The sequence below is a fragment of the Triticum aestivum genome, chromosome 6D (assembly GCF_018294505.1).
Source record: "Triticum aestivum cultivar Chinese Spring chromosome 6D, IWGSC CS RefSeq v2.1, whole genome shotgun sequence".
In the NCBI taxonomy this organism is placed as follows: domain Eukaryota; kingdom Viridiplantae; phylum Streptophyta; class Magnoliopsida; order Poales; family Poaceae; genus Triticum; species Triticum aestivum.
This window is the reverse complement of record NC_057811.1, coordinates 15,334,470-15,388,113: the sequence shown is the minus strand read 5'-3', so window position 1 is coordinate 15,388,113 and position 53,644 is coordinate 15,334,470. Positions and strand designations below refer to the sequence as shown.

At 46.4% G+C, this 53,644-nt stretch overlaps 2 protein-coding genes across 2 annotated transcripts; one reads left to right on the top strand and one right to left on the bottom strand.

Moving 5' to 3' along the window:
• Positions 1-36,919: 36,919 nt before the first annotated feature.
• LOC123140781 (UPF0481 protein At3g47200-like) lies at positions 36,920-39,835 on the bottom strand. Its single transcript, XM_044560063.1, has 2 exons — positions 39,155-39,835; positions 36,920-37,881 (listed from the first exon to the last, which is right to left on the bottom strand). The coding sequence occupies exons 1-2, from the start codon at positions 39,758-39,760 to the stop codon at positions 37,129-37,131; spliced, it is 1,359 nt and encodes a 452-aa protein (XP_044415998.1). The 5' UTR covers positions 39,761-39,835; the 3' UTR covers positions 36,920-37,128.
• A 7,115-nt stretch (positions 39,836-46,950) lies between these two features.
• On the top strand, positions 46,951-48,611 carry LOC123142327 (UPF0481 protein At3g47200). The gene is made up of 2 exons (XM_044561294.1): positions 46,951-47,550; positions 47,859-48,611. Exons 1-2 carry the CDS (start codon positions 46,951-46,953, stop codon positions 48,609-48,611), a joined length of 1,353 nt encoding a protein of 450 aa, XP_044417229.1.
• The last annotated feature ends 5,033 nt before the right edge of the window (positions 48,612-53,644 follow it).

Genomic DNA, 53,644 nt, shown 5'->3' with positions numbered 1-53,644 from the left:
CCGGATCGAGTACGACAAAGCGTGGCAAATCCAAGGCGATGAAAACAGGAGAAACATATGCCATTGAGTTTGTCAGTGAAACCGGCAAGCCCCTACAGCACACCTCAAAGTTTATCAACCAATGCGGAGTCGTTGTTAGAGACAACGTCCCGATCACCGTCCAGGAATGGAAGGAGCCAAAGAAGGCACGTCTTGGTTTCAGTTTTGTCGACAAGAGAACGAAAAAGGATTGCTGGAGAAAGCTTATGGAACATTTCATTCTACCTCCGGAATACAACAAAGTCGATGAATTCGGTAACGAGGTTCCGGGTGGACGTCAGAGGAGGAGGCTAGTTAAAGAGTTCGCTCTTCAGAAGATGGGCGAAGCATTCCGGAACTTCAAGAAAAATTTAACCCGTGACTATGTCAACAAGGGCAAGACTCCGGATTTCAATGGACAACATGAGAAACTGAAAGATGATTGGCCAGAATTTGTGAGGCAAAAGCAATCGTAGCATTTCAAGGAAATATCGAAAAAAATAAGGATTATGCGAGTAAGAAAAAGTTCCATCATATTATGGGGCCAGGAGGATACCGCCTTTCGGAGCCTAGGTGGCAGAAGATGGAGGAGGACCTGAGGGTGTGAGGAATCCCTCTAGGTACAGAGGGATGGGACCCAAGGGCCAAATGCTGGTGGTACGGGCATGGGGGATCGGTAGACCCGGAGACAGGGGTGTGTGTTCACCGGCAGAGACAGTTTGCTCCCACCCAAGCCCTTATTGACGCAATGACCCAAGCTCAAGAGGGCTTGATCAAGTTCAACAGAGAGAAAGACGCACTGACAACAGCCCTCGGGAATGATGAACACGGAGGACGTGTGCGAGGCAAAGGCAAAGTTCCGTGGAAAGTAGGGTTTTCCCAGGACAATGACCCGTACTGTTACAGAAGCCGTAAGAGAAAGACGGACCGGGATGCAGATCTTATGACGAAGTTTGCATCGGAACTCCATGAGTTGAAGCAGACCGTGCATGAACTAGTGAAAGAAAAATCGGCTGCAGGGCCGCATGAAGATCATGAAGCGGATCGCGGAAGCCAGCAGCGGAGAAGCAGCGTGGCTTCCACGGATGCCCCGCCTGGTGGTAGTGCACCGATGATCGAGATTCGTGCACCGGAGCCTCACTACCCCGTGGATGATGTAAAGGAGATGAAAGAATGTGATCTGCATTATCCCGTGGGGAACGTTTCCACGAAGGTAGCTAGCGGCAGTGCTTTACCCTGTACACCTGGAGAACTCCACCACAACAACCCCATTGCATATGGCTATGCTCGTGTCACGGTAGAAGACATAGTCCAAGGGTTTGAGGACCTGGAGATTGACAAACCTACACCCGAAGGGGAGAGAAGACTTGGAGATGTCAAGCGCCAGTTCATTCTATGGAAAAAGAAGTACATAGTGTTTCCAGGCGAGGCGCCAAGGCTAGCAAGTCCACCCCCCTCCGATGGTGGTGGTGGTGGTGGTGGCGGTGGTGGCGGCGGTGGTGGTCGTGGTGGTTCACCTACACCTCCTTCACGCCATTCGACGCCGTCCCCCGATCCACAACCTCCGGCGGGTACGACGCCCCCCAATCCTCCTCCGGCGAAGAAGCAGAAGCAGGCGGACAGCAAGGAAACCCGCTCCTGGACTATTAACCCGGACCCTTATGTACCTAAGACCACAAGGGTACCGGAGCCATCACTGAAGCCTCTCCTCCCAAGGCCTGGGGAACTTAGTGAAGCTGAAACCAAATTGGCCGCGTCTGCTGATTATGAGAAATGGAAGGCGGATATGAAGGCGAAAAAAGAGCCTGAGCCCAAGCAAGTATTCACTGAGAAGCAAAAGAAGTGGGCTAAGAATTTTTTGACGACACCGTCCCAAGCCGAGCTGAATATGCCTGACGACTATGGACATGAACTTCGTAGGCAAGCAAAAATATTGAAGGAGGAGAAAGAAGAAAGTAAAAAAAGCGGGAAACAAGTTGACCAGCTCGGGATGCAGAAGAAACAATCGATCCCCCCGCTCATAGTGAAAGCCGGTCCGGAAGAGGACCCCGAGATCATAGCAGCTGCGGCAGCACTTGGATTGACTGTAGCGAGTGCCATGAAACAAGCGTCCGAGATGGGTTTGACTCTTCGTGCCTTCTTAGGCCTTGAGGATGCGCCAGTATGTGAGATAGCATTACAATATATGCGGAATGGGCCTCTCGTCGAGCCTGCGCGGGAAAAGAGTCTACCACCACAAATGCGAAATCTGCTACGTTGGTACAAGCAATTCATAACATGGGCCGACAAAGAATATGTTTATGCGGATGTTACAGATGAGCATCACACCAAACGGTACTCTGTAGAAGTTCATATGAGTGAATTGTTTCAGCTGTTCAATCTACGCGACCTCGACAAATCTATGCTGAGTTGCTACGTTCTGTAAGTGATTTATTTCTACCTCATCTCGTTCTTCATTGCCTGCACTATATATATATATATTTATATTGTCCTAACTATATTGTTGCGTACGCTATTATGCAGATTGAAGATTTGGGAATGCAAAATAAGAAACATCCATGATGTTGGGTTCATTGACCCACATATCGTTAATGGACATGTGTTACAACATCACCCCGAAACGTGGAGAAAGACTTGTACAAGTTTCTTAGAAAGCATCAACTCAAAAGTCATATTCTATTTCCTTACCATTTTGGGTGAGTGTTTCTCTCTTGTGCCCATTCTCTTTTGTTTACTCCATGCATGGTATGTCTAATCGATGAGTTATGCATAACTGTGCATGTAACATGTCCGCAGGTTCCACTGGATTCTGCTAAATATTTAACTTCACACCTCCAGAGTTCTAATCATGGACTCTATGGATTCGGATCCAAAGCGTTGGGCCGACATGAGAAAAATGCTGCAAAAGTAATTATTTTCAATCATTTGAGCTCTATATCGATCGGTCTCTTTCGTTCATTTCCTAATATCAAGTAACTAATAACTCCCTTGTTCATTTAATTTTCTTTGCCCTGTAGGGTTTGGAGACGGTTCTCAGAAGAAATTGTCGGTGAATTCAAACATGAGCTAGATTTCAGAAGGTTAGTTAATGTAGATAAGCAGCCACCGGGGACCAATCTATGTGGATACTATGTTTATGAGAACATCCGGAGACACACCTCTGAGCGGAAGGCATCGGATAGCGTGCGGAACGCGACGGATAACTTGCGGAGGAGGCTTAGTCCAGAAGCTCGCTTCCGACCAATTCAAGAAGAATTAGCATGATTTTTCATGAGGGAAGTCATCAATCCTAAAGGAGAACACTATACCGAGGACGAAGAAATTTATATGCATACCCGAGATTGAAACTTGTTCGACGTTGTATATGGTCATCCATCCTAATTGTGTATGAAAACTTGTTCGAAGTTGTATATGGTCACCCGAGATTGAATATATATTATATATTCCTCTTGAATTCTTCTTGTTTGAAATTTCATATGCATGTATATAGTAGCGTAGAATATGTGTACTGAAACTTTATCAAAATTAAAATAAAATACAAAATAAAATATAAAAGAAATAAAACACTCCAAACTAAAAAGAAACCAGGTTTAGGGGGCTAAAACCCTAAACCTGCGGAGGAGGCCTTTAGTCCCGGTTGGCCACGAGAACCGGGACTAAAGGTCCTCCGCCCCGACGGACCACGGGCGCCCACGTGGACGGGCCTTTAGTCCCGGTCAGCCACAAGAACCGGGACTAAAGCCTTTAGTCGCGGTCCGTAAGAGGCGCGACTAAAGGGGGTCTTTAGTCGCGCATATTTAGTCCCGGTTACACAGCCGGGACTAAAGGCTGTTGCGAACCGGGACTAGAGGGTTTTTTTCTACCAGCGAGCGTCGTCGCCGACCCTACGTTCCGCAGCCTCCACGCCAAGGCTGAGGCCGAGACCAGTTACGTCTCTGCCGCATCGGAGGCCTTGCTCGTCACGGAGACTCGGGAGCCCGACAGACCCACTAAGATTAGCCCGATGAGGCCAGCTTCTTCAACGTCTCCTCGTCGAGGCCCGTGCCCATGCCCCACCGCGTCACCATCCCCAGAGGTTACAGGCTCTCCAACGTCTGCAATGGCCGCCTCTGCTTCGCGTTCCATGGCGATGCCAAGGCGCCGGCGTTCATCTGCAACCCCGTCACCGGCGAGACGGTGACACTCCCAGAGGCGCCTGCGCCCGTGCGGAGTACCATGCACCATCACTTGGCCTTAGCGTTCAGCCCCTCCTCCAAGGAACACAAGCTATTCCGGTTCACCTTCTCGGACCCTCTAATCTCTTGTGGGAGCATCGTAGACAAGAGCGTGTGCACCTTAGACGGTGTTGCTGGCAGCGGCGGATGGCGCCATCGCTCGTACTATTCCGAGTGCGCCCCGCTGCACACCTTGCCCCCTGTGTTTGTCCAAGGCAAACTGTACTTGGTCACCACCGGCCGTACAGAACCATACAATCCCCGGAACCCTGACGGGTTGCTGGAGGTTGACGTGGCAACCGAGGAAGTCCGCACGCATCGTCTACCTTTCAAGTACATCCAGTACCACTCGGCCTGGGATCCGCTGGTGACCACCTTCGAGATGAGCGGGCGACTGGGCCTTGCCGTGGACATACTCAAGGGCGAGAAGACCCCTTTCCGGAAGCTCCAGTTCTGGGTACTCCTCTCGTATCCATCGCTCGACGGTGACAACAATGTGCATTGGGACCTGCGCTATAGCTTCTACGTTGACGACGACTATCTTTTCGACCAGCCGAGGAGCGCCTGGTTGGATGACCGTGAAATGACACTGTGCTGTAAGGATCATAAGGCCCTCTACAAGCACAGTACAAGAGGTCTCCCGACGCTGATTGTCCGAAATGTGACCAGTGGCTGCTGCTGCCGCGAACGCCATCGAACTATCAATGGATCATTTTCGGGGGCTCTCGCCCCAGCCTGCTCTCGCCTCTCACCTTGGAACCGCCGCCGTCATCTTGGGATAGTGAGGAAGAAGGACAAGAATTCGAGGAAGAAAGACAAGAATTAAGCGTCACCTTGGAACCGCCGCCGTCATCTACAGGTGAGACACCTAATTAAGCGTCTACCATGTACAAATAAACATCAGTGTTTCCCTAAAAAAACACAGGTGTTTAAAAAAGCCTCGTTTATTTATCTAAGCATCTCCCCTAAGCACCTTGCATTATACAGGGCCTTACTAACCAAGGCTACGTCAGCCGGTCAATAACGTCCATTAGCCAGCTCCGCCGTCTCGTGCAGTTATATCAGTTAACGCCATGATCTAGGATAGACTTTCGGGTTTCAAGGATGGTGGCGCTAGGGTTTCCTGGTGACTCAGGGGAGGTTCTTGTCGTTGTCGCTTGCTCGTCCAAGTTGTGGCATCACATCCTCCCTGAGCCCGTTATCCTCTCTAGCATGTCATCTGAGAGTGTGGGTTTCTCATTGTTCGATTTCACCCACACGTCAATCACATCAAATATCACAAACACATGAAAAACTTGTAGCCGCTCTCCTGATTCCTTTTATTATTTCTCAAACTATGAATTCATCAAGTTTACAAAACTCATGTACATGTCCGTGTATATTTACACAGACATAGCAAAGCCATATATCTTTACCTAATATTAAAGGATGGAGACTGCAACTCTCCCTAATTTCACATGGTGATTCTCCTCCCGTGGGTAGCGTCTGCCAAAGCTTTGCCCCAGTGGCGTCAATGCTAGAGAACAGATCACACCAGCCCCCGGCGGCATCACTTTCTGCCCGTTCTGTCCGCGGACACGTCGTCGGGCATGAGCTCGTGCACCCGAGGCGAGCAGGGGAAAAAGACGAGGTCGCGGAGGAGGATGCAGGCGAGGTGCAGGCAGACCCGCGACGGTGACTAGCCGGAGGGCGCGTGCGAAGGAAGAGAAGGGCGGCTGAGGTGCGATGTCGGCGATGGCATGGCAGCCGCGGCGGAGGGAGCAGGGAGGCTGCGGAGGCGAGGAGAGGAAGTGGCGCGGAGGAGGCTCGCCGACCAGAGAGGTCGACGGCGTCTGGCGCGTCCATGGCATCTCCGGAGATGGCCGGGACGAGCACGAGTTGGCTCTGCCGATCCGATCGGGATTAGGCAGGAGTGGATCGGGGAGAGAGGCTGGGGATTGGGGCTACGGTCCGATCGGTGTTGCCTGGGCTTATTGGGCCGGCTACGCGTCTGACTTGCTGGCCACACAGGCTTGCTCTCTCCCTTTTATTTTCTTCTTTTTCCATTTGATAAAACAAACCCCTCAATTTTAAAAAAACAAACTCACTCATGCCTTTTGATTTAAAAAACATAAATTACAACAAAGCAGAGAGTGCCTCAAGAGACGTTGTGAAGACGTGCATAATTTTCCTGGATGGTGTCAACATGGGTCGTTGGCGACATCTACAGTCGGCTTCATCACTTAGCTACGCACCCGCCGATCCGACCTCTACACTGGCGAGGTGCTACGCCCCCTTGCAACAGCGACAAAACGCGGCGGCTTACCTTTGTCGGCATTGCGCCCCCACCCGGACACCCCTGCCTTGCAGCAGCCCGCCCGCCGTCTTGCCAGAACAAGCAGACATGTTGGCTTGCAGCAGGGATTGATATGTGGCGTCTAGCCAGCACCCCTGCCTTGCAGCAACCCGCCCGTCGTCGTGCACACCTGCTTTTCGGGCTTGCAGCAGCACATTCCCCCCCTTGCGGCAGTAGCGCCGGCTTGTGTGTGATGCATCTTGCCTGGCGGCGGCGAGCAACACGATGAAGGCGACGGCTTGCAGAAGTTTGGCAGGCCTTATAAACACAGATATGTCATGTTATACGGTGCAAACATTGGTTTTTTATTTACAAGGCAAGTTTCCAAGTTTGCATGAACCACATACTTAACTTTGTGTTGCATGCTTAAGCAATTTCCAGTCTACAAGACCGTGCGTACAACTGTGCATGTGCATGCATCTTTTTACTTATTTTTCAGAATCTTATGCATGGTTTCAGCTACGTCAACCCAAGTCCTCGCAATCCCGACAGTATATACAAGACCATGACTCATTTCCTGTGAGCAGTTGGCGCATCAGTGCTTGGTTGTCGTCGTACGCTGCTCAATATTATATCCCATGTCAATATTCGACATCCTGAAATTTTGTCAGTCCAACCCTGATTCATTGCAAAACTCTATATTGGAACCTTCACGTCTCCCCCAGGCCGAATCGGGCCGCCTCCTAGCATTGTTGCATGCTCCTCTGTCACCTTAGACCAAATCATTATGTAAAGGAAGAGTCAGCGGCCGGGGGCGACGTTGCAGGTGCCTCAAGGAATTTCTCGATCATGCTTGGCTTTATGTAGGCCAAGTGCTCACCAAAGCTACCACCCCTTGTCGGTGGTAGTAGACCACCGAGGTTCATGGAGAAGCTATTGTGGAGGGTAATGATGAATGCAATGCAGTGCAAGAAGGGCGTCAACTAGGACGCGACAAAGAGGTAAAACCATACATAATCTTTCATTTTTACTTTCTTGGCTGCTTCCGCTGAGATGGTAGTGTTTTACTAATGTATTCCCTGTTGCAACGCACGGGCAATTTTCCTAGTAAAGAAGTTAAGGAAATAAAAAAACATTGCAATTGGTTTTTTTAAAACAACATCATCGAAAGAGCATACCGACCGCGGCCGAAAATTAGTACTCCCTCCGATTTATATCATTTGTCGATGTATCTAGACGTATTTTAGTGCTAAATACTGTAGGAGATATGCCCTAGAGGCAATAATAAATGATATTATTTATCTCCGAGTTCACAATTATGTTTATGTTCCATGCTATAACTGCAATGATTCTTGAGTCTGCAATATCCACGAGGCTCGGAGGAAGACTCATATGCACGTGTGAAATAATAAACGGTAAGGAGTATTCCTAGTCTGGCCTCTAAGACTAGCTCAAGTGTTGCATGATGATTCTGTTTTCCTGGTCATGGGCATGTCTATGCCAGCAATTTTGAGGGCACAATGTTAAGAGAACATTTGTGTTGAATCGACCCGGATTGATGTTATGCTGTGAGATTCATTCGTCACAAGTTTATTGGTACATAACACAGAGATGGTTAACGTTTGCATGATTCCTTAGACCATGAGAGTATTGAGTTTCTTCATGCTTGCTTCATGAACTTTAGGGTTTGTTAAACGTCATCCGTAAATGGGTGGCTATTACGGCGGCTTACGGGTTCATGGAAAAGTATGTCAAGTAACTTGATAGCTCAAGATTGGGATTTGCTCCTCCGACGATGGAGAGATATCTCTGGGCCCTCTCGGTGTTACGGTATCCATCATCGTCTGGCCAGACACTTTGTGATTTGATCATGGGGATGCCGGAACACGATAACGAGAAAAGAGAACAATACCGGTAACGAGGTAACTAGCATAGTGGACAAGTTGTTGATCCACGGGAATGCCAACATGTCTCACCTCGGGTATTTGTAACATATCGCGAAGCAACAGGAATAGCACATGGCAACTGGAGGTTCACTCGAATATTTATTCGTGTGGGTATAGGGGTCAATATGGGTGTCCACGGCTCCGATGTTCATCATTGATCGGAAGGGGTTCCGGGTCATGTCTATACTTCACCGAACCTATAGGGTCACACGCTTAAGGGTCATCTATCTGCTGAATACTAGACAGGGAGTCTGAGAGAAAATCACCGAAAAAGTTTCGGACACCGAAAAGTTTCGGACAGCGGAATCGTACCGCAGAGAGAGGTCACCGGATGAGTTTCGGTGAAACCGAAAAAGTTATTTCGGGGTATGCCATTAAGTCAAAATGTTTTCGGCACATGCCTGATAATTCTTGGAGGGTGCCAGAATCATTCTGGAAACTTTTTTGGAATTTTCAGAAATAAAAACCGAAAATGTTTCGGAGCTGCCGGTACCGCTTTGGCTGTTTTTCGCAGATGAAATTCACTAATCTGAAATTGTTTCAGAACGAATCCAAAATCGTTTTATTGGGTACTGGAATTATTCTAAGACCCACAGAAATATTTTTGGATTTAGTGGACGCGAAAAATTGTCTTCATGAATAGTGAAAACGCATTCTTGTTTGCTTTTCGCAGATGAAACTCACTATACCGAAATTGTTTCGGAACATGTTGAAAATTATTTTAGTGGGTACTGGAAATGTTCTGAGCCCACATAAATATTTTCAGTTCGAACGGACGCTGAGAAATGTCGTCATGAATTGTGAAAATGCTTTTTGCTTGGCTTCTTGGAGAAGCCACCTTGAGGGCCTTCCCCCCTTGGCTTCTTGGAGAAGCCACCCTTGGGCTTGGCCTATATATAGGGGTGGAGGGGGCTGCCTAAAGGATCATCCCTTCTCACATACAAGTGCCATGCATGATCTGGCTTCTCTCTCCCTCCCAGCGAAACAGTTTCGTAGAGCCGAAAGGCTGTCTGGGTTCCGGTAGGAACTAGTTCTGGACGGCGAAGCCCTGCCGGATAGATGACACCGTATGTGTGCAACTTTGTAGAGAGATCCTAGTTTCGGTCTTAGTTCGTGAGTGCCTCCCGAAGGGCTGTCCGTGTGACCGTCCGAGTTTCGAAGGTCCTCCCGAAGGGCTGTCCGAGTGACCGTTCGAGTTTCGAAGGTCCTCCCGAAGGGCTGTCCGCGACACCGTCCGGGGGGCTGTTCGGGCGCCTCCCGGAGGGCTGTCTGAGGAGCAGATGAGGGTATACATCCTCGCGGTTGGGAGGTTGTAAATCCTAGCTGCGGGGATCTGCACCGCCGATCGTCATCGACTCTACTTCCCGCTGCGCTACGAGTCGGTAACGAAAAAGATCAAACCATGTATGCAGTCTCCATAGTGGTTCTGGGCTGGTGCGTAGGTCGGAATTTTTTTGTTTTCTGTCGCGTTACCCTACAAATACATCCGATGTGTAATATGGATAGGAGGGAGTATTGTTTTTTACATTTATAACGTACAGGAGGGCCCCTGTATTTCGGCTCAATTGTGTAGGAGCCCTTACACATCGAGGACAAATATGCATGAGCCCTCATGGCCTGCAGACTCTTACCACAAGATTCTTGGTTGTTCTCAAAGTTTCGGAGGAAGCCCCCATTTAAATCACTAGGGGAGGTGCTTGAATAAATAAATAGGTTTTTGTTTAAGCACCAGTACTTATTTATAGAGGATACATGCTTAATTAAGCATTCTTTTTATAGAGATAAGGACTGATGCTTAAGAAAAAAATATTTTGCTAAGCACACCTCCCGAAGCATCTTGCATTGTACTCCCTCCGTTCGAAAAAACTTGTCCCAATCTTGTTTCTCAAATGGATGTATTTAGCATAAACTTGAGGCTAGATACATTAATTTGAGAGATAAGTTTTTTCAGACGGAGGGAGTACAAGGCATCAGTGTTCTATGCGATCGATGCTACGATTGCAGCGAGCCATGTTGTCAGCCGGCCGACAGCTGCTGCTCCCTGGAGTTGCACGACGACACTAACCTATGTGTATTCCCATGTGCATGTTAATACCCGAGCGCCCCTTTTTTTCTCGGTGGTCAAAAATATTTTGGTGAAACGCTATTATCTTGTGCCGTCCATTGCTGCTTCAAGATGCACATTATATTTTCTGTGTGGCAAATTTTGTCTGGTTTCATAATAACATTAGTATTTTTCCTTGTATCTGCGTTTATCAAAATGTTTTGCTGTGTGTTATTGTGTGCTCCTTTCGTCCGGAAAAGCTTGTCCCAAATTTATCTTTAAAATGGATGTATCTAGCACTAACTTGGTGCTAGATACATCCATTTGAGGGACAAATTTTTCCGGACGGAGAAAGTACTAGTTTATTCGGTTTGAAACAAGTACATTTATTTATTTCGAGGAAACACAACATGACAACTTCATTGAAAGAAACAAGCATATGATGAAACCTTAGAGCATGGTTAATAGTATAGCCAGCTGCTGGCTATAAGCCAGTGCCATGTCATCTACAACTCATTTTATAGCCAACATGTACAATAGTAGATCAAAATAGTGTACTATTTTTTTATTATGTGGCCCATCTTTCATTCTCACAAAGTGCCTAGGAGCACATGCTAGAGCTGGCTGTTCACGAAGAGCCCGCTTACCTTCTCTCTCCTTTTCTCTTTCCTCCAACTAAGCAGAAATATAGTAGTTTATTTCTTATAGCCCGCTGACTCAGCTCTATTGTACTTGCTCTTATGATGCACTTTGGGAAGACGAGAACGAAACATTAGGTGACATTGACAGATGTTTGGTCTTTATTTTTGTAAGGAAGTTTGATCTAGATTTTTGGAAACCCCACTTTGATATAACCCTGAACTCTTCAATCCCTTCGAGTGTAAAAAAAACTCTTCAATTCCTTTGCGTAGGTCAGAAGTCCATCTCTTTGCTGTTCGCCACAAAATTAAACTTGCAGGTTGAGATTCTCGATCACAATTCCGCAGCAGGCCGGGTTCAGCGATCTAGCCGGACATGGCACCGACGTCATCTAGCATCCCGCCGGCCAAAAGGCGTCGGGGTCGCCGCCGGGCGAAGCACTCTCGCGTCGTTGCCACCACCGCCCACTCTGACTGGTAAGATCGCGATCCGCCTCCAGTTGCTCATCTGTACCTCTAACTCAGACGTACACGTACGTGCCCTCCGCAGGAGGGACTGGGCGCGTCTGTCGTGCGGGCCGGCTTTGCTGATCGCTGAGCGCTCGCTCTCCGCCGACCTCGCCGACTACATACGCCTCCGCGCGGTGTGCAGTGCGTGGCGCCGGTGCACGGAGGACCCCCGCGCCGACGCGCGCGGCAGCGCCCTAGACAGCAGGTTCCACCCTCGACAATGGATCATGCTCGAAGACAGCGTCGGCAGCGTCCGCCCCCGCCACAGCCGCTTTCTGAACGGATCCACCGGGGAGTGCGTCCGGACGGAGCTGCCGGAGCTGCAGGGCCGCGTGGTGCTCGCGCCCACGCCTGAGGGCCTCCTCCTCCTACTCAATGACGACGAGACCCACGCCGTATGCCTGCTGAACCCGCTCACCAGCGCCCGCACCGACCTCCCGCCAGCAACCGGGCTGATCTCCGGCTACAAGCCGGGCAGTTTCTTCCCAAGATTAACCGGCGAGGGGGAGGGGCTCGAGGTCTACGGCGTGGGGGTAACGCATGACTCGACGGTCGTGGTTAACTTCGGGGAGCACCGGCGGCTTGCCGTCGCGAGGCCCGGCGACGACCACTGGACGAGGCTGCGTTGCGAAGAAGACCGGATCCGCGGCCCGATCCTGTCATTCGCAGGCCGTGTGTACTGCGTCGTGCATAAGACCATCATGGTGGTAGAGACCTCGCCGGATAACCATCCGCCTCAGCTGACCAAGGCCGCAATGATCGAGGGCCCATGGCCCTCTCATTGTCTGCAGAACACCTTGCACCTGGTCGACAATGGCGGGGAGCTGGTGGTGGTTCACCGAATACGCCGCCTAGCCTTTAAACCTTTATTCGTCTCGGTTTCTTCACGCAAAGCACCAAAGCATACCAGGTGGATCTGGACTCGGGGACGACGACAAGCATCAGGGGTGACTTCGGCGGGCGCAAGCTGTTCATCGGCATGCGCCGCACGCTGTCTGTGCCGGCCAGACTGTTTCCGTTCATCGGCGGTGACACCGTCTGCGATGTGTTCGACCGCGACGGCAACGAGGAGTCCAACCACGACGCTAACAAAGAGCTGGTGCAACCACATAGTATTGTTGAGTGCATCTGCAGGTACATCGGCGGCCACAAAACTCACTGATTCTTCTACTCATGTATTTCGAATTTTCAATACGACAAGTTTCAATCACTACAAAAGCCCTATTGCTAAGTATGTCATTCATATCAGGCCAACAATTTTTTGGTGCGGGACCGGCTATATGTAAGTCGTTTGTTTCCGAAAAGAAGAACAATCCCCGGCCTGCACATTGAGATGCACACAACCATATTTATCAAATTATTCAATAAGGTTTACAAAATGAATACATGAATCAACACAAAGCCACATTCCTCATGAAAAAACTATCGCTCTATCTACAAGATTGATGATGTGTTCCGGCATCACGCGCAATACACACCATGAAATCTGGTGGCCGCACCAAGCCGCCCGCCGGCTAGCTGGGATGGGGGTACCAACCTGTGTAGCAGACTCTCAACGTGCACCAGAAATATTGTATGAAACCATGGTGTAGCCGCACCTAAGCTCAGTACTACCATAGATCCTCTGAGAAGTTGTATAGGGACCTGTGCATGATGCCTACAGTAAAGAATGACGCACACAATCAAGAAGCGTTTATCAGGTTTACATGTACTAATTAAATCCTACATCGCCGTGACACCGTAGGCAATAAAATAGCTAGTTGCTTGTTAGACTTAGAGATATATTTGATTGTAATCTTAACTACTTATCTCTTAACCTCGAAGGAGCACAAACTATTCAGTTTCACCTTCTCGGCCCCCAGCCTCATCCTTGGGAGTAACGTGGACCAGTGTGTGTACACCTTAGATGGTGTTGCTGCCGGCGGCGGATGGCGCAAGCGCTCATACATTTCCGAGTGTGCTCCACTGCTTACATTGCCCCCGGTACTTGTCCAAGGCAAACTCTACTTGGTCACAACCGGCCGTACAGAACCAGGCAAGCCGCGGAACCCTGATGGGTTGCTCGAGGTCGATGTGGCAACGGAGGCGCACCGCCCGTACCATCTCCCATTCAAGAGGAACGAGTACCACTCAGCCTGGGATCCGCACGTGATCGCCTTCGAGATGAGCGGGCAACTAGGCCTCGTTGTGGAAATCTTCCGGGAGAAGAAGACCTATGTCCGGAAGCTCCAGTTTTGGGTCCTCGTCTCAAGCGGCGGCGACAATGACGTGAGCTGAAACCTGCGTTATAGCTTCTATGCCGACAACGGGTACCGTTTCTTACAGACGAGGAGCGCCTGGTTCGACGACCGTGAGATGACATTGTGCTACAAGGATTATAATGCCTTGTTCAAGCACGGCACAAGAGGACACTTGCTGGAGCTGTCTCCCGACGGTGATTGCCCAAAATGTGATCGTCGACTGCGGGTGCCGCGAGCGCCGCATAACTGCCAATGGAACATTTTTGGGGGCTATCGCCCCACCCTACTCTCACCTCTCACATTGGCACCATCGTCTTGGGACATCGAGGAAGAAAGGCAAAAGTTTGAGGAAGAAAGACAAGAATTCGAGGAAGGCCTGTTACATACACTGCGGCGGAGACGAAGAAAGACGAGAAAGACACGAATGAAAACATCGCACATAAAGACAAGAAAGGCGAAGAAAGACAAGTAATATAACTCAAATCTGGTGGCAAGCATTACCTCTCTCCTAGTGCAGCATCGAACTCAACATTCATAGTTTGCATTACATCTATTCATACTGTCTTCTGTTCTAGAAATCAGTATAGATTTCTTGGGAAGATCCCAATGCATCATCTGTTGACGCGCTCTCAAAGAAGATGTAGACGACTATTCCAATACTTGGTATTAATTTAGCAGAGTAGTATATAAGCTACTTTTATGTACTCCTAGATTGCATGAGTCATATTGGTTGATAGCTTAATTAAAATTTAATCATCTATACATATTATTGCGTACTACATTAATATAAAAGAGACAACCCGTACCTTTTCTACTCATTAATTGCGTATTACAAAGACAAAAATCTTTGAGTTTTCAACATCAAATGGTATCCCCGGATACTTAGACAAAGATTCTGTAACACATTGAGAGCACATTTTACCTCAGCTTGCAGATTTTCTGGACATTCCTTGCTCAAATAAGTGGAGGATTTGGAGAGATTTATTCCCAACCATAAAATAATGGGCGCTGATAGGCGCGCCGACGGCCCAAATTTGGGCCGGTCAGCTGCCAAGCGTCGGATATGCGCGCATCAACGGGCAAGATTTTCCCCCGCGTTCCCCGGGTCGTCTTCCTCCTACCGCACATGCGCGAGAGAAGAAAAAATCTACACAGTCCAGCCTCCACCCTCGGCCGCCCCTTCGCAGCTTGCCCGGGCTGCTCGCCGTCGCAGCTCGACGGGGCCGTCGCCGTCGCAGCCCGCCGGGGCCGTCGCCGTCGGAGCTCGCCGGGGCTGCTTGAAAAGAAAGTCGTCCGTTCCTGTCTCCTACCCCCTGGTTGCAGCACGGCCGGTTAGGTTCCAGCATCGCCACCAGCCACCATCATAGCTCGCCACACGCCCCATCGCAGCACCGCCGCGCAGCTCCGTCGTCGCCGCTCGCCATTGTTAGCTACCGTTCTATGTTTGAAGCCTTTTTACAAGCGGGGTGTAGCTTTTCTAGAAGCCGGCTGTAGCATTTTGCGGCTGCGCGGTGGCAGACCTCCAGCTACCCCGTATCTATTTGAAAGTTTTTTTAAGCTGGTTGTAGCTTCCTCACCGCCGGTTGCAGCTCTTTGCGCTGCGCGGTGGCCGACCTCTAGCTAACCCGTATCTAGTTGAATCTTTTTTCAAAGCCAGTTGTAGCTTCCTTGGTTGCCGGACGTAGCATTTTTGGTTACTGGTTGCAGCTCCGACGCACGTCTGTCGAAGCCCCTTCCTTCTCTGGTTGTAGCAAAAAATGCCGCCGGTCGTAGCATTTGGCGATGATGGTTGTAGCTCCGATGTGCACCGGTTGTAACACCTGCTTTCTCTTGTCCCTGGTTGCATGTAGCAAATTACGTCGCTGGTTCACAAAAAAAAATTACGTCGCTGGTTGCAGCTTCATCGGGTGCCGTTAACAGCTTCGTCGTGGTCAGTTGAAGCATCTTGTGCAACACGTCGACGCCTACAGGTTCGCCGGGATATGACGCCCCCGGGCAGCAGCGGCCATGGGTGGCAGGACCGCATCATCGCCTGCATTTCGCTGGCGCAGTCCGAGTAGATGCGTGACGCGCGCGGCGCTCATGGTGACCGCGCGACAAGGGTTGGAGCAGCCGCTCATGGCCGACAGCGGGGAGCGGGATGGAGGCCGACGGCGGCAAGCAGGATGGAGGCCTTCGAGGAGCTGGCACGCACGATGGAGGCCGACGGTGGCGAGCTCCACCTCGCGCCCTTCGGCGACACCTGCGCGAGACGGGAAGAAAGAGATAAAATATGTGGGGCCCCCGTCCAACGTGTCGCGACTTGAGTCGCTGTTAGCGTGCATGCGTGGGCGCGTCCAGCGCAAAATTCGGCCGGCGCGCCGCACGCAAACATTTATACCTAAAATAATACACAAAAGTTCAAACGGTAACCCAGGACGGAGAACAAAACAAGAAGGTTCGAATGGTAGCACAGTCCGTGGGCAATACTACTGCAAGGCGGATCAAGGCAATCAGCGGTCCATGCTGCATAAAAGTAATCCTTTTAAAGATTGCTGCATAAAGAAGGTCCTAAACTTATTATGGGTCATCCAAAGCGACAAGCATTGTGCAGCAAAAGCAAACCAGAAAACACGGAGAATTGAACCGAAACATTAACAGGCATACCAAAGAGGTCACAAGAGGCCACAAGTGCAGCAGACGTTCAGTTACAGGGCTGAATGAAATCGACCAAAGCTTCTCATAGTGCATCTGGTTTGATTTGGTTGTTGAGCTTGGCTAGCACTAGAATTCCCGACGTACGGAGTAGTAGCATGCATGATACATCCGCTGTGGTCCGCGTAAAAGGTCAACCGGGCCGAGGTTTTGAAATGCGTGGACCGTTCGGCGAGCGAGCGGGCGACTGCGGGGGCGTCGCAGCGCGGGTCCCTGGCATTTCCTCGCCGGTGCGCGGGTCAGCTGGCCCAAGCACGGTGGTGGCGGAGGGGTCCAGCGCCCGGCGCAACCGCTTCTGAGCGCTCGCGGACGATGCGTTCGAGGACGAAGACGACGGCGTGGAGAACGAGGGGTGGCTGCGGGCTGTGCCGATCGGGCCGTTGCTTGGTAATTTCGTGGCATTTGCGGCGGAGGCAAGGAGCATGGCAAGTGGTCGGGACTGTCGTTTTGCGCCGAGCGGTCGTGGTTCGCGGGCTACGGCCTCCCGCATCCGGCGGCCTTCGCCGTCGGAGCGCTTGGGCTCTGCGGCTGGCGCGGCGAGGGCGATCCGTGCCAAGGCGGCGGCGGGCTTGGTGTCGGCGGACGGCGGGGCATTGACCGTGGTGGATTGGCCTTTCCTCCCTGCGCCTTCCCTTCCCTCGCCGGCGGCGGCGACGGTGGAAGGTCGGGGCTCGCTGCCTACTGCCCTAGTTCCTAGAGTTGGCTTGGGTGGGCTGGGCTCAGAGGTGACTGGGCCTCGGCCGGCCCAGGGACCTCCCCTGGGGGGTCTGGCAGTTCAGCAACCGCGGTGGACAAGGTGCGCAAGGTTGGGGTCGTTTCAGCCAGGCCCACTACCTCTCGGCCTGCTCAGCGGCCCGTCCGCGGCTATAAAGGAAATATGCCCTAAAGACAATAATAAAGTTTTTATTTATATTTCCTTATATCATGATAAATGTTTATTATTCATGCTAGAATTGTATTAACCGAGAACTTAGTACATGTGTGAATACATAGACAAACAGAGTGTCACTAGTATGCCTCTACTTGACTAGCTTGTTGAATCAAAGATGGTTAAAGTTTCCTAGCCATAGATATGAGTTGTCATTTGATTAACGAGATCACATCATTAGAGAATGATGTGATTGACTTGACCCATTCCGTTAGCTTATCACTTGATCATTTAGTACGTTGCTATTGCTTTCTTCATGACTTAAACATGTTCCTATGACTATGAGATTATGCAACTCCCGAATACCGGAGGAACACTTTGTGTGCTATCAAACGTCACAACGTAACTGGGTGATTATAAAGGTGCTCTACAAGTGTCTCTGATGATACTTGTTGAGTTGGCATAGATCGAGATTAGGATTTGTCACTCCGATTGTCGGAGAGGTATCTCTGGGCCCTCTCGGTAATGCACATCACTATAAGCCTTGCAAGCAATGTGACTAATAAGTTAGTTGCGGGATGATGCATTACAGAATGAGTAAAGAGACTTGCCGGTAACGAGATTGAACTAGGTATTGAGATACCGACGATCGAATCTCGGGCAAGTAACATACCGATGACAAAGGGAACAACGTATGTTGTTATGCGGTTTGTCCGATAAAGATCTTCGTAGAATATGTAGGAAACAATATGGGCATCCAGGTTCCACTATTGGTTATTGACGGGAGACGTGTCTCGGTCATCTCTACATAGTTCTCGAACCCGTAGGGTCCGTAAGCTTAATGTTCGGTGACGATCGGTATTATGAGTTTATGTGTTTTGATGTACCGAAGATAGTTCGGAGTCCCGGATGTGATCACGGACATGACGAGGAGTCTCGAAATGGTCGAGACATAAAGATTGATATATTGGACGACTATATTCGGACACAAGAAGTGTTCCAGGGGTCACCGGATAATTATCGGAGTGCCCGGGGGTTATCGGAACCCCCGGGGGAACTAATTGGCCAACATGGGCCTTGTGAGAGAGAGAGAGGAGGGAGCCATGGGCTGGCCGCGCCCCCCTGAGGAGTCCGAATTGGACAAGGAGGGGGGGCTCCTTCCTTTCCCCTTCCTCCTCCTAGTTGGACTAGGAAAGGGGGAGTCATACTCCTACTAGGAGGAGGACTCCTCGCCCTCCTTGGAGCGCCCCAAGGGCCGGCGGGCCTCCCTTTGCTCCTTCATATACGGGGGCAGGGGGCACCCTAGAACACACAACAGATATTGTTCTTAGCCGTGTGCAGTGCCCCCCTCCACCATAATCCACCTCGGTCATATCGTTGCAGTGCTTAGGCGAAGCCCTGCGCCGGTAGCTTCATCATCTCCGTCATCGCGCCGTGGTGCTGACGAAGCTCTCCCTCGACACTCTGCTGGAACGTGAGTTCGTGGGATGTCAGATCGCGGAGGTGCCGTACTTTCGGTACTAGGATCGGTCGATCATGAAGACGTACGACTACATCAACTGCGTTGTCATAACGCTTCCGCTTATGGTCAACGAGGGTACATAGACAACACTCTCTCCTCTCGTTGCTATGCATCACCATGATCTTGCGTGTGCGTAGGAATTTTTTTGAAATTACTACGTTCCCCAACAGTGGCATCCGAGCCAGGTTTATGCATAGATGTTATATGCACGAGTAGAACACAATTGAGTTGTGGGCGATAATAGTCATACTGCTTACCAGCATGTCATATTTTGATTCGGTGATATTGTTGGATGAAGCGGCCCGGACCGACATTACGCGTATGCTTACGCGAGACTGGTTCTACCGACGGGCTTCGCACACAGGTGGTTGGCGGGTGTAAGTTTCTCCAACTTTAGTTGAATCGAGTGTGGCTACGCCAGGTCCTTGTTGAAGGTTAAAACATCACATACTTGACGAAAAATCGTTGTGGTTTTGATGCGTAGGTAAGAACGGTTCTTGCTCAGCCCGTAGCAGCCACGTAAAACTTGCAACAACAAAGTAGAGGACGTGTAACTTGTTTTTGCAGGGCATGTTGTGATGTGATATGGTCAAGACATGATGCTAAATTTTATTGTATGAGATGATCATGTTTTGTAACAGAGTTATCGGCAACTGGCAGGAGCCATATGGTTGTCGCTTTATTGTATGAAATACAATCGCCATGTAATTGCTTTACTTTATCACTAAGCGGTAGCGATAGTCGTAGAAGCAATAGTTGTCAAGATGACAACGATGCTACGATGGAGATCAAGGTGTCACGCCGGTGACGATGGTGATGATGACGGTGCTTTGGAGATGGAGATCAAAGGCACAAGATGATGGCCATATCATATCACTTATATTGATTGCATGTGATGTTTATCCTTTATGCATCTTATTTTGCTTAGTTCGACGGTAGCATTATAAGATGATCTCTTACTAAATTTCAAGGTACAAGTGTTCTCCCTGAATATGCACCGTTCGAAAGTTCGTCGTGCCGAGACACCACGTGATGATCGGGTGTGATAAGCTCTACGTTCACATACAACGGGTGCAAGCCAGTTTCGCACACGCAGAATACTCGGGTTAAACTTGAGGAGCCTAGCATATGCAGATATGGCCTCGAAACAATGAGACCGAAAGGTCGAGCGTGAATCATATAGTAGATATGATCAACATAGTGATGTTCACTACTGAAAACTACTCCATCTCATGTGATGATCGGACTTGGTTTAGTTGATTTGGATCATGTGATCACTTAGATGATTAGAGGGATGTCTATCTAGGTGGGAGTTCTTAAGTAATTTGATTAATTGAATTTTAATTTATCATGAACTTAGTACCTGATAGTATTTTGCATGTCTATGTTGTTGTAGATAGATGGCCCGTGTTGTTGTTCCGTTGAATTTTAATGCGTTCCTAGAGAAAACTAAGTTGAAAGATGATGGTAGCAACTACACGGACTGTGTCCGTAACTTGAGGATTATCCTCAGTGCTGCATAGAAGAATTATGTCCTGGAAGCACCGCTAGGTGCCAAACCTGCTGCCGGAGCAACACTAGATGTTATGAACGTCTGGCAGAGTAAAGCTGATGACTACTCGATAGTTCAGTGTGCCATGCTTTACGGCTTAGAACCAGGACTTCAACGACGTTTTGAACGTCATGGAGCATATGAGATATTCTAGGAGTTGAAGTTAATATTTCAAGCAAATGCCCGGATTGAGAGATATGAAGTCTCCAATAATTTCTACAACTGCAAGATGAAGGAGAGTAGTTCTGTCAGTGAGTGTATACTCAAAATGTCTGGGTATAACAATCACTTGATTCAACTGGGAGTTAATCTTCCTGATGATAGTGTCATTGACAGAATTCTTCAATCACCGCCACCAAGCTACAAGAGCTTCGTGATGAACTATAACATGCAAGGGATGGATAAGGCAATTTCCGAGCTCTTCGCAATGCTAAAGGCTGCGGAGGTAGAAATCAAGAAGGAGCATCAAGTGTTGATGGTCAACAAGACCACCGGTTTCAAGAAAAAGGGTAAAGGAAAGAAGGGGGACTTCAATAAGAACGGCAAGCAAGTTGCTGCTCAAGTGAAGAAGCCCAAGTCTGGACCTAAGCCTGAGACTGAGTGCTTCTACTGCAAAGGGACTGGTCACTGGAAGCGGAACTGCCCCAAGTATTTGGCGGATAAGAAGGGTGGCAAGGTGAACAAAGGTATATGTGATATACATGTTATTGATGTGTACCTTACTAATGCTCGCAATAGTGTCTGGGTATTTGATACTGGTTCTGTTGCTAATATTTGCAACTCGAAACAGGGACTACGGATTAAGCGAAGATTGGCTAAGGACGAGGTGACGATGCGCGTGAGAAATGGTTCCAAAGTCGATGTGATCGTGATCGGCACGCTACCTCTACATCTACCTTCGGGATTAGTTTTAGACCTGAATAATTGTTATTTGGTGCCAGCGTTGAGCATGAACATTATATCTGGATCTTGTTTGATGCGAGACGGTTATTCATTTAAATCCGAGAATAATAGTTGTTCTATTTATATGAGTAATATCTTTTATGGTCACGCATCCTTAAAGAGTGGTTTATTTTATGTTGAATCTCGATAGTAGTGACACACATATTCATAAGAGTAAAATGCATTAGTGGTCATTGAACTTATCGTATACACTCACTTTGATCACTGTATTTAAGAATATGGTCAATACGGTCACTATATATGTGCTAAGATGACTATACGGTCACTCTGAAATTGTATAACTCCGTATTCCATCCATTTGACTGGTCAAACTGGTCAAACAATCCACATGGTGTGCGGCCCTACCTGTCAGTGGTGGAAGTAAGAAGTAGAGGGAAAATAAAAATGCTGCTGTGAGGATTCGAACCCCATACCTCGATGTAATATGCGCGCAGGCTGACCAACCACTTTGGTTCCAATCTTGTGTCTAGTTAGAGGACAAACCCTTTTATATCTTCTAGTCATTCACGTGACAGCGTTGGGATATTTCTTCTTTGCGTATGTTCATATAAGACCATTCTATTGGTTTAGATGATAGTGCATTCTAATTCAGTGATTTCTTCCATATCAGTTTTAGCGTACCAAATTGCACCATCACAAGCGGAATTTGGCTAACGTATATATTTCTGTTGATAGCATTTATAAGCATAATTTGGAATACTTAACACGTGTATATTACTTTTGTGCTTTTAAACGTTTATTAATAAAATTTTATATAGACATATATTAACCATTTTGATAAGTACACTCCGCCATAATTAGTTAGTACAAGATGACCGCACGCCAAATCCTTGGTCGTCTCGTGCTAAAAACAGAGCAACGACGCCCACCAAATCTAATGGAGTTGCCGCTGCCGCTGCGGCCGCGTCACTGTCGAGCCACCGTCCACGCGTGCATATTGAACAAAAGAAATTGAAGTGCTAATCCAATCTCGTTTTCTTGCGAGGGAAGTGCTAATGCAATTTTGGCCGTGAATCATATGTATAAGTACACAGTACTGCTAAAACAGCTTTTTAAATCCTAAAAGGCCCGACCACCGAAGCCGAAACGATTATGATTTAAATGCCAAATAGCTCGCACGCAAAAGAAAAAAAATGCAATGGCTGTCACGTGATTCCAGTAGAATATAAAACATTTTTTGCTCAAGTTAGATAAGACGGGAGACAGGTGGAGTTAGTTGTCCTGCTCGCGCAATAAGCGCGAGGGCCTGGTTTCGACTCCACACAGGCGCATAATTTTATTTCCTCCTACTCCTTGCTTTCATCCACTGACAGGTAGGGCCCACACAGTCAGAGAAAAAAACTGACAAGGCCTTATTTGACCAGTCAAATAGATGAAATACAAAGCTATACGATCTGGCAGTGATCGTATAATCACCTCAACACGTATATAATGACCGTATTGATCGTATTCTTAAGTACAGTGACCAAAGTGAGCGTATGCTATAAGTTCAATAACCACTAGTGCATTTTACTCTATTCATAATATTGAAGCCAAAAGATAAGATGCAGAGTAGATAATGATAGTGCAACATATTTATGGCACTGCCGTTTAGGTCATATTGGTGTAAAGCGCATGAAGAAACTCCATTCTGATGAACTTTTGAAATCACTTGATTATGAATCACTTGGTACTTGCGAACCATGCCTCATGGGCAAGATGACTAAAACGCCGTTCTTCGGAACAATGGAGCGAATAACAGATTTGTTGGAAATCATACATACTGATGTATGTGGTCCGATGAATGTTGAGGCTCGCGGCGGGTATCGTTATTTTCTCACCTTCACAGATGATTTGAGCAGATATGGGTATATCTACTTGATGAAGCATAAGTCTGAAACATTTGAAAAGTTCAAAGAATTTCATAGTGAAGTGGAAAATCATCGTAACAAGAAAATAAAGTTTCTACGATCTGATCGTGGAGGAGAATATTTGAGTTACGAGTTTGGTCTTCATTTGAAACAATGCGGAATAGTTTCGCAACTCACGCCACCCGGAACACCACAGCGTAATGGTGTGTCCGAACGTCGTAATCGTACTTTACTAGATATGGTGCGATCTATGATGTCTCTTACTGATTTACCGTTATTGTTTTGGGGTTATGCTTTAGAGACGGCTGCATTCACGTTAAATAGGGCACCATCTAAATCCGTTGAGACGACACCTTATGAACTATGGTTTGGCAAGAAACCAAAGTTGTCATTTCTTAAAGTTTGGGGCTGCGATGCTTATGTGAAAAAGCTTCAACCTGATAAGCTCGAACCCAAATCGGAGAAATGTGTCTTCATAGGATACCCAAAGGAGACTGTTGGGTACACCTTCTATCACATATCCGAAGGCAAGACATTCGTTGCTAAGAATGGATCCTTTCTAGAGAAGGAGTTTCTCTCGAAAGAAGTGAGTGGGAGGAAAGTAGAACTTGATGAGGTAACTGTACCTGCTCCCTTATTGGAAACTAGTTCATCACAGAAATCTGTTCCTGTGACTCCTACACCAATTAGCGAGGAAGCTAATGATGATGATCATGTAACTTCAGATCAAGTCACCACCAAACCTCGTAGGTCAACCAGAGTAAGATCCGCACCAGAGTGGTACGGTAATCCTGTTCTGGAGGTCATGTTACTTGACCATGACGAACCTACGAACTATGAGGAAGCGATGATGAGCCCAGATTCCGCAAAATGGCTTGAGGCCATGAAATCTGAGATGGGATCCATGTATGAGAACAAAGTGTGGACTTTGGTTGACTTGCCCGATGATCGGCAAGCCATCGAGAATAAATGGATCTTCAAGAAGAAGACAGACAATGACGGTAATGTTACTGTCTACAAAGCTCGACTTGTTGCGAAAGGTTTTCGACAAGTTCGAGGAGTTGACTACGATGAGACCTTCTCACCCGTAGCGATGCTTAAGTCCGTCCGAATCATGTTAGCAGTTGCTGCATTTTATGATTATGAAATTTGGCAAATGGATGTAAAGACTGCATTCCTGAATGGATTTCTGGAAGAAGAGTTGTATATGATGCAACCTGAAGGTTTTATCGATCCAAAGGATGCTAACAAAGTGTGCAAGCTCCAGCGATCCATTTATGGACTGGTGCAAGCATCTCGAAGTTGGAATAAACGTTTTGATAGTATGATCAAAGCATATGATTTTATACAGTCTTTTGGAGAAGCCTGTATTTACAACAAAGTGAGTGGGAGCTCTATAGCATTTCTAATATTATATGTGGATGAGATATTGTTGATTGGAAATGATATAGAATTTCTGGATAGCATAAAAGGATACTTGAACAAGAGTTTTTCAATGAAATACCTCGGTGAAGCTGCTTATATATTGGGCATCAAGATCTATAGAGATAGATCGAGACGCTTAATTGGACTTTCACAAAGCACATACCTGGATAAAGTTTTGAAGAAGTTCAAAATGGATGAAGCAAAGAAAGGGTTCTTGCCTATGTTACAAGGTGTGAAATTGAGTCAGACTCAATGCCCGACCACTGCAGAAGATAGAGAGAAAATTAAAGGTGTTCCCTATGCTTCAGCCATAGGCTCTATCATGTATGCAATGCTGTGTACCAGACCTGATGTGTGCCTTGCTATTAGTTTAGCAGGGAGGTACCAAAGTAATCCAGGAGTGGATCACTGGACAACGGTTAAGAACATCATGAAATACCTGAAAAGGACTAAGGATATATTTCTCGTTTATGGAGGTGACAAAGAGCTCGTAGTAAATGGTTACATCGATGCAAGCTTTGACACTGATCCGGATGACTCTAAGTCACAAAACGGATACGTATTTATATTGAACGGTGGAGCTGTCAGTTGGTGTAGTTCTAAGCAAAGCGTCGTGGCAGGATCTACGTGTGAAGCCGAGTACATAGCTGCTTCGGAAGCAACAAATTAAGGAGTCTGGGTGCAGGAGTTCATATCCGATCTAGGTGTCATACCTAGTGCATCGGGTCCAATGAAAATCTTTTGTGACAATACTGGTGCAATTGCCTTGGCAAAGGAATCCAGATTTCACAAGAGAACCAAGCACATCAAGAGACGCTTCAATTCCATCCACGATCAAGTCAAGGAGGGAGACATAGAGATTTGCAAGATACATACGGATCTGAATGTTCCAGACCCGTTGACTAAGCCTCTCTCACGAGCAAAACATGATCAGCACCAACACTCCATGGGTGTTAGAATCATTTCTGTGTAATCTAGATTATTGACTCTAGTGCAAGTGGGAGACTAAAGGAAATATGCCCTAGAGGCAATAATAAAGTTGTTATTTATATTTCCTTAGATCATGATAAATGTTTATTATTCATGCTAGAATTGTATTAACCGGAAACTTAGTACATGTATGAATACATAGGCAAACAGAGTGTCACTAGTATGCCTCTACTTGACTAGCTCGTTGAATCAAAGATGGTTAAAGTTTCCTAGCCATAGACATGAGTTGTCATTTGATTAACGAGATCACATCATTAGAGAATGATGTGATTGACTTGATCCATTCCGTTAGCTTAGCACTTGATCATTTAGTACGTTGCTATTGCTTTCTTCATGACTTAAACATGTTCCTATGACTATGAGATTATGCAACTCCCGAATACCGGAGGAACACTTTGTGTGCTACCAAACGTCACAACGTAACTGGGTGATTATAAAGGTGCTCTACATGTGTCTCCGATGGTACTTGTTGAGTTGGCATAGATCGAGATTAGGATTTGTCACTCCGATTTTCGGAGAGGTATCTCTGGGCCCTATCGGTAACACACATCACTATAAGCCTTGCAAGCAATGTGACTAATAAGTTAGTTGCGGGATGATGCATTACGGAACGAGTAAAGAGACTTGTCGGTAACGAGATTGAACTAGGTATTGAGATACTGACGATCGAATCTCGGGCAAGTAACATGCCGATGACAAAGGGAACAACGTATGTTGTTATGCGGTTTGACCGATAAAGATCTTCGTAGAATATGTAGGAACCAATATGAGCATCCAGGTTCCGCTATTGGTTATTGACCCGAGACGTGTCTCGGTCATGTCTACATAGTTCTCGAACCCGTAGGGTACGCACGCTTAACGTTCGGTGACGATCGGTATTATGAGTTTATGTGTTTTGATGTACCTAAGATAGTTCAGAGTCCGGAATATGATCACGGACATGACGAGGAGTCTCGAAATGGTCGAGACATAAAGATTGATATATTGGACGACTATATTCGGACACCGGACATGTTCCGGGGGTCACCGGATAATTATCGGAGTGCCGGGGGGTTATCGGAACCCCTGGGGGAACTAATGGGCCAACATGGGCCTTGTGAGAGAGAGAGGAGGGAGCCATAGGCTGGTCGCGCCCCCCATTGAGGAGTCCGAATTGGACAAGGAGGGGGGCAGCGCCCCCTCTTTCCCTCCCTCTCTCCCTCTCCTTCCTTTCCCCTTCCTCCTCCCAGTTGGACTAGGAAAGGGGGAGTCCTACTCCTACTAGGAGGAGGACTCCTCCCCCTCCTTGGCGCGCCCCAAGGGCCGGCCGGCCTCCCCCTTGCTCCTTTATATACGGGGGCAGGGGGCACCCTAGAACACACGACAAATATTGTTCTTAGCCGTGTGCGGTGCCCCCCTCCACCATAATCCACCTCGGTCATATCGTTGCAATGCCTGGACCGGTCGTTAGGGTTTACCGCAACCACTAGAGAGGTGTGGCGGCTGGCTTACTCTGCCCACACCATTCCGATCTCGTCTCCTCTCCTCCTCTTCTCAAGTCTTTTGTGGTGGCGGTGATGGGTGATCGGCGTGCAGACAAGCGCCCGATGGGGTTCTCGGACCACGAGGCAGAGCGGCGGCGTGAGTGTGAGCTGCGCGACAAGGCGAAGCCCTCGATGCGTGAGAGGCAAGGTGGCATAGATGACATCTTGTTCGTCAATGAGGGGAGGAAAATTGACGTTTCCAGCCGGAGTGATGTTGCCTTGACGGTCCTTCTTGAAACTTGAAAGAAACGCTTCCAAATCCTCCTCCTCGCGCTTTTTCTTGAGCGCCTCAAAAGCCTCTTCACGTTGCTTCTTGCACGCTTCGTAGGCTTGGCGATGTTCATCCGATAGTTCATCAAGACCAGGCTTAATGATGTTATCGGTGTCAACTTCTGAGGGCTTGGGGAGATTAGACATGGTTGATGATGATTCTTAACAATTCGTCCCTTTGCCTCTCCTCTTTGTGCTCTACCTTCTCGTGGTTCCTCATGCGTTGTAATCTCCTTTTCATGGTCTTGGTTACACCGGGAGGACACCATTTAGGTTGAGTATATTTGGGATCCCATGGTTTAGCCTTGCTTGTGCTCGCCTCATGATCATTCATCATGGAACCCTGCTGAACAATAACAATATCACCATTAGAAGTAGTGAGATTACCAACAACCGCCTTTTTTTCTCCTTTTGCTTGTCGCATTCTGCAATTTCCGCATTAGGTGACTTAACACGCCACACTTTTTTGTTGGCCTTGCTTGGAGAAAATTTTGTTGGCCGATTAGCACCATAGCTCAAACGACCTTGTGTGGTATAATAAAGCCTCGCGCGAGCAGGCCTTCTAGGTGCTACCCGCCCTATATGAAAAGCATAAGGAGCCATTGGGGGCTGCCCCCATCCTCCACTGAAGCCTCTCATGTAATATGGCGCATAGGAGGGTTGTGACATCCATGGTGTCGGTGCCCATGACCCATATGGCCTTGCATAGTGTCGAAACTCTTGCTCCGGAGGCAATCTTGAACGTTTTGAATGTGATGGCCGATTAGAGCTAGAACAGGCCGCTTGACTTGCATATTTGGATAGCAACATATCAAAAGTTGGCCTGATTCTCTTGCGCTTAGCTTCACTCTTTCCCCACTTGCCAACTTCTGAATTCTTGGGCTTGATAAATTTAACATGAGTATCTTCTTGTACTTGTGGTTGCCCCCCAAGTGCAGGATTTTTTATGGTGATCTTCTATACTTCCTTGCCATCAGGTTGCTTATCAAGCACAACCTCTCGTCCCAAGACATTGTCGCCCTCCTTGCCTTTCCTGGGTTCACCAATAAGAACATTATCTTTATTAGAAGATTCGGCTATGCTAGGCCGAATCAACATTTTCTTTCCCTCCAAGTCCATGGTGTTTATCGGGAAGGGTTGTTTATCAACTTGCATCTCAGCAAAATTCAATAGTCCATCATTAATGGCCGATTGTATCTGTCGTCTGAAAACATTGCAATTGTTAATACCATGAGAAAATGAATTATGGTACTTGCAATAAGCACGCCGTTTCAGCTCCTCAAACGGCGGTATGGTGTGTGATATTCTAATCATCTTATCTTGCAAGAGAGCATCAAATATTTTATCACACTTTGATATATCAAAAGTAAACCTCACCTCCTCATCATGATTCTTGCGAATCGGCTTAAGAGCATTACACATATAGGGTTTGGCCTTTGAGGACCAAACAAATTCAGTAGTATAGACATTAACCTCATCGTCCGAATTATCATCATTGTGTTCAACCATATGCATTCTAGGACAATCGGTTGTAGACCTATGGACCTCTTTACTTCGACTCTCTTGGGCCAAAGCTTTTTGTAAGACTTGATTACTGCTCAAAAACTCATAACTTTCTAGCTTCTCTTTAATGTGAGTTTTCAAACCATTAAGAACAAGATCCGCCAAGTCTCTCTCAGTTATCACTAAGCTATAACATCGGTTTTTTATATCTCTAAATCTCTTGACATAATTGGTGACCGATTCATCATGTTTTTGCCTAACCGATGTAAGATGTGACAACTTCAGCTCATTATCACCGCTATAAAAGTGATCATGAAACTTTTGCTCTAATTGCGACCATAAGAGAATCGAACCATGTGGTAAAGTAGCAAACCATGAAAATGCGGTGCCAGTTAAAGACAAGGGAAATAAACGCACTTTCAACTCTTCTATGGAAACTGCTTCACCCAACTGTGCTAGATATTGACTCACATGCTCCCAAGTCGTTTTCATACCCTCACCACTAAATTTAACAAAATCGGGAACCTTATAACCTTGAGGGTAAGAAATTGCATCGAAGTGTTCAGGATAAGGCTTTTGGTACACACGACTCTTTACTTTCGGCTCGTTTCCAAAAGTTTCTAGAAACATCTTATGCAAATCCTCCCTTAATTTAGCTAAAATTGGATCCGAGGTAGATGAAGATGTTAGTGGCAATGACATAGGAGCAACCTGAGTACTAGCTATTGGTGCCACTTGTGGGATGGGTGCCGAACCATAGTTCGGCAGAAGACCAAACATGCTTGCGCCTATGGGTGGTGTGACAAAGTGATTCGGCGTTGACGCTGAATTGGGCACACTCATAATAGGATTAGGGTATGTAGGTGTAGCCACAAACTGGTTGGTTTGAGTAGGGTAAAAATTCAACGGCATATTATATTGTTGTTGCATAGGTGGTGCCGATGAAATAGGTAAAATTGGACTAGGGTTTTCAGATATACCAACAGTACCACTAGATGATGGAGGCATATTTTTCTGAGCATTAGCACTAGCCACAAAAGAATTGTATGCCATCACATTACCCTTACTAACAAGACTTTCAATCACAGCCACTTGTTCTGGAGAAAAAACTTTACTCACAGTGATCACATCTTGTTCGTCAATGAGGGGAGGAAAATTGATGTTTCCAGCCGGAGTGATGTTGCCTTGACGGTCCTTCTTGAAACTTGAAAGAAACGCTTCCAAATCCTCCTCCTCGCGCTTTTTCTTGAGCGCCTCGAAAGCCTCTTCACGCTGCTTCTTGCGCGCTTCGTAGGCTTGGCGATGTTCATCCGATAGTTCATCAAGACCAGGCTTAATGATGTTATCGGTGTCAACTTCTGAGGGCTTGGGGAGATTAGACATGGTTGATGATGATTCTTGATATTTCGTCCCCAGCGGAGTCGCCAAAAAGTGTGTTCGCACACGAACACGTCACCGTGTACCTCCAACGCCGAGGGTGATGCACCGCAGCTCACGTCGAAGGAGACCCGTCCGGAAGCGCAGTATGCAAGCAATCCGGCGGGTGCTTTTCAGGACCCGAAACCCCACACATCGACCTCTATCCAGCATGCATCTAGTGTATTAAGTTCATGAAAAAACGGAGTAATGCAATAAGAACGATGACATGATATAGACAAGATCTATTTATGTAGAAATAGACCCCATCTTGTTATCCTTAATGGCAATGATACATACGTGTCGGTTCCCCTTCTATCACTGGGATCAAGTACCGTAAGATCGAACCTATCACAAAGCACCTCTTCCCATTGCAAGATAAATAGAGCAAGTTGGCCAAACAAAACACAAATATCGGAGAAGAAATACCAGGCTATAAGCAATCATGCATATAAGAGATCAAAGAAGACTCAAATAACTTTCATGGATAAAAAGATAGATCTGATCATAAACTCGAAGTTCATCGGATCCCAACAAACACACCGCAAAAAGAGTTACATCATATGGATCTCCAAGAGACCATTGTATTGAGAATCAAAGGAGAGAGGGGAAGCCATCTAGCTACTAACTACGGATCCGTAGGTCTACAAAGAACTACTCACGCATCCTCGGAGAGGCACCTATGGGCATATGAACCCCTCCGTGATGGTGTCTAGATTGGATCCGTGGTTTCTGGAACTTGCGGTGGCTAGAATTGATTTTCATCGACCCCCTAGGGTTTCTGGAATATTGGGGTATTTATAGAGCAAAGAGGCGGTGCAGGAGGCCACCGAGGTGGGCACAATCCAGTGGGCCGGAGAAGCATCTGGGGGTGCCTCGAGGGGGGCACAACACACCAGGGCGCGCCTGGAGGCCCAAATGATGATTCAAGTGAGGCTCCAAATGGTGATCCAAGTGAGGCTCCAAATGGTGATCGAAATGAGGCTCCAAATGGTGATCCAAGTGAGGCTCCAAATGGTGACAACCCTTCTGTCGTTGTGAGTTCTGCTAGGTATGTAAATCTTGCAAATACTACTGTACATTTATCACTTGACATGACCTCATTACCCTTTATGTTTTGTACAGCTCTGCGGTAGGTTTGAAGAAGACGCGCAAGGTACCGACAACCAAGAGGAGAAGAGAAGAAGCAATGAGCACAAGGTGCACGAGGAGCAAAGTGATGGCAAGAAGCTCAGGGATCAAACAGAAGCCCCAACGCTGTTTATGAATAATTATGAAACATTATGAATAATGTTGTATTTCTGTTGAATGACGTTGGACCTATGTACTATGTTTGAATGATGTTTGACCTATGTTAGAACTTCAAATTTGACATGCTATTTGGATGTTGCAATTCTTTCGAAACTTTGGTAGGGTAAACTCCCATTCATGAAAAATGTGCTAAAAAAGAGCTCCAAAGGTCCAACATCAAGGTTTTTTTTTAATTTTTGTTTTGGTCATTTGAATTCTGGTAAAAGCTAACTTTGACCAAGATTTAAACAAGTCTAAAACATCAAAATAAAAAACTAAGCCTGGATCCTTCTTAGTCACTCCAAAATGAAGCTGTGCTGACGTTTTTGAAATTTTCATGAAAAATGTGCTAAAAAGAGGGGGTCCAAAGGTAGGGTAAACGGCCTCATTTCTAAGCAAGGTTTTTTTCTACCTTGTCTAAATCAGCCAAATAACTTTCCTACACATATATTCTATATATACAGACTATGTGCGCTGGTTTTTCCATTTTTTTATTTTTTTATTTGTTTTGCTCATTTGAATTCTGGTCAAACTTAACTTTGACCAAGATTTAAACAAGTCTAAAACATCAAAATGAAAAACTAAGCCTGGATATTTCTTAGGTGGCCTTTGTTTGGGTTTAGCTACAGATTCTTGGATTCTAGCCCATCCAAAATCAGATTCTCAAACAAACAGTCAGATTTCTATCTTAGCTTTGGAGAATAAGATTCTAGAAATTGAACTACGCCGGCGTGCAAGCCCGAAGCTGCGAAATACTGATTCCCGAGATTCCAGAGTGGCCACTTATCCAGGTTCCAGAATAGACCGACCTCTCCCCCTTATTACGCTACAAATGCCACTGGCCCCGTCCAATTTCCTTCAGCGCCAGGTTATCCTCCACCTCGTCCTTTCTCACCCAACGAACAGAGAAGGGGATTTCCTCCAGCGCCGCCGCCCCACCCTATAATCCCGGCGCCGCCACCCCTCTTGCGTTGCCCCCTCCCCATATTCTGTGCGCCTACGCGCCTCCCCACGACCACGATCTCTGCTGCGCGGCCGCCCCCGGTCTCCACCTCTGCCGCCGTCCGCCCGTCCCCAATCTCCACCCGTGCCGCCCCCAATCTCCTGTCTACCGTGAAGGGGATGGATCTGAGCAGCTCCACCCCGACCTACAACAAGCTACACGCGTCCCCTAGTTCCACATGCAGGGCAAACAAACGGCTAGCTTCTGATTCTCAGAATCTGTAGCTGCAGCTGATTCTCACAATCCAAGCCACAGCTGATTCTCAAGAATCTGTAGCCCAAACAAAGGGTGCCTTAGTCACTCCAAAATGAAGTTGTGGTGAGGTTTTTAAAATTTTCATGTTCATTTCCCCAAAACACATCTCTTCACTTCATACAAGAGAGTTTGAGATACTTGAGATATCACATAAGACACATGAACTTTTCGCTTAAATGCATGTAGACCTTGTTTATCAACTTAAACCGTTAGTATACGACATAAGAAGACTACGTGCGCAGGTTTTTCATTTTTCTGATTTTTCTTTAATTTATTATGCTCATGTGAAATCTGGTTAAACCTATCTTTGACTGCTCCAAACCCTCCCAAACCCCGCTAACCCTAGCGTTGAACAAGGTTCGTCCATCTAACCCTAGCGGCGATTAAGGACCGTCGATCTAACCCTTCAAGAAGGAATCTGCGCGGAGGGGGGGCGAACCGCGAGATGCAATCTGATTGGCTGGGCGATTTTTTTATCAACACGTATCGGGCCCGCTGGATCGACCGTTGGGCCGTCTCACTGTCCGGCATGAGAGCGCTGTTAATGCCCGTCTCAGCCTTTCCAGGCCTGCAAGCATGGGAAGGGCGGTGACATGGGAATGCATGCGCGGGAGGCGAGCGAGGCGAGCGACGTGGCCATGCACGTATTGATTCAGAATTACGCCATTGTTTCATATTACAGCAGTGATTCAGTTACGCAGCGATTCAGATGCACGCGCCCAGTTAAACAGCAGCCCTATCGTTTTGTTGCAGTGATTCACACACGCACGCCCCCCATCATTTCTGTGCAAAAATTTAACGGATACACACACGCGTTCGGATTCACACACACACCGTTCTCATCCCTTCTTTCTTCCTCCCCCACCCACATGCCTATTTATATGCCTCTCTTCCTCTCCCACTCACCACCCAAGCCAGATTCATTCTCTCCAACTTGAAACACCCAAGCGACCAAGTGAAGATGCAGTACAACAGGCCGACCTTCATTCGCCTGCTTGTCGTGTCGGAGCTGCGCTACCCATCGGGCGTGCTCGTGGAGAGGGAGCTCCGTGTGTGGGCGACTTCCAGGTGGAGGGGGTCCGTCGACCTCGCCCGCGCCTTCCTTAGAGCCGGCTATGCCCACCTCCCACGGGGCTCGCCTAGGATGTTCACCCTCAACAAGGTTCGTGACCGCGCCGGCATCCTCCTACTGCTCACGGTCACCTTCGCCAACCCGTATGACGCGCACGAGCTCCTCGGCCAAGTGTATCGGTGCGGCTGCGAGTCCATCTTCTTCACGGTGTACAACATCTTCACCAACTACGAGTGCATCTTCCCCACCGAAAACCAGATGCACTCCCTTCCCTATGACGAGGAGGAGCAGTGAAGTTGAAGACGGTGTTGAAGGGGCGCGGCCAAGGTGGAAGAAAGGTCAAGATGAAGATGTTCAAGAAGGGGTGCGAGCCCGGAGTGAAGTTGTTCGTCAAGCTCGTCATCTTTTAGTTTTATTGTTTTTATTTTGTTGCTTTTCTATGTCGTGTGTGCCGTGTCGTGTCGTGTCCCCGGACTTATCTATCTATATAGGGTACCCATCTATGTAAGGGTACAGTGGGTTGCATCTTATCTATCTAAATTATTAGTGTTCAAAAATGTCCGTGCCCAAGGATATCATTTCTTCCCTAAACCAAGTCATGAACTAACATGCACATTTATTCCCTTTAAACCCTAAACCAAGTGCCACTCTAAACATAATCATATGGCAGTGCAAACATACGTTTCCAACCCTCCAAAAGTTCAGTGCAAAACAAAGGAAAACCACTCTCATGTGTGTGCAAAACATTCAATACAAACATGCGTTTTTAAACCCTAAACCAGTATAGCTTCCTTCCCAAGTCGTGTCAAAGTCTTTCCATCTGCCCGAGCGGTTACCAGCGTAGCCCTAAACGCCACAAACCCATGCAGTCCCGGGTTCGAGTCCCAGCCCCACCAATTTTTTGTGCATTTTCCAGCCTTCATTTTTTTAGATAAATTATTTTTTCCTCAATGTAATGCCCTTAAAAAATGTTCATTAATTTTGGCACCAAGTGTAAACCTCTACTAGAGCCGAGGCACATTTTCCATGACATTTTGGTCTTCGATTTAAATCACGATATATTTGAATTGGATTAATTAAATTGGTATTAAATATTTAACAGCTCCAAAAAATTCTAAACTTAATTTTTAGCTCTGGAATAACTCAATTAGTTTTCATAAAAAGTTTCAGCATTAAATAAAACGATTTACTGCCTAAACCAAATCGGAATAGAAAACAGAAAAACACGCAAGAGATCTCATTTGCCCACCCCCGAATGGGCCTAATTGGATGCAGTTGGCCCATTAGTCCGGCACTTGGCTCTCCGCTCTGAATTTGGCCCACAGAGAAACCTTTTTTTTTACAGAAAGGCAGAGCAGAGAGCTGCATTTCATTGATCAAAGTTTCTGAATTTCTCATTTCTTCACCCTTTTTCAACATATTTAAATGTTGGTCATTTCTTCTCCCTTTTTTCAACATTTGAACAACTTTGACCAACATTTAAAAAAGGTGAATTTCTCATACAATTTCAAGCTTACAAATTCCTCCATAATTCATGGGGTCCTAATTCATGCCTTTCCATACAATTTCAACATTACAGCCAGTGCGATTACCATACCTACAAATGCCCAAAAGTAATTGCAAATGGGTATATGTGCTTGATCTTCAAGCTTCCTAACCTTCTTCTTCAACATCCTAAGCTCAAAAGCTAGCTCTCTGTCATCGCGTGCTTTGCCCTCCGTCTCTTCTTGCGGAGCACCTGCTGCGGCCACTGCCGTTCGTGGCAGCATGGGCAACCATTCTTCATGCTCTTCTTGCAGTTCATTCGTCAAAGTCTTGGCCAGAGCATCGACCCAAAGGAAGAAACATTGCACCTGCATGAACGCCAAACAGATCAACCCATTGCTCAAAGATACCGACCACAAAAAATGGTGCAATTGCCCCGATTCTTACCCCATTCTCGCTGCACATGTAGAACGGACGATTATGGTTCTTCGGTGTGTGAGAAACCCTCTGATCAACGCCCGCCCGACACAGCGGACATACGAAGATAGGCATCTCCACGCGCGCCGGGCTCTGCATCCGCGAGGTGGTGCGGGAGCTTGAAGAAGACATGGAGCTCGGAGCCGAAGGGGATCTCAACGCCGCCGCGCCCTCCACAGCTATCTTCCCACCGCCGCTCTCTCTGTCGCCGAGGTCACCGCAGTGCTCTCTGTCGCCGTGGTCACCGCCACTCTCTGTCGCCCGCTTATATAGCACACCCGCAACGGCTCTCTGCTCAACGGCTCTTTGCTGGGTCCCACAAGCCACGCGTGCAACGGTCTGATCGTCTAGCGCGTTTCTGCCGCCTGGTCCCACCTGTAAGGGCCGAGTCAAAACGTTGACCTGACGGAGACGACAGTGTTCACGGAACGAGTCTGTGCGGACAGACTAGGGACAAAACTGAGCACGATTCGCAACTGAGGGCAAAACTGAGTACATGGACACCACGAAAAATGAAATGGCCCTGTATACAAAAACAAAAGGAGTATTGCATATAGATAGTGCCACGGTGGAGCATTGAGAGCGGTCTTATTAGCCAACACTACACCGTCAGCCGGTCAATGACGTCCCATGATCATCAGCCACTTCCACTGTGTGGCGATCGATCACCATCACGAACATGAACTCAAGCAACAACACTAGGTAATTAGCTAGCAGCTTACAAAGGATCCCAATACATGAATGTCGAACGTCAGATGGGGAGGTTCCCCTGGCGAACTTAATCGATCGCTAGGGGAGGAATGATCCATTGGTCATAGGGCGTAATATTTACACTCGGAACACGACCGTGTTTCATGTACAATTGCGAAAATAAATTGAATCATGACGAACGCAACACAAAGTCACAAACACAACACAAAGTCACAAACACAACACATGCTATCTTTGCTCCTGCACAGTGCAGATAACCCAGAGGCTTGACCGATGTACGACAACAACAAAACCTGGAACAGAAAACAAAACGAATTCATGCAGCAAGATCGAGTAGCAGGCACTTAGTTATAAAGTTTTTGCGGCCGGCTGGCTCACATAGGAGATGGTGCCGATGGGGGCGGGCTGTTGCTGTCGCCCCCGTAGAACTGCAGCACAGTGTAGACGGTCTGCATGACGGTCATGCCTAGGAGGAAGACGGCGGCGGCGAGGGAGAGGAATGCCCAGGGGCTCCTAAAGTAGGTGTGGATGAGGTTGGCGCGCCACATGTTCCACGGCTGCCGGAAGTAGCCGTTGACCTGCCGTTGCACGGCGTCGAGGGCGCTGTTGGGCTCGAGCACCACGTCCCTGGAGATGGTGTTGAAGAGCTTGGCCACGGCCTGGTCGCTGCCGATGGCGTTCTGGATTATCCCCTTGGAGCTCAGCAGCGCCACGTCCTTGGCCGAGTCGATGATGTTGTCCATGAAGAAGACGTAGCCTGTCACGTCGTTGCCGGCGCCGGCGTGCAGCCGCTCGAACGCCATCATGTTGAGGAACATGTACTCGGTGGAGTCGTCCACCGACACCGTCGGCATGCTCAGCGTGCCGCGCCGGAACCGGATGTCGTGCAGGCTCAACGTCTTGCTCGGCTTGAACTGGATCCCGGCTTCATAGAGCTCCACTGCTGACCGGATGATGGCGTTGTCGTCCTCGATGTCCTGGGGGCTACGGATTTTGTGGTGCTTACCAGTGAGCATGCTCCGGCGAAAGACATCCAGCGGGTGGAGCCCTAGGCCGATGCCTGCTGGTCGTGTCCCAGATGATTGGGCCAGAAATTTCAGAACCATTCGGTTGATGAAGTCGTCGTTCTGGCCATCATGCATGCATGCAATCATCAACATCCATTAGTTGAAGAGAAAGAGACACCGTAGAATCAGTCTTTTACCCAACTTTATAGATAAACCAACCATCATGAGTCCATATAAAATGTTCAGTTGTAACAAAAGAAAATATAAGTTTGTTGGGGCAATGCCCAAAATTAAAGAGAAAACAAGCCACACGGATGGAAGATCAGCAGCTAGCAGGAGAAGCAAGGTGGTGTCCTGCCGAAGTCAGCTTGACGTAGTAGGTGGTACTAGAATTGCAAATCAGTCAACTTACACATAGCTATTGTGTCCTAAAAAGAAAGGTGTGTACCGAAGCACACCCATTTTTGTGACCGACTATGCTTGAAACTTTATTTTGGGTAAGTCAATTTTCAGGGCTGTTGGATTCCATCATTCTTTTTTTATTCTTCTTCTTCCATCTTTCTTCCTCTTCGTTCATTCTCCGTTGCTCGCCTGACAGCCTCTCATCCGGCTATGAAAGCACGCCTCACTGCAGGTCTGCAGCTCACCATTCCATTCCATCCTTGCCTCCAGCGAGGGCGTTCTCTAAGTCAGGTGGGAATCAATACTAAAGGCGTCCGCCTCCCCTGCCACACCCACACTAGTCAATCCTCGCACCACCTCCGCATGAGCCGCGGCGGTGAATTACATCGCCTCCGGCTCGGCCTCGAAGCTCCGCCTCGAAGCTCCGCCTTTGCCTCCTTCCCTCTGTCACGAAATCAACTTCCCAAATTGTAAATTTGGGCAATTTATGTATTCCTTCCGATCCATATTACTTGTCTGTTAGATACATCACTATCTAGACAAATCGAAGACAAGTAATATGGATCGAACGGATTACAATCGTGTGTCCTCTTTTATATGGGTGTGGCTAGGTCTCAGTCGACTAAGATTTAATCAAGTCCCAGTCCAGTGACATAATATATAAATAAAAGACTAATTTCTAAAGAATTTTTTGCATAAATCTTTCATGTAAGATCTCCCGAATATAGCATTAACCGAGACTGGTTATGTCTCGGTCGACTGAGATTTAGCAATCCTGCTTTTTATATATTTAAAATTTTGGCAATGAGACCTTCACAAAAAGACTACTGTTGCATATATGTTAACTAGCGTGAATTTAATTGCTTCACGTCATATTTCAAAACAGTTTATGGAATATTTATAAGGTATATTTTTTGAATTATTTCTGTGCAATTTTCATTGTTTAATTTTTTTAACAACAGTATTGGAAGGCAGGGTGGATAATAATTACCGAAGGCTTTCCACTCTCAACCTCAACGAGCTTCTGGAGCAGGAGCAGAGGTAGTTGGTTCTCGAGCATGAGCACGTCTCGCCGGATGTAGGGAACCATGTAGAGTATCCCGTGGGGGCTGAAGATCGGGTCGTTATGTGCGTAGTCGCCGACCTGCTTCCCGTCGGCGGCCGTGCACCTCATCACCTCCAGCAAGAAGCAGCCGTCGAAGATCATCATGGCCAGGAACCGCTCCCTGCCGCCGCCATCGGCACGCCACTCGGTGTCGAGGTCCATGTACGCGCCCTCAAGCTCCTCCACGACCTCCTCCACGGCGGCGACGAAGTTGTCGAGCGGCCGGTTCGCGCGCAGGAGCAGCTGGCGCAGCGCCCGGTGCTTGTGCTCCTCCATGGGGCGCAAGTCGCGGTCGCCGTGGTGGAAGGGGCCCAGCGACACCACCTGCGGCTGGTAGGCCTTGCTCTTGATGTTGGTCATGCAGGGCGGCACGCGGTAGATGCAGTGGCGCTCCCACCTCGACACCTCCGCCGACTTGTCGGCTTCCTTGAGCTTCTTCTCCACGTCCACCACCCACGTCCTCTTGCTGCTGCTGCCGCCGGCCGCCGCCATTACGATTGATTTATTTATGCAAGATATATGGTTGCGAACTTGCGATAGCTAGGATAATGGTCAGGCAGTACTGATCTTTGCATGCGTGTGGAATTGTGGATGCCGATGCAGAGCGCAGGGCGCTATATGTTCGTAGAGAGATACGTTACTTGCATAAGTTGCATTGCATGCCACATTCCGCGTGCTAGACAGGTGTGTATGTACAAAAAGAGGTTCATCATGTGCTTGCACCCATGCTGGTCCTATTCCATTGTCTGGTGCTGGTCCCCTTGTTTCACTCCATGGTAACACGCATGCAGTTTAGTACATGGTCATAGATTTTATTATAGTAGGCTATATGATATATGGGTTGGAAGGTTCACGCGGAAATGTTCTTTCAGCTCCTCCCCACACGGCGACTAGGGTTTCCCTGCCTCCCACCGGCATCGATGCCGATCTGTCTCCAACAATGTTTGTTAGTGTTCATCTGTTTTCAGGTTGGATCCTTCTGCTCTACACTTCTCTTCGTCAACGGCGATTGTTGTTTTGGTGCGCTGGTCCTATTGGGGCTTAGCACGACGACTTCCAACTGTCTTTATCCGGCTCTGGTTAGGGAGGGGTGACGACAACGGCGCGTCTTCGGCTCACTCCAATGCTTGTAGTCATCGCTAGGTGGTCTACGAACCTAGATGTAATATTTACTTCTAGTGTTCTTTTTACTGCCTTAACAGATGATGAATAGATCGAAAGTTTTCCTTAAAAACTTGGTTATATGATGTATGAGAAATGATTAGAATCATCAGGACAATTCTACACTCCGCGCCCAACGTAAGTCTCAAGGTTTTTGCAACATTATCCATGTTTCTGAAAGATGGGTAATGTTGCAGTGGCAACTCGACGATGCAGAGAAAAATTTCTGGAACATAACCTCTGTTGCAAATAAAATCTACAACATAATCTATGTTGCAAAAATATATATACAACACAACCTTTGTAACAAATATCCGCTGCAAATTTTGCAAAAAAGTTCTATAACACAATGTATGTTGCAGAAGTGAAGAACAATGCTCGGCATTAGATTTGTGCCAGATCTGACGCCTCGCGAAAGATCCGCCAGCCGACGCATAGCACTCCTCATATGATACATAATACTCCCTTCATTCAGAAATACTTGTCCTAGAAATGGACAAAATGAATGTATCTATAACTAAAATAAGTCTAGATACAACCATTTTTAGGGCAAGTATTTCTGGACGGAGGGAGTATATTCTATTACCGTGAGGAAGGGGTCATGGTCAATTTGTGTCATTGCATGTAGTCTTTACAGCTACGAGATGATCAGAAGTTGCAGGCTTTAGGGAAAGGGGAGATAAAGATGCTACGGGAGCTGCTGGCCGGAGGCACGAGGAAGCGAGGAATTAATTCGCACCTGAAAGTAGATGTTGTTCAGTTGTTGGGAATGGTCCAGGCAAGCGAACATCTAATCAGCTCTAGGACGGAGGCATCGCATGCATTTGCTTTATGCTCCCTCATGCGTGTATCTCTAGCTCGCTAATTTTTGTAATATGTAACATGAATTATGTGACATAAAAGTTATACCTTAAAACATTTAATGTTTGTTTAGGATAAACATTTAATGTTTCGATTTGAATATTTTTTGTACAAAAGCAAAAGAGGCCTGCTTTCATCCACGGTGGAGTAAAAAAGCAAAAGAGGCCTGCTTCGGTACACCCCACCATCACCACCCCCCTAAACCATATAAAGGCGGTATGGTCATTTCATCAGGCAACGCGACTCAAATTCAAGACATGTTGGTCTAAGAAGAACCACACTACCCAACAAGACATCCTAATAACGTCAAAGAAATTAATAGGACATCCTGATGCTTATGCCTATTTACTTTTTTTTTCTTTTCTTCTACTTCAGTTCGCGGCTGGGCCGGCCCATTGTTGAACCGGTCCTTTTATCACTATTTCTTTTTTGTTTTTTCTACTCATTTTTTTTATTTATCAAAAAATGCTCACACTTATAAATTTTTGTTCAAAATTTCAAAAAGGTTCCCTTTTTAACAATTTTTTCCTAAAGTCAAAATATCCTTATTTTATAAAAATTGTAAAGATAGGCCAAATAATAGTTCGTTTAAATACAAAAATGCTCACATAAAAATAATTAAAAATTTTAACACCTATTAAATAGAAAAATTGTTCGTTCAAACAAAAATGTGTGTCTATTGTTCGATTAAAAAGAAACATGCTAACATAAAAAACTTCAAATATTTTTTTTAACATCTATTGAATAGAAATATATCAAACAGCGATCGGTTTATTGTTCATTTTTTGTTTCTTTTTCATTCTTGTTGTTTTTTGTTTATCGTTCTTTTTCTTTAAAAAATGCTCATATCAATATAATGGACCCAAAATTTTCAACACACTAGCATCACTATGCCAAGCATCCATGATAAATTTCATTGATTTCTGACATTTTATGCATTTTCTGGGGATTTTCTGGTGAAAAAAACCCTAAAACACTAGCCGAACATGACACAACGTGCGTTCGGTATCCGAAATCCTTCAAATTTTGCATGGAGGCCTGCCATGAATATGTCCACATGCTGGCAAAATGTGGTGTCATTTCATACATGGCAAAAAGCACACCATGTTCAAAGGTGGTTGTTTGGGTAGGCCGGTACTGCAAGTCTGGATGCACTTTTTCACATCTAAAATGGACCAAATTTTTTCCACACGCTAGCATCACCATGCCAAGCATTCATGATATATTTAATTGAGTTATGACGTTTTATGCATTTTCTAGTATTTTTCCCGGTGAAAAAACCCTCAAACACTAGCCGAACGTGCGTTCAGTGTCCGAATTCCTTCAAATTTTGCATGAAGGCTTGCCATGAGCATGCCTACATGCTGGCAAAATTTTGTGTCATTTCATGCGTGGCATGAAGCACAACATCTTCAAAGGTGGTAGTTCAGGTAGGCCGGTAGGGCAAGTCTGAATGTACTTTTTTTCACATCAATAAATTGGACCCAAATTTCTTCACACTAGCATCACCATGCCAACCATAAATGATAAATTTCATTGAGTTTTGACATTTTATTCATTTTCTAAGTTTTGCTGGTGAAAAAAACCCTAAAACACTAGCCGAACATGATGCAGCGTGCGTTAGGTGTCAGAATTCCCTCAAATTTTTCATGGAGGCCTGCCATGAGCATGCCCGCGTGGTGGCAAAATTTGATGTCATTTCATGCATCGCAAGAAGCACACAATGTTCAAAGGTTGTGGTTTGGGTAGGCCGGTAGGGCAAGTTTGGATGCACTTTTTTCACATCAATATAGTGGACAAATTTTTTTCCATACGTTAGCATCATAATGCCAATCATGCATGACAAAATTCATTGAATTCTGACACTTTATGTATTTTCTAGGGTTTTCCTGGTAAAAATAACCCAAAAACACTAGCCGAACGTGACGCAACGTGTGTTCTTTGTCCAAATTCCTCAAATTTTGCATGGAGTCCTTCTATGAGTATGCTCACATACTGGCAAAATTTGGTGTCATTTCATGCATGTCACTTTCAAAGGTGGTGATTCGGGTAGGCCGGAAGGGCAAGTCTGGATGCACTTTTTTCACATAAATAAAATGGTGCTAACTTTTTTCCACAAACTAGCCGAATGTGATGCAACGTGCATTAGGTGTTCGAATTATTTGAAATTTTGCATGGAGGCCTGCCATGAGCATGCACACATGCTGAAGGTGCCATTTTATGTATGGCAATAAGCACTCCAGGTTCAAAAGTGGTGGTTCAGGTTGGCCGATAGAGCAAGTATGGATCCACTTTTTTTTATCAGCAATCAAATGGACCCAATTTTTTTCGACACACTAGCATCACCATGCTAAGCATACAAGATAAATTTAATTGAGTTCTGACATTTTATACATTTTCTAGGGTTTCCTCGGTGAAAAAACACCAAAACACTAGCCGAATGTGATGCAGCGTGTGTTCGGTGTCCGAATTCCTTCAAATTTTGCATGGACACCTGTCATGAGCATGCCCACATGCTGCCAAAATTTGGTGTCATTTCATGCATGTCACTTTCAAAGGTGGTGGTTCGGGTAGGCCGGTAGGGCAAGGCTTTTGTTTTTTTTACAATTTCTGTCATTATCAATGAACATGCACATTATCTTATATCCGAATTATTTCTTGAAATTTGTCAATTTTGGAATATCAAATTTTGTATGAAAATTTTCTAAACATCAACACTTTTTCTGAAATTGTTAACAAATTCCAAAATATTGATGTTGTACACAAATTGCAAACCACATAATTTTTAAAATCTATCAACATTTTTAAAACACAAAAAATATTGAATTTATGAACTAAAAATTAAAAAATGTGAACTTTTTTGAAATTCAGGAACATTTTCTAATTTGTAGAAGATATTTCGAAACAATAACATTTTTTGGTATTCAAATAATATTTCAAATTTAAAACAGGTTATAAAATTTATAAAACAGTTCAAAAAAGAAAAAACGAAAAAAAGAATAGCAAAAAAAAAGCTCAGGCCTTGCCCAACTGGGCGACGGCATCGCTGTCGTCGGGTACCTGTTGGACCGGCCCAAGCATTCGCCATTTTGAAAATTTCATCATTTTTGAAAAGGAATGCTTATGAATTTGAAAAAAAATACGGGCTTTTATAAAACTTTTGTAAAAGTTGAAAAGTGTTCCGCAATATGTAAAAAAGTTAATGAATTTGAAAATAAAGTTTGTGAATTTAAAAAAAATATTGAAGAATTTAAGTGGAAAAATGTTTGGGTAGGACGTTTGGGTTGGGCGGAAGGTTCCGTCTCAGAGTAGCTTTTTTCGACATCATTCATATGGACCAATTTTTTTCTAGGTCCTTGTATCACCATTCCAAGGCACAATGCCATGTTTTTGCGATTTCGACAATTCTGCATTTTCAAAAAATGTTCGTGCTTTCAAAATTTATTTGGAATTTAGAAAGTAATCCCGTATTCAAACGTTTTCTACATAAACGCAAAAAAATGTTTGTGGAAATTCAAAATAAATTGGTTTCAAATTTTATTCATAATTTCTGGTTTTTGCTTGAAATTTCAAATTTTGTAGTGTTTTTTAATCATTTTTAAAATTTTGTTCGCTCTTTTTAAAAATTGTTCGTGTTATGACAGTATGAGCAATTTTGAAAGACATGAACAATTTTGTGACATATCTGTACAATTGTTTTAAGTGCGAATGTTTGTACTTTATGATTTGTTTTTGAAAAGCGAACAATTTTTAAAATTTGAATAAAATTTTACAACCATGAGAATTTTTTGAAAAATAAAAATGAAAACAACGGATAAAAAATAAAAAATAAATGGTGATAAAAAGACTGATTCAATAATGAGAAGGCCTAGCCGCGAACTGAAGTAGAAGAAAACAAAAAAAGTGTACATACGAACAAGCATTAGGATGTCTTACTTGGTTAGTGTGATCCTTCTTAGACCCTTAGACCAAGAGGTCTTGAGTTTGATTCATGTGTCCTGCACTCTTTAAAAAAAAAAGGAAAGTGAAAAATAGCTGAGGGCGCGTGTATAGGCGTGGGTGAAACGATCATGCTACCCTTTATTGTGAAGGGTTATAGAAAGATCTCGACCGTCAATGTGTTTAGGGGTGTACCGAAGCAAAAGTGATAGCAAAAACTACCACATTTGGTGGGGTTATAGAAAATTACCATTTTATTAATTTCTCAAAAGTCTATCACTATTTTGTTTGGCTGTTCTAACAAAACACTAGTGACAGAATGGTTAACTTTTAACCGTGATTGCGATAACGTTGGTCCACTCTTCCGGTCTGACTTGACATAAAAGTCAACACCGTTAGGTTGATCGTTACGACAAGTGGAGCCCACATGTCAGCCTCTTGCAAAAAATGAAAAGCAATTTGGTCCCTACACTTTTTTATATTTAAAAAAAGAATTTGAGTCCCTGTAAGTTTTTGAAAAAAAGCAATCAGATCCTATAAGCTTTTGTAAATATGCAATAAGGTCCCTGTTATTTTATTTAAAGAAAACCATCGAGTCCACGGACCGCGGCCAGACGGAGCAAGCTAACTCACGGATGGACGCAGCCGGAGCTAGCTAGCTCCTGTGCGTACCGCGGTCAACCGGAGCTAGTAGCTAGCTTACGCGCGACCACGACCAGCCAGAGCGAAGCCGTCGTCGCTGCATGTCACCACTCGCTGCCGCTGCTACTTGCCACCGCTCGCTGCTGCTGCTTGCCGTGGCTGACGCTTGCTGCCGCCGCTGCTGCTTGCCTTGTGGGTGCACACAGCGGCTAGCCGTGGCCTTGGCTTTGCCGGGCATGCTACTGGGCGCACCGACCGTGGGCGCGCTACAGGGCGTTCCAACCTCGGCCTGGCTACGCGGTCCGTGGCTCCGGCCATGGTGTGCACTTCTCTGGCTCGGGAGAGAGATAATGTAGGGAGCGGGAGAGAAGAAAGAGAAGAGGAAGGAGAGAGAGCTTACATATGAGCCTCACATATAAGTATTGGTAATAAACAGTCAACAAACGGTTTGTTAAGAAGCGGACCCAACCTGGCATAAATCGGATCAATTTTAAAGCACATTGTCATTGTTTTTTGTTTGGAACAACCAAACAAAATAGTGGTAGATTTTTGAGAAATTAAAAAAAAATGATAGTTTCATGTAACCTTGGTCCCAAATGTGATATTTTATGCTATTTACTCATCCACGGTGCTACAAATCACCCAAAAACCGCCTCTGCACATGTTCGTGTCTTGGTCGATCTGGAGTTAATGGGCGCAACGGCGCGACGCATGCACCTGTCTGCAGGCACGTCTCCACTCCATCCTAAACCAAATGTTATCATTCCCGACAACAGTTACTTTAACGTACATATTCCTCGCTTCCTCAGGGCTCCGGCCAGATGCTCCCCCTAGCATCTTGTATGGGCCACATGCAATTACAATAGACCATGACCCCTTCCTGATATACTAGATCCAAATATAACATAAACATACTATAATGTGGCATGTAATGCAAGTAACGTTGTTGCATAGGCAACGTATATGGCGAACATGATCTTTATCTGTCTATATAATAGCTAGCTGCTAACCTCCCCTGCACGCACATACATCTACTATCCTAGCTATAGAAATCTCATATGATAGAGAGATCAATCAGAATGGCGGCGGCCGGCGGCAGCAGCAGCAAGAGGACGTGGGTGGTGGACGTGGAGAAGAAGCTCAAGGAAGCTGACAAGTCGGCGGTGGTGTCGCGGTGGGAGCGCCACTGCATCTACCGCGTGCCGCCCTGCATGACCAACATCAAGAGCAAGGCGTACCAGCCGCAGGTGGTGTCGCTGGGCCCCTTCCACCATGGCGACCTTGACCTGCGGCCCATGGAGGAGCACAAGTGCCGGGCGCTGCAGCAGCTGCTCCAGCGCGCGGAGCGGACCTTTGACAAGCTCGTCGACGGCGTGGAGGACATCGCGGAGCAGCTGCAGGGCGCGTACATGGACCTCGACGGTGAGTGGCGCGGCGGTGGCAGGGAGCGGTTCCTGGCCATGATGATCTTCGACGGCTGCTTCCTGCTGGAGGTCATGAGGTGCACCGCCGCCGACGGGAAGCAGGTAAGCGACTACGCACATAACGACCCGATCTTCAGCCCCCACGGGACACTCAACATGGTGCCCTACATCCGGCGAGACATGCTCATGCTTGAGAACCAGCTACCTTTACTCCTGCTCCAGAAGCTCGTTGAGGTTGAGAGTGGAAAGCCTCCGGTAATTATTAACTACTTTGCCTTCCAATACTGTTATAAGAACAAATAAACCATCAAATTGCACAGAAATTATTCAAAGAAACGAATAAAAATGTACCTTGCTTCTCCTGCTAGCCGCTGATCTTCCACCCGTGTGGCTTGTTTTCTCTTTAATTTTGGGCAGTTTTGTCTTGTTGCCTCAGCAAACTTATATTTACTTTTGTAGCACTTGAACATTTTATATGTAATTGTGATGGTTGCTTTATCTATAAAACGGGGTATAAGACTGTTTTGAGACTAATATATGGTGTCTCTTTCTCTTTATGCCAGAACAACGACTTCATCAACCGAATGGTTCTGGAATTTCTAGCCCAATCATCCGGCCCATTTCCACCAGGCATCGGCCTAGGGCTCCACCCACTAGATGTCTTTCGCCGGAGCATGCTCACTGGTAAGTGCCATCAAATCTGGAGCCCCCAGGACATTGAGGAGGACAACGCCATCATCCGGTCAGCACTGAAGCTCTACGAAGCCGGGATTCAGTTCAAGCCGAGCAAGACGTTGAGCCTGCACGACATCCAGTTTCGGAGCGGCACGCTGACCATGCCGACTGTGTCGGTGGACGACTCCACCGAGTACATGTTCCTCAACGTGATGGCGTTCGAGCGGCTGCACGTCGGCGCAGGCAACGACGTGACCGACTACGTCTTCTTCATGAACAACATCATCAACTCGGCCAAGGACGTGGAGCTGCTGAGCTCCAAGGGTATCATCCAGAACGCCATCGGTAGCGACCAGGCCGTGGCCAAGCTGTTCAACACCATTTCCAGGGATGTGATGCTCGATCCCAACAGCGCACTCGACGCCGTGCAGCGGCAGGTGAACGGCTACTTCCGGAAGCCGTGGAACATTAGGCGTGCCAACCTCATCCACACGTACTTCAGGAGCCCATGGGCGTTCCTCTCCCTCGCCGCCGCCATCTTACTCCTCGGCATGACCATCATGCAGACCATCTACACAGTGCTGCAGTTCTACAGGGACGACAACAGCAGCGCACCGCCATCGGCACCATCTCCCATCTGATCTAGCCGACCGCAAAAACTTACTGTAGTAATAACTAAGTACCTGCTACTCTATCTTGCTGCATGAATTCGTTTGCTTTACATTCGAGTTTTTGTTGTTATCGTACATTGTCAAGCACTCAAGCCTTTTGAGTTATCTGCACTGTTCAACATAGAAGATCGAATGTGTCGTATTTGTGACTTTGTGTTGTGTTCGTTATGACTCAATTTATTTTTCCAAATTAGCTATTGGACAATGTCCTAGGAATAAAGTTAGGATCAGTCGATATTTTTCCACTAACCCTTTATTACCTGGTCAAAGCATCGGCTGGTACTTTTGGGCTGGTGCATGTTGACTTATAATGTTCTGCCTAGTCTCTTCCTTCAGGTCGGTCTGATGGATGAACTGGTTAGGTGCATAAACTTACAACCAATAGGTTCAGAGTTCAAAACACAGTAAACGGAATAAATAATTGCGGCCTGCCCCGCTTCAGCTGCCCACGTCATATAGCTCCAAAGGAGCATAGACGTGAGGGGGAGTGTTGGAGTATAATGTTCGGCCCTCTCTCTTAGATCGGTCTTTTGGTTGCATTGGCTAGAGCATGCACTTCTACATGGTATCGGAGCCAAGAGGTCTTGAGTTCAAGACCCGGCTGGAGGGGGAGTGTTGACGTATAATGTGCTGCCTAGTCTCTTCCATCAGGTCGGTCTGATGGATGAACCGGTTAGGTGCATAAACTTACAACCAATAGGTTCAGAGTTCAAAACACAGTAAATGCAATAAATAATTGTGGCCTGCCGCCGCTTCCGCTGCCCATGTCATATAGCTCCAAAGGAGCATAGACGTGAGGGGGAGTGCTGGAGTATAATGTCCGGCCCTCTCTCTTAGATCGGTCTTTTGGTTGCATTGGCTAGAGCATGCACTTCTACAGTGCATCCACATACGAGGCTTGATCAGCTGAATTAGCAGATGCATAACGTGTGTGCGCATGTGTTTTGTGCATGCGATGCCTATGAGTGTTTTTTTTGTCGATTCTATTTCTTTGTTCAAGTTCCGTTGTATGCAATAAAAGAATTAGTAGCTCCGTTGTGTGCATGGTGTGAATGTGTTTATGAAAAGATACGCGGGGAATGACACCGTATCTTTTTTTTGACGAAAAATCCACAATTATATAATTATTCTTTTTTTGAAAGTGCCAGCCTTGGCTCGTGTTTCATTCATTTAAGCAGGGAGCAGTGGTAAAAGTGACAAATGCGGTGATCCTGGGATCAAGGAGATAAGAAAAGAAAAGGAAAAAGGTGCCGACAGCACCGTTGCTAAGGCTACTGTCTCACGGCGGGTCCCTGAAGGGGCTCTGAAGAAATCTAACTCCACTCTGTTGCCACAGGCTAAGGTCTCTTCTGATTTCATCGAGCATGTCCCGCGCCCTTGCCTCCTTCCTCCTGAAGATGCAGTGGTTGCACTCTTGCCAAATTTTCCACAGCGCAAGCATCACCAGGGATTTTTATTCCTTTCGTGAACGCTGGTTGTGTCGTCGAGACCATGGTTGCCACCCTCTCCAGAGAGCTGCTGCCGTTGTTTTCGCATGCATGGATCAAACCCTGACAGTGTTGCCATGATCACAGTTCAGCCCAGATTGTCTTCGTGAAAGTGCACTCCTAGAATAAGTGTGCAGAGCACTCGAGGTTTCTAAGGCAGAGCTGGTAGAAGTAGTCATTGGTCCAACCTCTACGCTGGAGGCGGTCGTTGCACCACAGTCTGTTTTGGTGGAGGAGCCATGCAAACAGTTTGAGCTTCGCCGGAGCCCAAGTACCCCAGATCAGGTCATGGAACATGCCGGTCGTTGCTCCCAGGAACTGTAGGGTGTAAGCCGAGTGGGAGTTGTACTGCCCGGATTTCCATCGAATCTGATCCCGGTCTTCCTCCTGGAGGGTGAGCTGCTGCTGTTGTATTAGTCGATGCAGGTTTAGAACCTCACTGCCCAGTTTGCTGGTGTTGCCATGTGCTAGGTCCGAGATCCAACGGTCGCCAGTGATGGCTTGAGCCATCGTTCTGCACTTGCGTCTTGAATGCTTGAAGAGGGTTGGGAAGCAAAACTTCAAAGGCACCACTCCCAGCCATGAGCTATGCCAGAAGCTCGCCGTCTTGCCATTACCAATGGTCACCGTCATCGCTGCATTGAAAAGGGCTTGGTCTGAGGCATCGCACGGGGGCTCCGTTCCTACCCAAGGTCGAGAGGGGTTCGTCCAGCTGTGCCAGAGCCATCGCAGCCGGAGTGCAGGGCTGAACTTTCACAGGTTCAGCACGCCGAGCTGTTGGGGAATGTAGCATGCAATTTCAAACAAATTCCTGCGCTCACGCAAGATCTATCTAGGAGATGCATAGCAACGAGAGGGGGAGAGTGTGTCCACGTACCCTCGTAGACCGAAAGCGGAAGCATTAGGTTAACGCGGTTGATGTAGTCGAACGTCTTCACGATCCGACCGATCCAAGTACCAAACGTACGACACCTCCATGTTTAGCACACGTTCAGCTCGATGACGTCCCTCGAACTCTTGATCCAGCAGAGGGTCGAGGGAGAGTTCCGTCAGCACGACGGCGTGGTGACGGTGTTGTGATGTGATCCGCGCAGGGCTTGGCCTAAGAAATACGACGCTATGACCGGAGGAGTAAACTGTGGAGGTGGGCACCGCACACGGCTAAGAGAACTATTGGTGTGTCTTTGGGGTGCCCCCCGCCCCCGTATATAAAGGAGAGGGGGAGGAGGTGGCCGGCCAGGGAGAGGCGCACCATGGGGGGGAGTCCTACTAGGACTCCACTCCTAGTAGGATTCACCCCCCCCTTCCTTCCAACGGAGAGGGGAAAGGGGAAAGGGGGGATAGGGAGAAGGAAAGGGGGGATAGCGGAACCTGGATGCTCATATTGGTTCCTACATATTCTACGAAGATCTTTATCGGTCAAACCGCAAAACAACATACGTCATTCTCTTTGTCATCCGTATGTTACTTGCCCGAGATTCGATCGTGGGTATCATCATACCTAGTTCAATCTCGTTACCGGCAAGTCTCTTTACTCATTCTGTAATGCATCGTCCCGCAACTAACTCATTAGTCACATTGCTTGCAAGGCTTATAGTGATGTGCATTACCGAGAGGGCCCAGAGATACCTCTCCGATACTCGGAGTGACAAATCCTAATCTCGATCTATGCCAACCCAACACCTTCGGAGACACCTGTAGAACATCTTTATAATCACCAAGTTACGTTGTGACGTTTGATAGCACACAAGGTGTTCCTCTGGTATTCGGGAGTTGCATAATAATATGTATAAGTCATGAAGAAAGCAATAGCAATAAAACTTAACGATCATTATGCTAAGCTAACGGATGGGTCTTGTCCATCACATCATTCTCTAATGATGTGATCACGTTCATCAAATGACAACACATGTCTATGGTCAGGAAACTTAACCATCTTTGATTAACGAGCTAGTCAAGTAGAGGCATACTAGGGACACTCTGTTTGTTTATGTATTCACACATGTACTAAGTTTCCGGTTAATACAATTCTAGCATGAATAATAAACATTTGTCATGATATAAAGAAATATAAATAACAACTTTATTATTGCCTCTAGGGCATATCTCCTTCACGAGCCCACCATGCTCGATCGGGGAGCAGACACGTTCCCAGTTGACCTTGCAGCTGCCGCCAGAGAGCTCTTGGTCCTTCCCCCACAGGAAGCGATGTCTGCACTTGTCAATCTCCTTCAGAAGCTTCTTGGGGACCCGAAGCGCAGTGAGTGCGAATGTGGGCAGGGCGGTGAGGACGCAGCGGACAAGAACACGCCTACCCGCAATGGAGAGCATCCGCCCCTTCCACCCAGCGAGCCGGGCGCGGATGCGGTCGAGGAGAAATTGTAGATGAACTAGGCATAGCCGGCCCGTAGTGAGGGGTAGCCCTAGGTATCTGATCGGGAATTGGGTGATTGGTCCACGGAAAGATTGAAGCACGAAGTCTAGGTCGATGTTGTTGCAGTGGATCGGCGTAGCGGTGGACTTTGAGAGGTTTATCCGCAGGCATATAATTATTCTTACATATTATGAAAAAGCGTAATTTCTTTTATTCTCTCTGTTTTTCTTTCAGCTTCAAGGGTAATACAAATTCCACTAATTCATTACTTATTAGAAAACTTCATTATTTTAATATTATTTTTAATTCAATTTTGTTTCTTATTTAAGTGTAATATTTAAGCCACTAATTCATTCTTCTTAGGAATTTATTTGTGCAAAAAATCCATTATTATATGCTTATTCTCGCATATAAAAAATCACAGTTTATTTGTGAGTTGTGTTCAAGTTGCCGTTCTTTATTTTGGTTTTTGTATTTTTTTATTAAAGGGTAATATCAATATCACTAGTTCACTAATTTTTATTAAAACTTCATTATTTTGATGCTTTTTTGCGGGGTTCATTATTTTGATGTTGTCTTAGTTTTTATTTCATTTCTTCTTTGTTAAGGATAATACCAGTATCACTAATTATTCATTCTTAAGAACCATTTTTTAGAAAAATCAACTATTATATGATCATTGTTGCATATAATAAAAAGCAGAATTTATGTGTAAATTGTGCGAAAATGTTTTCATTTCTTTTATTTGTTCGTTTTCTTTGTTTTTAAAGGGTAATAACAATACTACTAGTTCATTATTTCTTAGGCAACTTAATTATTTTGATTTAGTTTTAGTTTTTTTACTTCATTTTCTTTCTTCTATAACAGTAATAATAATGTCAGTAATTCATCCCTTCAGGGAAAAATTAATTTTACCAAAAAAAATCCATATTACTTGTTTGTTCTTGTATATTATTAAAATGCAGTTTTTGAGTAAATTGTGTACAAATCTTGTTATTATTTATTTTCTTTTCTTTATTATTAAAGGGGAATAGCAATGCCACTAACACATTCTTTATTAGAAAACTTCATTATTTATTTTCCTTATTTTATCCACTATTTAACATGAGCTCCTTGTATGTGAATCAACTTCCAACTAAGAT

Bases quoted from the DNA above. Each gene is read 5' to 3' on its own strand.
- LOC123140781 (XM_044560063.1), bottom strand. From the start codon at position 39,760: ATGGCGGCGGCCGGCGGCAGCAGCAGCAAGAGGACGTGGGTGGTGGAC. The intron at 37,882-39,154 runs GTAATTATTATC...CATGATGGCCAG, and splicing joins TTGAGAGTGGAAAGCCTTCG to AACGACGACTTCATCAACCG.
- LOC123142327 (XM_044561294.1), top strand. From the start codon at position 46,951: ATGGCGGCGGCCGGCGGCAGCAGCAGCAAGAGGACGTGGGTGGTGGAC. The intron at 47,551-47,858 runs GTAATTATTAAC...TCTTTATGCCAG, and splicing joins TTGAGAGTGGAAAGCCTCCG to AACAACGACTTCATCAACCG.